The sequence below is a fragment of the Salminus brasiliensis genome, chromosome 2, assembly GCF_030463535.1.
Source record: "Salminus brasiliensis chromosome 2, fSalBra1.hap2, whole genome shotgun sequence".
Classification (NCBI taxonomy): domain Eukaryota; kingdom Metazoa; phylum Chordata; class Actinopteri; order Characiformes; family Bryconidae; genus Salminus; species Salminus brasiliensis.
Window position 1 is genome coordinate 32,714,626 of NC_132879.1, and position 70,777 is coordinate 32,785,402.

A 70,777-nucleotide genomic window follows, 5' to 3' on the forward strand; every position below is an offset into this window, starting at 1 on the left:
GTGACCCGAGTCCTCCTCCATTGTGAGGTCATGTCGATGACATCACAGAGCCTATAAAAAGGCAGGTTCCCCCTCACTGGCTCAGTTCGGATTCAGCAGCTCGAGAGACGCTTCATTCCTGCGTTCACACTGACACTGACGCCATTTAGCTGACGCTCTTCTCTAGAACCATCTTATCTAGAACCAGAAAGAGGTTCTACTTTTGCTTCTCCTTTCAAATAGGACAGAGTAGAAAAATGCAAACCAAAGAAGTCCTGAGGAGTTTGGGCTACGAGGTGGTGGATTTCATTGGTAAAGGGAGTTACGGTGAGGTTAAGCTGGCCACATCTCAAAGGCACTCCAACCATGTGGCCATCAAAATAATGCACCGCAGGCTGGCATCACATATTTTTGTCTCTAAACTTCTGCCCCGGGAACTGGCCATTCTGAAAAGAGTAAAGCACCCTCACATTGTTCAGGTGCATGAAATCTTTGAGATGCCAAACGGACAGGTGTTTATTGTGATGGAGGCTGCCGCAATGGATCTTCAACAGAAGATCTGGGAGCTTGGCCACATTCCCACTGGCCAAGCAAAAATGTGGTTCTCACAGCTGCTCAGCGCTGTGGCCTATCTACATCAGCAGAACATTGTCCATCGTGACCTTAAATGTAAAAACGTTCTGCTGACTGCTAACAACCAAGTCAAATTAACCGACTTTGGTTTAGGCCGTTTTTCAAGGGGCTTTCCTGACTTAAGCAAGACCTATTATTGCACTCCCGAGTATGGTGCACCTGAGGTACTTTTGGAAAAACCCTATGATCCAAAAAAAAGTGACGTGTGGAGTCTAGGTATTATCTTTTACTCCATGGTCACCGGATCCACACCCTTCAAAGTTAACAGTTTGAAGAGTCTCTTACGTGTCCAGCGAGAACCCTTGGTGTTCCCACGTAGGATCGCGGTGGAGGAGCCCTGTCGGGCTTTCATATCTTATATGCTGCAGTATGACCCTTCCACTCGGCCATCTGTGACAGAGGTGGCACAGCACCCTTGGCTGCAGCCGAGGCAGGAACGGTAAGTAACCACTGTGCAGGTATACATATATGAAGAACATTTTGAATGGGTCACTCAAAGTAAAGAGCTGTTTTGCAAATAGGTAACATACAGTATTAGTTCACTAACGATAAGTACACTAACACATTGCTTCTGTACTGTCTCCAGGGTTATTGGCAGGTTTGTGGTGGTGCCCGTTGAGGATCTGTGTCCAGACGTCAACCCACTTGAAACGTCAGAGGAAGAGTCTCAGTCTTCCTTCTCTTTGAACAGTAACATAGACAGTATATCCTCTTCTGCCTCTGAAAATGGGCTGGTGTTTTTCAGCACTCATCAGTCGACAGGGGAAGAGTCTCCGTCTTCTTCTTTAAGCAGAGACGTAGACGTTCTCTCAACTCATGGTGTCAGATGCGAAACTCTTAAGCCTGAGCAGAAAGACAACAGCAGTGGAGCTGGTGCAAGTCTAACTTGCCAAAGGGTAGAGGCTGTGGAGGAGCACTATGGCTGCATTAGCTGTAGTCCTGTTTGTGCTGCTATTAAAAGGGCAGCTAATGCTTATGTCAAGGCACCAATTCTCAGAGCCTCCCAGTCACTCCGACGGAGGATGAGGAAGTTATTCAGAGTTAACTCTGTGGTCCATGACACCACCTCTATTTCCCAGCAGAGTGCTCCTCATTCTGCTTCCCCTTCAGATGCTCATGCTTGTTTGTGTTCTGAGCAGAGACTCAAGGATGTGACTGTAGATGTCCCTCTCCATGGGCTAGTGGTGGAGACAACACCTGTTCTCCCACAGCCCACAGTACTGAAAGGAACCAGGAGGCTGAGGTTCCCTAAATTTAAGGTATGTTAGGCAAATGTTGAGCGATCGTCACAGCCTCAGATTTTATACTTTAAATATTTGCTAGAAATGTTTCAGCTGATTCATATATGTCATTTTGTCTCGCCAACAGATCCTGAAAAAGACTATTCATCCATTGTAGACATCTAGCACGGCCCTGGTGATGACATACTACCTTTACACAATTTATTGGTCATTTATACGTTGTTCTGACCAGAGGAGGATGGGTCCCCCTAGTGAGTCTTGGTTCCTCCCAAGGTTTCTTCCTCCAGCTCTGAGGGAGTTTTTCCTTGCCACTGTCGCCTTTGGCTTGCTCACTTGGGGTTCATGTTGTATTTATTTAGTTATATTTGTTCTATTTCCCGATTTCTGTAAAGCTGCGCCATCAGGTTGTAAAAAGCGACATACACATCATTTGGAGTTGTTATGTAAGGGGTAGGAAGGACACTGTCTAAACTGTGTCCATTAAGGGCAGTATAGCTCTGCACTCAGCTGAGGATATTGTTGGGTGGCTGATAGAACACTTTCTCTAGACATTAGGGATTGAGATGCCTCTGTAATGTTGCATGGACCTCGGGGACAGTGCCTCTGGACTGGCAATCCAAGGTTGTGGTCCTCATTAAGAAAGCGAACCAGAGAGTGTGTGGAAACGTTTGAAGCTTCACACCTCGGTTTCCCTCTAGAAAGTTTATGCCAGGGTAGTGCAAAGACGAGACTCAGGAGGAGAAATGCAGATTCTGTCCTGACCATGAAATGTTGGACCAGCTCTTCACTCTCTTTTGGATAGTTGAGGAGGCATGGGAGTTCAGCAATCCTGTCTACATGTTTTGTGGACTTGAAGGCTCATGACCATGTTCTCTGAGACATCTTGTGAGAAGTGCTCTAGGTGCATGGGATGCAAGGGTCGGTGATGCGAGCTGTGCAGTCCTTGTACTCACTGAGTCAGAGCTGTGTCCATATTTTCAGCACTAAGTCAAGCTTGTTAAGTGTTGCCGTTGGTCTTTGTCAGGGCTGTGCCATGTGTCTGCTCCTGTTTGTGATATTCATAGACGGGACAGCAAGGCGTAGCCAGGGGCAGGATGGTCTACGGGGGCCTCCAACGCACACTTGACTAGTTTGTAGCTAAGTGTATAGCGGTTGGTATGAGAATCAGCACCTTCAAGTCTGAGGCCACAGTGGTATCCCACTCACTTTTCACGACCCAGGACTTGCTAGAGGGATTGTATTTTATAGTATCTTATCTTAAGAATTAAATAGGGGTGCGAATCTCTCTGTGTCATGTGATTTGATTCAATTCTGATTTTTGAGGTCACGATTCAATTCAAAAACAATTTTCGATTCAGGAACCATTTTTCAATTCAAATGGTCTTTAAATTTGATTTAAATTAAGTGATTGACGAAGATGAAATGACACTGTTGTCATGGTGGGTCAGGCCAGACACAGAGGGATGAACACTCGCAGAGATGGGTGCAATGCAAGTACTTTAATAACACAATAGAAAATCATACAAAGAGCAAACTAAAGCAAACAAAGCAGCAACTAACGGGAATAAACAGGAAAACAACGTAAACTCGACAAACTAGAGGGCGAACACAAAGCACACCTTTGTGGGCTCTGGGAGCTGAGCTAGATGAGCAGGGCAGGGAACAGGGGGAACCAGCCGCAGAACCAAAAACGGCTAGGCCGACCAAACCAAACCTGACAACGCAGCGTGGAAAAGGGTCGCCTAGCTGGAGCGAGGGTCGTGGGTATAAGGTGGGAGTGAGCGAGAGCATCTCACTAAACACATGAACATGAAACACGACACTGAACCGACACAATGAACCAAACATGAACCAAACACACATGAACGTAACTGAACCAGAACCGAGTCACTGAATAGATACAAGAACAGAAACATAACAAAAAGTCCTTAAGTGGTTGGCGGCTCCGAATCGCTGCATTCTTGCTAGTAGAAAATGGAGCATTTTGCTTTCTTATTTTGAAGTTTACTTTAGTCTGTTTATGTTCAAAATGGAAAATAAAAAATGTAGTTAATTATGTATTTCAGTGTATTGTGGTTATTCGTGTGTGTGTGTGTGTGTGTGTGTGTGTTTGTATAGCAAGGATATGTTCTTTGTTTAAACTCTGTCATTGATAAAGTGGAGATATACATTTTTTGCATTATATATACAAAATTATTTTATATATATCACATATATCAACATCGTGAACCTAACCATACAGCTGTAGCCTATATGATATGGCTATGTAAAAGTGCTCTGTGGTTTTGCAGAATTCATGTGTCAATGGCATTGGGGCCCAGAAAATATGGTTTCAGAATCAGAATCAGAAATACTTTGTTAATACTAGTAGTGAAACTGCAGTTGCTATAGTTGCAGCGGCTTGTGTAAGAATAAACACTCTATAAAGTTTAAAACAAAAACAGAAAAAAAGGTTTATAAATGATATGATTAAATGGTATTTAGGGTATGAATATAGTTTTATGAACTAAGTGGCAAAGTGACAATAGCTGTGATAATAAATATGGAACAGACCATATGAAACATTTTGAATTACTGCACCTCTGAGTTATTTCACAGATATTAAAATGAATTGCATTACTATTATTATTGCACATATGAACAGTATAATCAGAGAACTGCACAGATGAACCATAGTGTCACACATTGAGGGAGGAGTTATAGAGTTTGATGAGCACAGGTAAGAATGACCCCCTGTGGCGCTCTGTGGTGCATTTTGGTGGACTGAGTTTTGCACTGAATGTGCTCCTGTGTCTCAACACCGTGTTGTAGAGTCATCAGAGTCAATGCCAATTCATCAGAAAACTTCTGAATGTGGCAGGTCTCTGTGCAATAGCTGAAGTCCGTGGTGTAAAGAGTGAAGAAGAAGAGAGAGAGGATAGGTCCCTGCGAGGCTCCAATGTTGCGGACCACTCTGTCCGACACACAGTGCTGCAGGCGTACATACTGTGGTCTGCCAGTCAGGTAGTGAACAATCCAGGACACGAGGGGGCCATCTACTTGCATCATTGTCAGCTTGTCACCCAGAGCATTAGGCCAAATGGTGTTAAATGCACTGGAGAAATCAAAAAACATGATCCTTACAGTGCTGGCTGGATTATAGCATCCTCAACTCCCAGACAGGACTGTGCCGGAGCTCATCCAGGACTAGCTTCTCCATGGTCTTCATGATGTGTGACGTCAGTGCCACTGGCCTGTACTCCTAATGTCACTGGGTCACGGCATCTTCTGGACAGAAACAATGCAGTACGTTTTCCACATCCACAGGACATAGTGCAGTACTCCGCAAAGCTGTGTGGCACAGGCCTAGCATAAGGCTTTGGCACAGGCCCCTGGGATGGACCCCATCTGGGAGAACAGAGAACACAAACATGAGTAAGAGAGTAAGCTAATCCAGAGTCTCGTGGAGAAGCCTTAATATCCTAATTTCGAATGTGAGGCATTAACGAACTTACGTTCTCAAATGACTCACCTAAATACATTTGAACATGCAATGATAGATTCTCAACTTCACACAGAGCTTACGTTTACTTGCTATGTTCTTTTGTATTATTCACTGAGATTGGGTAATGAATATATGGTCTCTTATTACTGAAAGGAAAGGAAACTTTTCTTTTCTTGACAAAAGAACAGACGTCTTGAATTAATTGAATTAACTAATTGTGTTTTCTTGCTGCTTCTTTCTTAAAATGTACAATAATAGTATGTTCCTTCCAAAAAGGAAAACACATTCAACCCTAAATCAAAGCCTTATGCTAGGTAGCCTGTATAACTCATTTAAAGCTGGTGAGGAATCTCAAGAGTGAGTATTAGAGCTAGAAGTCCTGATTCTGAAGTAGGAAACACTCCTGAACACCTGCACAGTTTAAACACTAACTATCAGACTGAAAGTTAGGATGGTTACTCAAACATACTCTGCTAAATCTGTTAGTAAACAGCATTAAAAGATCTAACAGACACTTCTTGTAAGTAATAACAGTGTATTTTACTCCAGAATCCTCAGAGCAAAACTATTTTCCTGCTGTACTTCTGCTGTTTTTCAGCCCTCTCTCCCTGGAGCCCCGCCCCTCTCTCTCAGGAACCAATTGAATACACTGAAAGCGCGGGATCCTGCTAAACTATCCAATTAGAAAGAAGATACAGGAAAACTGACAGATCCACATAAAGTTGTAGTGCACTGAGCACATGTTCACCCTGTTCGTTTCAACCAAACTCTGGACCTTCTTTTTTCTCCTTTTTTCAATGATAGACTTCCTTTAACCATTACATGAACGTACAGACTATTAAAACATTAGTTTCATCACCTTTGCCAACTATATTTTACAAAAGAACCACAAAGATTTTAACACTATTGCTGAATGAAACAAAAAATAATAATTTCACAAAAAATATTAGTTATTTTTATTGACCTTTTTTCCCTTTTTCCTTTGTGCTGTTTACAACATGCCACGGCTTTTAAGTGCTTCATATTTTACTAATTGTGTTTTCTTGCTGCAATTTTCTTAAAATGTCCTTGTACAATAGTAGTATGTTGGTATAACGCAATTCGGAAAGTAATTCAGAAAGTAATTGTGATAAACTGGTTACGACTCTTGAAATCTTCAGTAAAGTCGATGTACATATATAGTTCTGAGAAGGTCTGTATTATTTTGCAGAGGCAGTATCATAGCTTGTGAGTTTAATCTGAGGTGTGATCATTGCTTGTTGAAAACTTTACCCACTATCCGACCAGGATGATTTGAAATATAGTCAACTATGGCCATTTTTTTTGTTAGTGTTAGTTAAGAATAAGCTTGAATGTTTTTTTCAGTGCTTTTTGTTGTAGTCAGTTTGGTTTTAGATTGTGTGGGTATTAAGTTTACGTTCAGCTTTTTTCCACTTTCTAGCACTTATTTTTATATCTGTTTAGTCATTTACTGCGTCATATGCTTACTAACTGCTTTTCCATTGTGTTTACAGTCTATTCCCACAGGTATATCAACAAACTAAACAAAAAGCTGAGTAGCAGTTTACCCCTACAACCAGCTTTATTTCAGTGCCCAAATCAACTGCAAGCGGTAAGTCCCTGCTTTTTATGGCTGCTGCTGCTTTTTGACTGTATGAAGTGTGGCATGTTTAGTCTAGAGCCTTTTTCCACCGCTAGTGATAATGATCGTGTTTGTACTGAATGTGAGCTAGTTCACTCTTTGGTGGTTAAAGTGGAGCAGTTAGAGGTGAGCATCACAGGTTTACGCTAAGACCAAAGCTAGCCCACCAGAACACCAAACAGGTTTGTCCCCCTCAGTGAAACACCCGCTGAGGAGCCTGTTCAGCGTACTCTGGTCAGAGGAGACTCCACAACCGGACATTAGCGCCAACCTTAAGCAGGTAGCAAACAGGAGATATTCGAGGGTAGTTATTCATGTAGGGGCAACGATATTCATCTGCGGCAGTCAGAAGTAAGTAAGGATAACATTAAAGAGGGGGTTAAACTGGTCCAGACAATGTCTGATGTGGTCATTTGCTCTGGCCTTATCCCAATGAGGCGCGGCTCTGAGTCTTACAGCCGACTCACAGCGCTAAATCACTGGATGTTCAAGTGGTGTTCGGAAAATCATGTGGGCTTCATAGATAACTGGTTAAAGTTCGAGGACAAGTCTGTTTTTTTAGGTAGGGATGGCGTTCACCCCACACGGGAGGGTGCTGCCCTACTTTCGTGCAGCATAGCTCATAGTCTGCTAGTTAGTCGCTAGAGTCGTGTAAAAGGCTGCTGACAATCCAGAGCCTGGACCAGGCCGCAGACAGACTGGCTAAACCGACTGCTTTAAGGCGTCACCCAGGTTTTACCGCATTGAGACTGTGTCTGTGTCCCGAATTAAACCCAAACATAGAATATCTAAATCAGCTCGTTTTAATAATTTAATTAGTGTTAAATTCTCACATTCAAACAATAACAGCACCACCTCAAACCTAAAGCTCGGTCTACTTAATATTAGATCATTAACCTCGTTGTAAATGAAATTATATTTGATCAGAAATTAGATATTTTCTGCCTTACTGAATCCTGGATTAGACCTGATCAATATTTAGCACTAAATGAAGCCACCACCGCAGGTTATAAACATGTACATAGCCCTAGATTATCAGGCAGAGGAGGTGAAGTATGCATACACTTGATATTATTCAAAAACACTGTATCACCTTCACTTCTTTTGAGATCCTCTATATTAATATAGAGGCGTTTATAATAAGGCGTTTGCATGGATCATAGATTCTGTCTGCATGATACAAGACGTGACTGAACCCACACATTACTGTAATCATACCCTAGATTTAGTCCTGACCCTGGGTGTTAGCACTGATCATCTAAATATTCTACCTCAAAGCTCAGTAATATCAGACAATTATCTAATCTCCTATGATCTACACCTTATGTAATATGTTAATTAGTACCCTTGCCTGTCATGACTGGCTAGGTCTTGACTATGAGGGTGAAAACTCACAGGGGATGGCTCGATGCGAGAGTGTTATATTAACAAATAAACACAAGTAGTAAACAAGGGTAAACACAAGAAGAAGCAGCAATATTACAGGGACAAAGCATAAACTGAAATATAACCATGACAAAGAAACACCCGAGGCTGGCGAGTATCCTGGAGCTAGGATAGCGTGCGGGGAATGAGTAGGAAGAGTTACGCTAACCAATACCTATAGGCAGTGCCTGGGGAAACTAGGAATAACCAAAACTGCGCTCGTCAGGCGCTACTTACGTGACTTGAGAGCTGAGAGAACCCAAAAGGCAAGGCAAAACTGACTTGGTAACGAGGCTCGCCCATGAACGGTACAACTAACGTGAACCTGGATAGAGAGGGAGCCTCTCTGACGACCTCGTGGATAATAGGACCGTGAACTTGAACCTTGACGCCCTTGGTTAGTTTGGCTACGTCTATGCAAACAGCAACATGAATACATTCGCTACCTTGACTGTGTTCAGTAAGTTCAATGAGTTCACAACGCTAACTAAGCTAAATTCTCGGCAAAGGGCAGCTAGCGCTAGCCCCTTAAATACCTCAGCCCCAGGTGAAACGTATTAACCAAACAATGAACATGAATAAAACACATGTGACAACAACCAAACCGTGAAATTAGACATGAACATGAATATCAACATAAGAGTGCGTGAAACGTGACGGGCACGGCGACGCAGGCCTGACATCGCCACTGTCTAAAACATGCAATAACCCAAATGGCTGCTGTACAGTTTACTGAAAACCCTGACCTTAGCTTACACTCCATCAGACCAAACAGAGCTAGATAGATTAACAAACGGTCTAGAAAACACCCTTTGATCAACCTTAGACAAAAGTGGTACTGCTTCAGTCTAAAATGACTAGGTAAAAAAGGCTCGCACCGTGGTACAGTGATCAAACTCATACCTTAAAACAAACAGTATGGAAACTAGAGCGTAAATGGTGGACGACCACTAGAGGTGTTCCACTCTGACTAAGGACAGCTTTAGTCAATATAGAAAAGTACTCATTAAAGCTCGCTCAGCATGTTTGGCCTCGCTGATCGAGAATAACAAAAACAATCCCAGAGTACTTTTTAGTGAGATCTCTAAACTTACTCAAAGCCAGGCAGATCCTCAACCCCAGATTCTAATTTCTTTAACCAGTAATGTTTTATGGACTATTTTACCCAAAACGCTTAAATTAGCAGCCACAAAACTTATAATCAAGAAACCAAATCTTGATCTTAGTGTATTGTCTAATTACAGACCCATCTCCAACTTAACATTTATATCCAAGATATTAGAAAAAGCTGTGGCCCAACAACTCTGCTTATACCCGAGTAAAAATGACATGTATGAGAAAATCCAATCTGGACTCAGACCCAATCATAGCACAGAGACAGCCTTAGTGACGATTACAAACAATCTCCTTCTTGCCTCTGATCGAGGCTACGTATCTTTATTAGCCTTACTCGACCTCAGTGCAGCCTTCGGTACAATAGTAAAGACATGTGGAAATATGTGACTGATTTTACTGACTGCAGTGATTCATGTCCTAAAGTAACTAGACACCCTTTCTTCTGAATAAATTCAGCTGCTTTACGGCATCTGACACGGTATTATATCCATAGAAATGACTGACCAATAGAACAGGACATTCTACAGAAACTTTGTGGTGACAGACCCGGTTTCTAAATCTAGTCTCAGATCAAACAGATCTGACACTAAACTTTAGTATGAGTGAGGCCTTCATTCATCAGACCTGGCTGTATTCAATCAGCTCAGTCTCATCACTGCAATTTGCTCCATGTGTTGCTGAGGTAACTGAAGGGGCATAGCACTGTACGCAGCACTGTGTCCATACAGTCCTATACAGCCAATGAAGAGACTGACCTCAGTGACCCGAGTCCTCCTCCATTGTGAGGTCATGTCAATGACATCACAGAGCCTATAAAAAGGCAGGTTCCCCCTCACTGGCTCAGTTCGGATTCAGCAGTTCGGGAGATGCTTCATTCCTGCGTTGACACTTACACCATTTAGCTGATTTAGCTGATTTTGTCTAGAACCATCTTATCTAGAACCATAAAGAGGTTCTACATTTGCTTGGAATATACAGGGAACAGTCCTTACAACCTTCTTAACCTTCTGACTTTTATTTCCTCTTTCCATCTACAGGGGAAAATGCAAACCAAAGAAGTCCTGAGGAGTTTGGGCTACGAGGTGGTGGATTTCATTGGTAAAGGGAGTTACGGTGAGGTTAAGCTGGCCACATCTCAAAGGCACTCCAACCATGTGGCCATCAAAATAATGCACCGCAGGCTGGCATCACATCTTTTTGTATCTAAACTTCTGCCCCGGGAACTGGCCATTCTGAAAAGAGTAAAGCACCCTCACATTGTTCAGGTGCATGAAATTTTTGAGATGCCAAACGGACAGGTGTTTATTGTGATGGAGGCTGCCGCAATGGATCTTCAACAGAAGATCTGGGAGCTCGGCCGCATTCCCATTGGCCAAGCAAAAATGTGGTTCTCACAGCTGCTCAGCGCTGTGGCCTATCTACATCAGCAGAACATTGTCCATCGTGATCTTAAATGTAAAAACGTTCTGCTGACTGCTAACGACCAAGTCAAATTAACCGACTTTGGTTTAGGCCGTTTTTCAAGGGGCTTTCCTGACTTAAGCAAGACCTATTATTGCACTCCCGAGTATGGTGCACCTGAGGTGCTTTTGGAAAAACCCTATGATCCAAAAAAAAGTGACGTGTGGAGTCTAGGTATTATCTTTTACTCCATGGTCACCGGATCCACACCCTTCAAAGTTAACAGTTTGAAGAGTCTCCTACGTGTCCAGCGAGAACCCTTGGTGTTCCCACGTAGGATCACAGTGGAGGAGCCCTGTCGGGCCTTCATATCTTATATGCTGCAGTACGACCCCTCCACTCGGCCGTCTGTGACAGAGGTGGCACAGCACCCTTGGCTGCAGCCGAGGCAGGAACGGTAAGTAAACCACTGTGCAGGTACACATACATGAAGAACATTTTGAATGGGTCACTCAAAGTAAAGAGCTGTTTTGCAAATAGGTAACATACAGTATTAGTTCACTAACGATAAGTACACTAACACATTGCTTCTGTACTGTCTCCAGGGTTATTGGCAGGTTTGTGGTGGTGCCCGTTGAGGTTCTGTGTCCAGACGTCAACCCACTTGAAACGTCAGAGGAAGAGTCTCAGTCTTCCTTCTCTTTGAACAGTAACATAGACAGTATATCCTCTTCTGCCTCTGAAAATGGGCTGGTGTTTTTCAGCACTCCTCAGTCGACAGAGGAAGAGTCTCCGTCTTCTTCTTTAAGCAGAGACGTAGACGTTCTCTCAACTCATGGTGTCAGATGCGAGACTCTGATGCCTGAACAGAAAGACAAAAGTAGTGGAGCTGGTGCAAGTCTGACTTGCCAAAGGGTAGAGGCTGTGGAGGAGCACTATGGCTGCGTTAGCTGTAGTCCTGTTTGTGCTGCTATTAAAAGGGCAGCTAATGCTTATGTCAAGGCACCAATTCTCAGAGCCTCCCGGTCACTCCGACGGAGGATGAGGAAGTTATTCAGAGTTGACTCTGTGGTCCATGACACCACCTCTATTTCCCAGCAGAGTGCTCCTCATTCTGCTTCCCCTTCAGAAGCTCCTGCTTGTTTGTGTTCTGAGCAGAGACTCAAGGATGTGACTGTAGATGTCCCTCTCCATGGGCTAGTGGTGGAGACAGCACCTGTTCTCCCACAGCCCACAGTATGGAAAGGAACCAGGAGTCTGAGGTTCCCTAAATTTAAGGTATGTTAGGCAAGTGTTGAGCGATCGTCACAGCCTCAGATTTTATACTTTAAATATTTGCTAGAAATGTTTCAGTTGATTCATATATGTCATTTTGTCTCCCCAACAGATCCTGAAGAAGACGAAGATGATTCACCCATTGTAGACATCTAGCACGGCCCTGGTGATGACATACTACCTTTACACAATTTATTGGTCATTTATACGTTGTTCTGACCAGAGGAGGATGGGTCCCTCTATTGAGTCTTGGTTCCTCCCAAGGTTTCTTCCTCCAGCTCTGAGGGAGTTTTTCCTTGCCACTGTCGCCTTTGGCTTGCTCACTTGGGGTTTATGTTGTATTTATTTATTTTTATTTGTCCCATTTTCGGATTTCTGTAAAGCTGCGTTGCACCATCAGGTTGTAAAAAGCGACATACACATCATTTGGAGTTGACTTGTTATGTAAGGGGTAGGAGGGACACTGTCTAAACTGATTGAGATGCCTCTGTAATGTTGCATGGACCTCAGGAACAGTGCCTCTGGACTGGCAATCCAAGGTTGTGGTCCTCATTAAGAAAGTGAACCAGAGAGTGTGTGGAAACTTTTGAAGCATCACACCTCGGTTTCCCTCTAGAAAGTTTATGCCAGGGTAGTGCAAAGATGAGACTCAGAAGGAGAAATGCAGATTCTGTCCTGACCATGAAATTTTGGACCAGCTCTTCACTCTCTTTTGGATAGTTGAGGAGACATGGGAGTTCAGCAGTCCTGTCTACATGTTTTGTGGACTTGAAGGCTCATGACCATGTTCTCTGAGACATCTTGTGAGAAGTGCTCTAGGTGCATGGGATGCAAGGGTCGGTGATGCGAGCTGTGCAGTCCTTGTACTCACTGAGTCAGAGCTGTGTCCATATTTTCAGCACTAAGTAAAGCTTGTTGAGTGTTGCCGTTGGTCTTTGTCAGGGCTGTGCCATGTGTCTGCTCCTGTTTGTGATATTCATAGACGGGACAGCACGGCGTAGCCAGGGGCAGGATGGTCTACGGGGGCCTTCAACGCACACTTGACTAGTTTGTAGCCAAGTGTATAGCAGTTGGTATGAGAATCAGCACCTTCAAGTCTGAGGCCACAGTGGTATCCCACTCACCTTTCATGACCCAGGACTTGCTAGAGGGATTGTATCTTATAGTATCTTATCTTAAGAATGAAATAGGGGTGCGAATCTCTCTGTGTCAGGTGATTTGATTCAATTCTGATTTTTGAGGTCACGATTCAATTCAGAAACAATCTTTGATTCAGGAACCATTTTTAAATTCAAATGGTCTTTAAATTTGATTTAAATTAAGTGATTGATGAAGATGAAACGACATTGTTGTCATGGTGGGTCAGGCCAGACACAGAGGGATGAACACTCACAGAGATGGGTGTAATGCAAGTACTTTAATAACACAATAGAAAATCATACAAAGAGCAAACCAAAGCAAACAAAGCAGCAACTAACGGGAATAAACAGGAAAACAACGTAAACTCGACAAACTAGAGGGCGAACACAAAGCACACCTGAGACCAGGGGACTCTGGGAGCTAAGCTAGATGAGCAGGGCAGGGAACAGAGGGAACCAGCCGCAGAACCAAAAACGGCTAGGCCGACCAAACCTGGCAACGCAGCGTGGAAAAGGGTCGCCTAGCTGGAGCGAGGGTCGTGGGTATAAGGTGGGAGTGAGCGAAAGCATCTCGCTAAACACATGAACATGAAACACGACACTGAACCGACACAATGAACCAAACATGAACCAAACACACATGAACGTAACTGAACCAGAACCGAGTCACTGAATAGATACAAGAACAGAAACATAACAAAAAGTCCTTAAGTGGGCGGCGGCTCGGAATCGCTGCATTCTTGCAAGTAGAAAATGGAGCATTTTACTTTCTTATTTTGAAGTTTACTTTAGTCTGTTTATGTTCAAAACGGAAAATAAAAAATGTAGTTAATTATGTATTTCAGTGTATTGTGGTTATTCATGTGTGTGTGTGTGTGTGTATATAGCAAGAATATGTTCTTTGTTTAAACTCTGTCACTGATAAAGTGGAGATATACATTTTTTGCATTATAAATACAAAATTATTTTATATATATCACATATATCAACATTGTGAACCTAACCATACAGCTGTAGCCTATATGACATGGCTATGTAAAAGTGCTGTGTGGTTTTGCAGAATTCATGTGTCAATGGAATGGGGGGCCAGAAAATATGGTTTCAGAATCAGAATCAGAAATACTTTATTAATACTAGTAGTAAAACTGCAGTTGCTTTAGTTGCAGCTGTTTGTGTAAGAATACTCTATAAAGTGTAAAACAAAAATAGAAGAAAGGTTTATAAATTATAAGATTAAATGGTTTTTAGAGTATGAATATAGTTTTATGAATAAGTGGCAAAGTGACAATAACTGTGATAATAAATATGGAACAGTCCACCCAGAGCATTAGGCCAAATGGTGTTAAATGCACTGGAGAAATCAAAAAACATGATCCTTACAGTGCTGGCTGGATTATAGCATCCTCAACTCCCAGACAGGACTGTGCTGGAGCTCATCCAGGACTAGCTTCTCCATGGTCTTCATGATGTGTGACGTCAGTGCCACTGGCCTGTACTCCTAATGTCACTGGGTCACGGCATCTTCTGGACAGGAACAATGCAGTACGTTTTCCACATCCACGGGACATAGTGCAGTACTCCGCAAAGCTGTGTGGCACAGGCCTAGCATAAGGCTTTGGCACAGGCCCCTAGGATGGACCCCATCTGGGAGAACAGAGAACACAAACATGAGTAAGAGAGTAAGCTAATCCAGAGTCTCGTGGAGAAGCCTTAATATCCTAATTTCGAATGTGAGGCATTAACTAAGTTACGTTCTCAAATGACTCACCTAAATACATTTGAACATGCAATGATAGATTCTCAACTTCACACAGAGCTTACGTTTACTTGCTATGTTCTTTTGTATTACTCACTGAGATTGGGTAATGAATATATGGTCTCTTATTACCGAAAGGAAAGGAAACTTTTCTTTTCTCGACAAAAGAACAGCCGTCTTCATTTGATCAAACAGACACGAGCTAGAAATTACACCAAAAAGAACAATGTGACGTGAAACACTTGAGGACAAACATCAGTTACATGAGTCTGTTTGCTTCACTATATGTGTGTGTGTGTGTGTGTGTTATAGGGTCACTCCAGACAAAGTGCCTCCAGAGGGAGATGAGAGTTGTGTTGTTAGACGGGGAGTAGAGTGTCTGGGTTGATTCACAAGTACCCCAAGACGTTTTAAGGATCTTGGTCCGAGGTACTCTCCTAAAACTACATGCCATGGCTTTACTAGAATTTGACTAATTGTGTTTTCTTGCTGCTTCTTTCTTAAAATGTTCTTCTACAATAATAGTATGTTCCTTCCAAAAAGGAAAACACATTCAACCCTAAATCAAAGCCTTATGCTAGGTAGCCTGTATAACTCATTTAAAGCTGGTGAGGAATCTCAAGAATGAGTATTAGAGCTAGAAGTCCTGATCCTGAAGTAGGAAACACTCCTGAACACCTGCACAGTTTAAACTCATGCAAATAACCAGAGCTGAATTCACTGATATTTGGACTACACTCACTTCAACCAGAAATCAGCTCTGTGAGCAACACTTGTGAGATGAACAACTCATAGCAGGTACCCCCATCTTTTTAGTCTTTTCCCCCACCCACGCTGCAGGCCTGTTAGGATGCTTGTGAACGTTGGGGCCTTGAACCAGTAAACAGCACTGGCCGCTTCGCCCCGTGTGGAGCAAAATAAAAGAAAATAAAAGGGTAGCGCTAAAATAGCTTCATCAAATGTGAGGCTTGAGTCGTTTCTGGCTCCTTCTCATCCCCTGCCCACTCTTCCACTCTCTGTCTCTCTCTAGCCTCAGCTCCTGCTAACTGTGCTATGGGGTTGTGTATCCCACTCTCTCCAGGAGAAAGTCAAACTCTCAGTTCCAGCCACTCCGACTACAACAGGTCATCCACAGTACAGCGACAGTCCCTTACTGGTAGCTGACAGTGAACCTGCACCCCAAGCTCGTCTGGCTTCTCCAACCAAACTGAGACCCAGGCTAGCACGGCTGCTCTGCACTCTGAGCTCACTAACTATCAGACTGAAAGTTAGGATGGTTACTCAAACATACTCTGCTAAATCTGTTAGTAAACGGCATTAAAAGATCTAACAGACACTTCTTGTAAGTAAGAACAGTGTATTTTACTCCAGAATCCTCAGAGCAAAACTATTTTCCTGCTGTACTTCTGCAGTTTTTCAGCCCTCTCTCCCTGGAGCCCCGCCCCTCTCTCTCAGGAACCAATTGAATACACTGAAAGCACGGGATTCTGCTAAACTATCCAATTAGAAAGAAGATACAGGAAAACTGACAGATCCACATAACGTTGTAGTGCACTGAGCACATGTTCACCCTGTTCATTTCAACCAAACTCTGGAGCTTCTTTTTTCTCCTTTTTTCAATGATAGACTTCCTTTAACCATTACATGAACGTACAGACTATTAAAACATTAGTTTCCTCACCTTTGCCAACTATATTTTACAAAAGAACCACAAAGATTTTAACACTATTGCTGAATGAAACAATAAAAAATAATAATTTCACAAAAAATATTAGTTATTTTTATTTACCTTTTTTCTTTGTGCTGTTTACAACATGCCACGGTTTTTAAGTGCTTCATATTTTACTAATTGTGTTTTCTTGCTGCAATTTTCTTAAAATGTTCTTGTACAATAGTAGTATGTTGGTATAACGCAATTCGGAAAGTAATTCAGAAAGTAATTGTGATAAACTGGTTACGACTCTTGAAATCTTCAGTAAAGTCGATGTACATACAGTGAGTCCAAGAAGTATTTGATCCCTTGCTGATTTTCTTCGTTGGCCCACTAATAAAGACATGATCATTCTATACTTTTAATGGTAGATGTATTCTTACATGGAGAGACAGAATATTAAAAAGAAAATCCAGAAAATAAATCTAAGGAATATATATTAATTGATTTGTATTTCATGGAGTGAAATAAGTATTTGATCCCTTAGTATTCATTAGCAGTTCTGGCTTTTACAGACCAGTTAGACACTCCCAATCAACTTGTTACCTGACCTGAAGCCACCTGTTCTCACTAATCACTTGTGTGAAAAACACCTGTCCACAGAATCAGACAGATCACACAGATTTCAAGTCTCCAACATGGGTAAAACCAAAGAGCTGTCACAGGACCTCAGAGTCAGAATTGTTGACCTTCACAAAGCTGGAATGGGCTACAAAAAGATTAGTAAGGTGTTGGATGTGAAAGTAACAACTATTGGTGCAATTATCAGAAAGTTTAAAGAGTATAACATGACAATCAACAGACCTCGGCCCGGTGCTCCAAAGAAGATTTCGCCTCGTGGGGTGGCAATGATGCTGAGAACAGTCAGAAATCGTCCTGCAACCACTCGGCAGGAGTTAGCAAATGACCTGAAGGCAGCTGGGACCACAGTTTGCAAGGAAACAATTGGCAACACTTTGCGCAACAATGGATTCACATCCTGCAGTGCCCGAAAGGTACCCCTGCTGAAGAGAGCACATGTGGAGGCGCGCCTCAAGTATGCCAATGATCATTTGAAAGATGAACCAAGTTATTGGGAGAAGGTTTTGTGGTCAGACGAGACCAAAATTGAACTTTTTGGCCTCAACTCCACCCGCCATGTGTGGAGGAAGAAAAATGCTGCCTATGACCCCAAGAACACTGTGCCCACCGTCAAGCATGGAGGTGGAAGCATAATGTTTTGGGGGTGTTTCTCTGCCAAGGGTACAGGGCTACTTCACCGCATCACTGGGAAGATGGATGGAGCCATGTACCGCACAATCCTGAGGGACAACCTCCTCCCCTCTGCCAGGGATCTGAAAATGGGCCGTGGTTGGGTCTTCCAACATGATAACGACCCTAAACATACAGCAAAGGCAACAAAGGATTGGCTCAAGAAAAATCACATTAAGGTCATGGAGTGGCCCAGCCAGTCGCCAGACCTCAATCCGATCGAAAATCTATGGAGGGAGCTGAAGGTCAGAGTTGCCAAGCGACAGCCCACCAACCTTCATGATTTAGAGAGGATCTGCAAAGAAGAGTGGGCCAAAATTCCCCCTGGTGTGTGTGCTAAACTTGTGGTTAACTACAACAAACGTCTCACCGCTGTGCTTGCAAACAAAGGCTTTGCCACTAAGTATTGAGTGTGTTTGGCAAGAGGGATCAAATACTTATTTTCCTCATTGAAATACAAATTAATTAAAATATATTCTTTAAAATTATATTCTGGATTTTTGTCTTGATATTCTGTCTCTCCATGTTAGAATATATCTACCATTAAAAGTGCAGAAGGATAGTGTCTTTATTAGTGGGCAAACAAAGAAAATCAGCAAGGGATCAAATACTTCTTGGACTCACTGTATATAGTTCTGAGAAGGTCTTGTTGCGATCACAGCTCTAAGTCCATGATCAGCATGCTCGTGGATGAGGAAAGGATCACACAGAGAGCTGTCCGTGTTAAGTAGAAAAGGTTTATTACAATATTCTGCAGAATACGGAGATCACACAGCACACGGAAAATGCCCACAGTAATCTGATGTTCGTACAAAAGTTGTTCCCTTTTATAGTTCTCTATAGGGAGTCTCTTTTGTTCAGATAAACATGTTTTTCTGCACGTCTCCCAAGCTGGTATAGTTACATCCCAACTGTATCTTCCCAATGTATCTTCTACTAGAACACTCTGTACTTGAACCTCTTGTCCTGTGGATTTTGATTAGAATATACGCAGTCACTGCCTTGGTTACTTTGATTACACACGGCAAGCTAAATTATTGTTCGTACCCCCGATGATGAACATAATCACAAAATGATACATAACACAAAATGATCAACATAACCACATTATATGTCATAATTCTCACAATTCCCCCTTTTGATCTCTTCACAGAGATCAACCTAAGGCCCCACGAACATCACCCACTAGGTGAGGTGTGTGAGCGAAAACCTCTCCGGCAGATCCCTTCTGGCCCTCGGCCTTATCACTTAAGAGAGGAAATTCTCACACGGCTATCCTGCCCCGATCAGCCACCATAAGGCACCTCACTGGGTTATGTTTTACCCATAGGTTATTTCCTCCTGATCACAGTCATCGTGGTTCACTACCCCTGTTAACAATGGCATCATATAAGGTGGTGGTTGTTTGCTCTCGATTGTTGTGGTGATTAGTCTAAGAACCAAGGACCTAATACATGGAATACAACAACAGCCACACGTGACCAGTATGGCCACAAACACCGCAATCGACATGAATAATGACATAAAAAAGGTTTTCCATTTACCAAAAGTGGAGTTCAACCAGTCTTCTAATTCATTGTCAATACCCGAATGCTCATGCATAGTATCAGATAGGGTTCTCAGCCCGTCAAGTGCCCTGGCCACGGAACCATCTGGAGCAGTATTGTTAGGAATATACATGGATCAACAGCTTTGCCTGCTGATCTCCGAGGTTTCAAGACAACTGTGTCCTCTCTAACCACGTCAAATATTGTTATTACTGCCACCAGAGATGCCGCGGCCAAGACACCTAGGACTTTCCAGTTCCTATATAGCCACATATTGATTATATTTTACACAAAACAGCAAGCTAAACCTCCTATGGTAGCACGCTTTATCTGTCCGTTTTAATCCTGAGGCAGGTTTACCCCCCAGGAAGCTTACAACCTTCTTTCCCTGCCGTGCTACCTCCTTCTTACGCGATGAAGCTAAATGATACCTTTTCTCACACTCTGCTCGATCCTGTAGCCCCCAAATGATATAAACTCCAAGCAAAAATTATAACACACAACCAACAAATAATACAAACAGTCAAATGGCAGGTTGTCATCTGTGCTCCGGTCTCATGATGATTTGTTCAATTCAGGGTTTTGGGTGGACTACCTCCCCCTTTTTGCCACCAGGGGATTATTCTGCCCCTTGTTGAGTGGTGGGCTTAGCCGTTGTCAGATCCTTCTGGATGTCTCGTAGCGTCCTCGTAGGTAGGTCTGCCACCGCACACTGAGTCCAGTGGTACCACGTGTCGCCTTTTCCTTTCAGACGAACCGCATGAGTTGTCCTCTCCGTCACTTGATATGGCCCGGTCCACCGTGGCTCCGACCACTTGCGCTTGAACACCCTCAGTCTCACCCAGTCGGCTGTTGGTTTCGCCGAGGTTTCAGTTCCTGACTCTGCCTGTTTCGTTCGTTCTCTGTTTTTCCCGTTTCAACATTTCCACCACCATATTACTCCACTTACTCTTTCTTCTACCTTTCTTTTTAACTTCCGGTTTTGCACAATGATACTCTAGCGTGTTTTCTAACTGTAAACTTAACATTGCCCACTCTCTGTTATCCCCCTCATTTCTACCCCATTATGTCTCTATATTTATTATTTTTCTGAAATTACTCGTACTTCCGTTTAACAACTATCCAAACATATACCTTAGATAAGTCTTATGACTTAACAGAATTTAGGGAATCTTGTTCCCAGGGACTCCAACCCAAGTAGCGAATTTAGGGAATCTTGTTCCCAGGGACTCCAACCCAAGTAGCGAATTTAGGGAATCTTGTTCCCAGGGACTCCAACCCAAGTAGCGAATTTAGGGGACCTCACCCCCAGGGACTCCAACCCAGTTTACCGTCACGCCGGACGCACTGACACCTCGTCAGGTGTTCAGGGGGGCCAACCACGAACCCAAGAACCACACTCTTTGTGGCTTTTTCTTTTCCTTACTCTTATTTACCTTTTATACTCTCAATTTACAAACCCCCTTTGGTTAATCAACAGAGACGGATCTAATTTAGATTTTGTAGTCAAATATGCAGATTTTATTAAAAAGGTTCTGCTTACCTTTTAATCGGGGCCCCGTCCGTCCCTAGGGATCAACCTGGAAGTCTGTTCGCCAATTCTCAGGTCTCTGTCGTCCTTTTCCTCATCACGTCGGGGTCACCAAAATTGTCGCGATCACAGCTCTAAGTCCATGATCAGCATGCTCGTGGATGAGGAAAGGATCACACAGAGAGCTGTCCGTGTTAAGTAGAAAAGGTTTATTACAATATTCTGCAGAATACGGAGATCACACAGCACACGGAAAATGCCCACAGTAATCTGATGTTCGTACAAAAGTTGTTCCCTTTTATAGTTCTCTATAGGGAGTCTCTTTTGTTCAGATAAACATGTTTTTCTGCACGTCTCCCAAGCTGGTATAGTTACACCCCAACTGTATCTTCCCAATGTATCTTCTACTAGAACACTCTGTACTTGAACCTCTTGTCCTGTGGATTTTGATTAGAATATACGCAGTCACTGCCTTGGTTACTTTGATTACACACGGCAAGCTAAATTATTGTTCGTACCCCCGATGATGAACATAATCACAAAATGATACCTAACACAAAATGATCAACATAACCACATTATATGTCATAATTCTCACAGTCTGTATTATTTTGCAGAGGCAGTATCATAGCTTGTGAGTTTAATCTGAGGTGTGATCATTGCTTGTTGAAAACTTTACCCACTATCCGACCAGGATGATTTGAAATATAGTCAACTATGGCCATTTTTTGTTAGTGTTAGTTAAGAATAAGCTTGAATGTTTTTTTCAGTGCTTTTTGTTGTAGTCAGTTTGGTTTTAGATTGTGTGGGTATTAAGTTTACGTTCAGCTTTTTTCCACTTTCTAGCACTTATTTTTATATCTGTTTAGTCATTTACTGCATCATATGCTTACTAACTGCTTTTCCATTGTGTTTACAGTCTATTCCCACAGGTATATCAACAAACTAAACAAAAAGCCCAGTAGCAGTTTACCCCTACAACCAGCTTTATTTCAGTGCCCAAATCAACTGCAAGCGGGAAGTCCCTGCTTTTTATGGCTGCTGCTGCTTTTTGACTGTATGAAGTGTGGCATGTTTAGTCTAGAGCCTTTTTCCACCGCTAGTGATAATGATCGTGTTTTTACTGAATGTGAGCTAGTTCACTCTTTGGTGGTTAAAGTGGAGCAGTTAGAGGTGAGCATCACGGCTTTACTAAAGGATAGAGAGCCAGAGTCACTGACAGCAGCCCCGGATGCTTTAGGGAGAGCTAGCACCCCCCTCCACTCCGGAGTTAGCTAAGCTAAGGCTAATGCTAGCGCTAAGACCAAAGCTAGCCCACCAGAACACCAAACAGGTTTACCCCTCAGTGAAACACCCGCTGAGGAGCCTGTTCAGCGTACTCTGCTCAGAGGAGACTCTGTTATCTGACACGTGAAGATAGCTCGTCCTTTAGAGGCTCCAGCAGAACCGTTAGCTGTTTACCAGGAGCCAGAGCGCCGGACATTAGCGCCCACCTTAAGCAGGTAGCTAACAGGAGATATTCGAGGGTAGTTATTCATGTAGGGGCAACGATATTCATCTGCGGCAGTCAGAAGTAAGTAAGGATAACATTAAAGAGGGGGTTAAACTGGTCCAGACAATGTCTGATGTGGTCATTTGCTCTGGCCTTATCCCAATGAGGCGCGGCTCTGAGTCTTACAGCCGACTCACAGCGCTAAATCACTGGATGTTCAAGTGGTGTTCGGAAAATCATGTGGGCTTCATAGATAACTGCTTAGAGAGAGAGAGAGAGAGAGAGAGAGAGAGGGAGAGAGAGGGAGAGAGAGAGAGAGAGAGAGAGAGAGGGAGAGAGAGGGAGAGAGAGAGAGAGAGTCGTGTTTAGTATGAGCTCTTGAAATTTCTACCTTTTTTCATTTTAAAAATGAGATAAATCACAGAAATCAAACTGATTATAATTATAATATCAACAAAACGTCATTTCAGTTTAAAAAGAATTTATTTGGATATAATTAGACAGAAAAACAAGCAAAAATAAGAATCAGAAGGAGAGCAGCTAGCAGAGCAGCAAGCAGCGTAGCCGTTAGCCGTTAGCAGTGGAAGCAGATTCAGCAGAAGCAGAATCAGCTCCAGAAAGAATCCAGAGGAAAACTGAACAGGGAGCTGTAGACCTGCTACACCCACCGCTGAGACCAACCACACCCGACTAAACCAGGAGCAGAGACCAGACAGCCCCCACACCTGCGCCTCACACTGGGGTAAGAGACCCGCTCCCACAGAGCGACAGAGTCACAGACCGGAGACCATCACCCTAAACTAAGGTCTGAACTCAGGTATGAAACTCTAGCTACAGAAGAGGAGAACGTGCTCAGATAGCGCTAACCCCGCTAAGTTTGCTAAAGCAGCTAATCTGGCAGTTACTGCGAGCCTCCTCTGATTGGTCAGCTGCTACAAAAACTGCTACAACCAATGAGAATGGCCTCAGCAGCAGCAGCAGCTCCGCCTTCCCACATGTTTGACTTTCCCACAGACGCTGGATCAGAGAGCAGCAGACAGCAGCATAAACAGAGGCAGCAGAGAGAGAACCCTGAGACCCTGTTTAAAGACTGCAGCTCCATCAGAGGGAGAAACACCACCACCAGCCTGCTCTTCTACACTGAGCACAGTCCAGCATGGCATTCGGCTCTGTGCAGATATTTCACACACACCACAAAGAGAGGCATCTGCAAGGGCCGCCAGTTATACATCTTTGAGGATGCAGAAAAAGATGCAGAGAACAGGCTCCTAACAGTGAAGCTGTACCAAAACAGCACAGTGATGGTGCAGGGGAGTGAAGACGCTCTGCTGGAATTTGAAATGGCTTTTCCCAGTCTCACAAACCTGGCCAACCAAGAAAGAGCTGAAGCCCCCAGCACAGTCCCCAGCCCAACCCCCACACTTGAACAAACACCCGCTGAAGGGGAAACAGAGCCCCCACAACATTACTGTAGATCACAGCCCTCGCTCAGTCAGCACTAAACAATGAACTGGCAAGGGTTCGAGACAACACACACAAAGAACTGGAACAAATTAAACAGGAACTGAAAACAGAAATTTGGAGCCTCAAGGAAGAGCTGCACCAGAAAGACACCACCATAAAGAACCTAAACACACAGATCCAGACACACACTGAGGAGCTGAACACTCCACTCACTGCCAGCCCCTCACAATCCAGACAGATTTAAAATCTCCCTGCTACACAGCAAGACCACCACAAGCCCTCGTCTGATAGACCCGTAGAGCTCCAGAAGCCTGAAGCAGAGGGAGCAGCTGAGCAGCAGAGCAGCAGACCAGCCACCGTGGAGAAAGACACAGACATTGCCATTCTGATTGATTCAAACGCAAAATTCCTGCAGGAGGATTTACTCTTCCCAGGTCAGAAAACAGCAAAAATATGGTGCCCAAAAATAAAAGATGCCCACAGAATTCTCTCTGATTCCAAACTTAACACTGCTAAATCTATCATTATCCACACTGGCACCAATGACCTCAGAACAGAGCAGGATAGGGTAGGAAGACTGATGTGCAGAGTAGCAGAGAGAGCTGCTGAGTCCTTTCCTAACACCAAAATCATTATCTCCACCCTCCTGCCCTGCAAAGACTTCTACCCAGCCACCATCCACAAGATCAACACAGACATCTCTAGAGGATGTGCCCTCATGCCTAATGTGCACCTGGCCCACCACTCTAACATCACCCCCCACCATCTCTACGACCATGTGCACATAAGCAAACACATGGTCAGAGAATTTGCCAGGACACTTAAAAATACTACACTTGGCAGACATTCCCACTCAACACAGGAACACGGAGGAATGGTTCCCAAGACCACAACACAGCTTCAGGCACGCAGCCATCAGCCCTACCATCCACAAACACCTCCTGAGAGCCCGACACCTACCTGGACAGCATAATTCTCCTCACACCCCGCCAACTGGACCAGCCTACCGGGTCACACCGTCCAGACCAGCACAACGCCCCCCTCCAACCAGACCAGTGCACCGGCCCCACCCTGAACATGCACCCCGAGCAGCCCCCCTCACTCAGGACAGGGCCCTACAGCAGCAACGCAGCTATGCAGAGGTCCTTCGTACTCCACAGAGCTCTACACAGATGGGTGAAATCAAACAGTTGCTACAGTACATCTGTGCAAAACTCCCATAGCTCATATATGCAGCACACTTACAGTCACTACTTCAATCTTTTTCATTATAAAATGAACTTGTAGTAGACTTCTTGTTTTGTTTTTGAATGCATTTATTTATTTTCCCCAATATATTCAGTATTAATAGATTTCTTTATTTATCTCATTTTAATCAGAAAAGGAGATTTACTATTAACATGGCTTCACTCTCAATTAGCATAGAACATTCAAGGTTTAAAATCATCAACATTTGGGTTTAAAAATCTAGATGAAGACTTTCAAAACAATATCAAAAACACTGATCTTCTAATACTGCAAGAGACTTGGTGTAGGACTGATACGACCACTCACTGTCCCCAAGGCCACAGAGAGATCATCATCCCTTCCCAAAAACTGAACTCAGTGCGTCAGGGCAGAGACTCGGGAGGAATAATCATATGGTACAAAGAAAACCTACACAGTTTTTTAGACACATTGAAAATTGGAAAATTTTACATTTGGCTTAAAATAAAAAAGGCATTATTATCTATGAAAAAAGATCTGTTTCTCTTTGCCATATATATTCCTCCAACAGAGTCCCCTTACTGCTCTGAAGAGATGTTCCCAGAGCTAGGAAAGGAAATATGCCATTTCCAGGCGCAGGGAAATGTGCTGATTTGTGGGGACTTCAATGCTAGAACTGGAACACAGCCTGATTATATTAATATAAAAAATGACAAATACATTAACAATAATATGCCATCCATTACTAATAACCCTTCTTATGCCCATAGAAACAATCAAGATTGCACGGTCAACAAAAGTGGTAAAGACCTCCTGCAGCTCTGTCAAAGCCTGGGTCTGTACATCGTCAACGGCAGGTTACGAAGGGACACTTTAGGAAGGTATACATTTTGCTCACCTCTTGGGAATTGTACAGTAGATTACATCATAACAGATTTAGACCCTTTCTCTCTCAGCGCATTCACTGTAAAAACACTAACCCCTTTGTCTGATCACAGCCAAATCACTGTGTTCATTAAAAGGGCAGAAAATAACAGCAGTGCACACACACAGCCCAGTAAGCTGTACAACATCCGGAGACCATACAGATGGGCCCAAAACAGCACAGAAGAGTTCCAGAAAGCAGCTGCAAACCAAGAAATTCAGACACTTTTAGACTCCTTTCTGGACACCACATATGTTCCCAGTAAAGAAGGAATCAATCTGGCAGTAAGAAATATGAGTATGATTTTTGACAAAACAGCTAAAAAAGCACAATTAAAAAATAGAAACAGATCAAAACCCAAACTCAAAAAAGAAGACAATTGGTTTGATCAGGAGTGCCAAAACATGAGAAAAGAACTTCGAAATGTATCAAATCAGAAACACAGAAATCCAAACAATGCACACATACGCATTCTTTACTGTGAAACACTAAAGAATTATAAATATACACTCAGAACCAAAAAAGCTCAATATACATACAAGCAACTATCACTACTTGATTCAATAAATACAAATACATTCTGGAATAATTGGAATAAACAGAACAAAGCAAGATAAACAGAAAACTAGAAAAATTAGAAATAGCAATTAAAAACAATCAAAATCCTTTAGACTTCTCAATTACTGAACAGGAGCTTAAAAACAAAATTAAAAAACTAAAACCAAATAAAGCATCTGGACCCGATGGCTTCCTGAAAGAGACGCTAAAATGTACCAGTAAAACTGTTGAATTTAGTTCTGAGTGTAGGTCACTTCCCTGAAACCTGGAACCATGGACTGATAACACCAATCTTTAAAAATGGAGATAAGTTTGACCCTAATAATTACTGAGGCATCTGTGTGAACAGTAATTTGGGGAAGCTGATGTGCAGCATCTTAAATTCTAGAATCTTAAACTTCCTTATGAAGCACAGTGTCTTGAATAGAAGTCAAATTGGGTTTTTACCAAATCACCGCACCACTGATCATACTTACACCCTACACACCCTTATTGAAAAACATCAATATAAAACCAAAATATTTGCCTGTTTTATTGACTTGCACCAAGGATTCTTTTACAGACTTCTAGAAAGTGGTGTAGGGGGTAAAACATATGATCTCATTAAATCAATGTACACAGGAAACAGGTGTGGAATTAAAATCGGTAACAAACAAACAGATTCTCTCGCTCAGGAGTGCGGAGTGAGACAGGGCTGCTGTTTAAGCCCAACCCTATTCAACATTTATATTAATGAACTGGCCAAAATACTAGAGGAGTCTAAAGCTCCCGGTCTCACTCTGCACAACTCAGAGATCAAATTCCTGCTCTATGCAGACGACCTGGTCCTGCTGTCCTCCACAGAGCAGGGTCTACAGCAAAACCTGGACCTGCTGGAGCAGTACTGCCAGACCTGGGCCCTGGCAGTAAACCCCAAAAAGACAAAGATCATGATATTTCAAAAAAGATCCCGATCTCAATTTCTATTAGGCACAGGAAATCAACCATGCCTCCAACTATAACTATTTAGGCATCACAATCAGTTCCTCTGGAAATTTCCATCAAGCAGTGAATCAGCTGAGAGAAAAAACACGCAGAGCTTTCTACACCATAAAACGTCAAATTTGTGCAGAAATTCCAATTAAAATTTGGCTAAAAATATTTGAGTCAGTAATGGAACCTATTGCCCTTCATGGCAGTGAAGTTTGGGGTCCGCTTACCAATCAACAATTTGACAAATGGGACAAACATCCAATTGAGACTCTGCATGCAGAATTCTGTAAAAACATGCACAGAAACTCCACCAACAACGCATGCAGGACCAGAACATCACTAAACTAATCAGAACAAACCAAATTACAGCTCATTTGAGAGACAAATACAACACCTATTGGGAAACTCAAACACAATTACAGAGTAAAATGCAATGTTATCTGACCCCAAAACGCCAGTACACTGTGGCAGAGTACCTGAGCACAGTGACTGACCCGAAACTGAGGACCACTCTGACCAGGTACAGACTCAGTCAGCACAGCCTGGCTATAGAGACTGGCAGACACAAAAGATCCTGGGTTCCTCAGGAGAAGAGAACATGCCAGCAGTGCCAGCTCAACAAAACAGAGTCAGAGCTGCACTTCCTGACAGAATGCCCCAAATACACCCAGAACCGCCAGCAATTCTACACCAAAATCAGCCACAGATACCCCAAATTCCTCAGCCTCTCCGACCCAGAGAAACTGCCCTATCTGCTAGGAGAGCGTAGAGAGTGCTGCTCACTCACAGCTCAGTACACCCTTGCCTGCCACCGTCAGAGAGACAGTGAGTGACCATATCAGCTTCTACACACTGTAACACACACTGAAACACACACTGACACACACTTTTTTTTTTTTTTATGTTAATAGTTCAAACTGTTCAGTAATGTTTAATCTGTTCACATTTCACAACTTTCCTGTAACCTGTAGCTTTGGCAATACAAATGTAGCTCTATTTGTCATGCCAATAAAGCCCCCTGAATTGAAAATTTAATTGGTTAAAATTCGAGGGCAAGCCTGTTTTTTTAGGTAGGGATTGCGTTCACCCCACGCGGGAGGGTACTGCCTTACTTTCGTGCAGCATAGCTCATAGTCTGCTAGTTAGTTGCTAGAGTCGTGTAAAAGGCTGCTGACAATCCAGAGCTGGGACCAGGCCGCAGACAGACTGGCTAAACCGACCGTCTGCGAGCTGCTTTAAGGCGTCACCCAGGTTTTACCGTATTGAGACTGTGTCTGTGTCCCGAATTAAACCCAAACATAGAATATCTAAATCAGCTCGTTTTAATAATTTAATTAGTGTTAAATTCTCACATTCAAACAATAACAGCACCACCTCAAACCTAAAGCTCGGCCTATTTAATATTAGATCATTAACCTCGTTGTAAATGAAATTATATGTGATCAGAAATTAGATATTTTCTGCCTTACTGAATCCTGGATTAGACCTGATCAATATTTAGCACTAAATGAAGCCACCACCGCAGGTTATAAACATGTACATAGCCCTAGATTATCAGGCAGAGGAGGTGAAGTATGCATACATACTTGATATTATTCAAAAACACTGTATCACCTTCACTTCTTTTGAGATTCTCTACATTAATATATCAAATTGCATTTACACTAATTCATATTTATAGGCCTCCAGGGCCCTACTCTGAATTTAAAAAAAAAATGAGTGATTTTGCTGCAGACTTGGCAAAGTTATAATAGTAGGAGACTTTAATGTTCATTTTGAAAAAGCAGACAGTCCATTAACAAAGGCGTTTGCATGGATCTTAGATTCTGTCTGATAATACAAGACGTGACTGTAATCATACCCTAGATTTAGTCCTGACCCTGGGTGTTAGCACTGATCATCTAAATATTCTACCTCAAAGCTCTACCTCCACTCTGACTAAGGACAGCCTTAGTCAATATAGAAAGGTACTCATTAAAGGCATGTACCCAAAACGCTTACATTAGCAGCCATAAAACCAAATCTTGATCTTAGTGTATTGTCTAATTACAGACCCATCTCCAACTTAACATTTATATCCAAGATATTAGAAAAAGCTGTGGCCCAACAACTCTGCTTATACCCGAGTAAAAATTACATGTATGAGAAATTTCAATCTGGACTCTGATCGAGGCTACGTATCTTTATTAGCCCTACTCAACCTCAGTGCAGCCTTCGGTACAATAGTAAAGAGGTGGAAATATGTGGATGATTTTACTGACTGCAGTGATTCATGTCCTAAAGTAACTAGACACCCTTTCTTCTAAATAAATTCAGCTGCTTTACGGCGTCTGACACGGTATTATCTCCATAGAAATGACTGACCAATAGAACAGGACTTTCTACAGAAACTTTGTGGTGATAGACCCGGTTTCTAAATCTAGTCTCAGATCAAACAGATCTGACACTAAACTTTAGTATGAGTGAGGCCTTCATTCATCAGACCTGGCTGTATTCAATCAGCTCAGTCTCATCACTGCAATTTGCTCCATGTGTTGCTGAGGTAACTGAAGGGGCATAGCACTGTACACAGCACTGTGTCCATACAGTCCTATACAGCCAATGAAGAGACTGACCTCAGTGACCCGAGTCCTCCTCCATTGTGAGGTCATGTCGATGACATCACAGAGCCTATAAAAAGGCAGGTTCCCCCTCACTGGCTCAGTTCGGATTCAGCAGCTCGAGAGACGCTTCATTCCTGCGTTCACACTGACACCATTTAGCTGATTTTGTCTAGAACCATCTTATCTAGAACCATACAGAGGTTCTACATTTGCTTGGAATATACAGGGAACAGTCCTTACAACCTTCTTAACCTTCTGACTTTTATTTCCTCTTTCCATCTACAGGGGAAAATGCAAACCAAAGAAGTCCTGAGGAGTTTGGGCTACGAGGTGGTGGATTTCATTGGTAAAGGGAGTTACGGTGAGGTTAAGCTGGCCACATCTCAAAGGCACTCCAACCATGTGGCCATCAAAATAATGCACCGCAGGCTGGCATCACATCTTTTTGTCTCTAAACTTCTGCCCCGGGAACTGGCCATTCTGAAAAGAGTAAAGCACCCTCACATTGTTCAGGTGCATGAAATCTTTGAGATGCCAAACGGACAGGTGTTTATTGTGATGGAGGCTGCCGCAATGGATCTTCAACAGAAGATCTGGGAGCTCGGCCGCATTCCCATTGGCCAAGCAAAAATGTGGTTCTCACAGCTGCTCAGCGCTGTGGCCTATCTACATCAGCAGAACATTGTACATCGTGATCTTAAATGTAAAAACGTTCTGCTGACTGCTAATGACCAAGTCAAATTAACCGACTTTGGTTTAGGCCGTTTTTCAAGGGGCTTTCCTGACTTAAGCAAGACCTATTATTGCACTCCCGAGTATGGTGCACCTGAGGTGCTTTTGGAAAAACCCTATGATCCAAAAAAAAGTGACGTGTGGAGTCTAGGTATTATCTTTTACTCCATGGTCACCGGATCTACACCCTTCAAAGTTCACAGTTTGAAGAGTCTCCTACGTGTCCAGCGAGAACCCTTGGTGTTCCCACATAGGATCACAGTGGAGGAGCCCTGTCGGGCCTTCATATCTTATATGCTGCAGTACGACCCCTCCACTCGGCCATCTGTGACAGAGGTGGCACAGCACCCTTGGCTGCAGCCGAGGCAGGAACGGTAAGTAAACCACTGTGCAGGTATACATACATGAAGAACATTTTGAATGGGTCACTCAAAGTAAAGAGCTGTTTTGCAAATAGGTAACATACAGTATTAGTTCACTAACGATAAGTACACTAACACATTGCTTCTGTACTGTCTCCAGGGTTATTGGCAGGTTTGTGGTGGTGCCCGTTGAGGATCTGTGTCCAGACGTCAACCCACTTGAAACGTCAGAGGAAGAGTCTCAGTCTTCCTTCTCTTTCAGCAGTAACATAGACAGTATTTCCTCTTCTGCCTCTGAAAATGGGCTGGTGTTTTTCAGCACTCCTCAGTCGACAGAGGAAGAGTCTCCGTCTTCTTCTTTAAGCAGAGACGTAGACGTTCTCTCATCTCATGGTGTCAGATGCGAAACTCTGATGCCTGAGCAGAAAGACAACAGCAGTGGAGCTGGTGCAAGTCTAACTTGCCAAAGGGTAGAGGCTGTGGAGGAGCACTATGGTTGCGTTAGCTGTAGTCCTGTTTGTGCCGCTATTAAAAGGGCAGCTAATGCTTATGTCAAGGCACCAATTCTCAGAGCCTCCCGGTCACTCCGACGGAGGATGAGGAAGTTATTCAGAGTTAACTCTGTGGTCCATGACACCACCTCTATTTCCCAGCAGAGTGCTCCTCATTCTGCTTCCCCTTCAGAAGCTCCTGCTTGTCTATGTTCTGAGCAGAGACTCAAGGATGTGACTGTAGATGTCCCTCTCCATGGGCTAGTGCTGGAGACAGCACCTGTTCTCCCACAGCCCACAGTACAGAAAGGAACCAGGAGGCTGAGGTTCCCTAAATTTAAGGTATGTTAGGCAAATGTTGAGCGATCATCACAGCCTCAGATTTTATACTTTAAATATTTGCTAGAAATGTTTCAGTTGATTCATATATGTCATTTTGTCTCGCCAACAGATCCTGAAGAAGACGAAGATGATTCACCCATTGTAGACATCTAGCACGGCCCTGGTGATGACATACTACCGTTACACAATTTATTGGTCATTTATACGTTGTTCTGACCAGAGGAGGATGGGTCCCCCTAGTGAGTCTTGGTTCCTCCCAAGGTTTCTTCCTCCAGCTCTGAGGGAGTTTTTCCTTGCCACTGTCGCCTTTGGCTTGCTCACTTGGGGTTCATGTTGTATTTATTTATTTTTATTTGTCCTGTTTCCCGATTTCTGTAAAGCTGCGTTGCACCATCAGGTTGTAAAAAGCGACATACACATCATTTGGAGTTATTATGTAAGGGGTAGGAGGGACACTGTCTAAACTGTGTCCATTAAGGGCAGTATAGCTCTGCACTCAGCTGAGGATATTGATGGGTGGCTGATAGAACACTTTCTCTAGACATTAGGGATTGAGATGCCTCTGTAATGTTGCATGGACCTCGGGAACAGTGCCTCTGGACTGGCAATCCAAGGTTGTGGTCCTCATTAGGAAAGCGAACCAGAGAGTGTGTGGAAACTTTTGAAGCATCACACCTCGGTTTCCCTCTAGAAAGTTTATGCCAGGGTAGTGCAAAGACGAGACTCAGGAGGAGAAATGCAGATTCAGTCCTGACCATGAAATTTTGGACCAGCTCTTCACTCTCTTTTGGATAGTTGAGGAGACATGGGAGTTCAGCAGTTCTGTCTACATGTTTTGTGGACTTGAAGGCTCATGACCATGTTCTCTGAGACATCTTGTGAGAAGTGCTCTAGGTGCATGGGATGCAAGGGTCGGTGATGCGAGCTGTGCAGTCCTTGTACTCACTGAGTCAGAGCTGTGTCCATATTTTCAGCACTAAGTCAAGCTTGTTGAGTGTTGCCGTTGGTCTTTGTAAGGGCTGTCATGTGTCTGCTCCTGTTTGTGATATTTATAGACGGGATAGCAAGGCGTAGCCAGGGGCAGGATGGTCTGGGGGGCCTCCAACGCACACTTGACTAGTTTGTAGCTAAGTGTATAGTGGTCGGTATGAGAATCAGCACCTTCAAGTCTGAGGCCACAGTGGTATCCCACTCACCTTTCACGACCCAGGACTTGCTAGAGGGATTGTATCTTATAGTATCTTATCTTAAGAATGAAATAGGGGTGCGAATCTCTCTGTGTCAGGTGATTTGATTCAATTCTGATTTTTGAGGTCACGATTCAATTCAGAAACAATCTTTGATTCAGGAACCATTTTTAAATTCAAATGGTCTTTAAATTTGATTTAAATTAAGTGATTGATGAAGATGAAACGACATTGTTGTCATGGTGGGTCAGGCCAGACACTCGCAGAGATCGGTGCAATGCAAGTACTTTAATAACACAATAGAAAATCATACAAAGAGCAAACCAAAGCAAACAAAGCAGCAACTAACGGGAATAAACAGGAAAACAACGTAAACTCGACAAACTAGAGGGCGAACACAAAGCACACCTGAGACCAGGGGACTCTAGGAGCTGAGCTAGATGAGCAGGGCAGGGAACAGAGGGAACCAGCCGCAGAACCAAAAACGGCTAGGCCGACCAAACCTGGCAACGCAGCGTGGAAAAGGGTCGCCTAGCTGGAGCGAGGGTCGTGGGTATAAGGTGGGAGTGAGCAAAAGCATCTCGCTAAACACATGAACATGAAACACGACACTGAACCGACACAATGAACCAAACATGAACCAAACACACATGAACATAACTGAACTAGAACCGAGTCACTGAATAGATACAAGAACAGAAACATAACAAAAAGTCCTTAAGTGGGCGGCGGCTCGGAATCGCTGCATTCTTGCAAGTAGAAAATGGAGCATTTTACTTTCTTATTTTGAAGTTTACTTTAGTCTGTTTATGTTCAAAACGGAAAATAAAAAATGTAGTTAATTATGTATTTCAGTGTATTGTGGTTATTCATGTGTGTGTGTGTGTGTGTGTATATAGCAAGAATATGTTCTTTGTTTAAACTCTGTCACTGATAAAGTGGAGATATACATTTTTTGCATTATAAATACAAAATTATTTTATATATATCACATATATCAACATTGTGAACCTAACCATACAGCTGTAGCCTATATGATATGGCTATGTAAAAGTGCTGTGTGGTTTTGCAGAATTCATGTGTCAATGGAATTGGGGGCCAGAAAATATGGTTTCAGAATCAGAATCAGAAATACTTTATTAATACTAGTAGTGAAACTGCAGTTGCTTTAGTTGCAGCGGTTTGTGTAAGAATAAACACTCTATAAAGTTTAAAACAAAAATAGAAAAAAGGTTTATAAATTATAAGATTAAATGGTATTTAGAGTATGAATACAGTTTTATGAATAAATGGCAAAGTGACAATAACTGTGATAATAAATATGGAACAGACCGCCCAGAGCATTAGGCCAAATGGTGTTAAATGCACTGGAGAAATCAAAAAACATGATCCTTACAGTGCTGGCTGGATTATAGCATCCTCAACTCCCAGACAGGACTGTGCTGGAGCTCATCCAGGACTAGCTTCTCCATGGTCTTCATGATGTGTGACGTCAGTGCCACTGGCCTGTACTCCTAATGTCACTGGGTCACGGCATCTTCTGGACAGAAACAATGCAGTACGTTTTCCACATCCACGGGACATAGTGCAGTACTCCGCAAAGCTGTGTGGCACAGGCCTAGCATAAGGCTTTGGCACAGGCCCCTGGGATGGACCCCATCTGGGAGAACAGAGAACACAAACATGAGTAAGAGAGTAAGCTAATCCAGAGTCTCGTGGAGAAGCCTTAATATGCTAATTTCGAATGTGAGGCATTAACTAACTTACGTTCTCAAATGACTCACCTAAATACATTTGAACATGCAATGATAGATTCTCAACTTCACACAGAGCTTACGTTTACTTGCTATGTTCTTTTGTATTACTCACTGAGATTGGGTAATGAATATATGGTCTCTTATTACCGAAAGGAAAGGAAACTTTTCTTTTCTCGACAAAAGAACAGACGTCTTCATTTGATCAAACAGACACGAGCTAGAAATTACAGCAAAAAGAAACAATGTGACGTGAAACACTTGATGACAAACATCAGTTACATGAGTCTGCTTCACTATATGTGTGTGTGTGTGTGTGTGTGTGTGTGTGTGTGTGTTATAGGGTCACTCCAGACAAAGTGCCTCCAGAGGGAGGCGAGAGTTGTGTTGTTAGACGGGGAGTAGAGTGTCTGGGTTGATTCACAAGTACCCCAAGACGTTTTAAGGATCTTGGTCCGAGGTACTCTCCTAAAACTACATGCCATGGCTTTACTAGAATTTGACTAATTGTGTTTTCTTGCTGCTTCTTTCTTAAAATGTTCTTCTACAATAATAGTATGTTCCTTCCAAAAGGAAAACACATTCAACCCTAAATCAAAGCCTTATGCTAGGTAGCCTGTATAACTCATTTAAAGCTGGTGAGGAATCTCAAGAATGAGTATTAGAGCTAGAAGTCCTGATTCTGAAGTAAGAAACACTCCTGAACACCTGCACAGTTTAAACTCATGCAAATAACCAGAGCTGAATTCACTGATATTTGGACTACACTCACTTCAACCAGAAATCAGCTCTGTGAGCAACACTTGTGAGATGAACAACTCATAGCAGGTACCCCCATCTTTTTAGTCTTTTCCCCCACCCACGCTGCAGGCCTGTTAGGATGCTTGTGAACGTTGGGGCCTTGAACCAGTAAACAGCACTGGCCGCTTCACCCCGTGTGGAGCAAAATAAAAGAAAATAAAAGGGTAGCGCTAAAATAGCTTCATCAAATGTGAGGCTTGAGTCGTTTCTGGCTCCTTCTCATCCCCTGCCCACTCTTCCATTCTCTGTCTCTCTCTAGCCTCAGCTCCTGCTAACTGTGCTATGGGGTTGTGTATCCCACTCTCTCCAGGAGAAAGTCAAACTCTCAGTTCTAGCCACTCCGACTACAACAGGTCATCCACAGTACAGCGACAGTCCCTTACTGGTAGCTGACAGTGAACCTGCACCCCAAGCTCGTCTGGCTTCTCCAACCAAACTGAGACCCAGGCTAGCACGGCTGCTCTGCACTCTGAGCTCACTAACTATCAGACTGAAAGTTAGGATGGTTACTCAAACATACTCTGCTAAATCTGTCAGTAAACGGCATTAAAAGATCTAACAGACACTTCTTGTAAGTAATAACAGTGTATTTTACTCCAGAATCCTCAGAGCAAAACTATTGTCCTGCTGTACTTCTGCTGTTTTTCAGCCCTCTCTCCCTGGAGCCCCGCCCCTCTCTCTCAGGAACCAATTGAATACACTGAAAGCGTGTGATCCTGCTAAACTATCCAATTAGAAAGAAGATACAGGAAAACTGACAGATCCACATAACGTTGTAGTGCACTGAGCACATGTTCACCCTGTTCATTTCAACCAAACTCTGGAGCTTCTTTTTTCTCCTTTTTTCAATGATAGACTTCCTTTAACCATTACATGAACGTACAGACTATTAAAACATTAGTTTCCTCACCTTTGCCAACTATATTTTACAAAAGAACCACAAAGATTTTAACACTATTGCTGAATGAAACAATAAAAATAATAATTTCACAAAAAATATTAGTTATTTTTATTTACCTTTTTTCCCTTTTTTCTTTGTGCTGTTTACAACATGCCACGGCTTTTAAGTGCTTCATATTTTACTAATAGTGTTTTCTTGCTGCAATTTTCTTAAAATGTCCTTGTACAATAGTAGTATGTTGGTATAACGCAATTCGGAAAGTAATTCAGAAAGTAATTGTGATAAACTGGTTACGACTCTTGAAATCTTCAGTAAAGTCGATGTACATATATAGTTCTGAGAAGGTCTGTATTATTTTGCAGAGGCAGTATCATAGCTTGTGAGTTTAATCTGAGGTGTGATCATTGCTTGTTGAAAACTTTACCCACTATCCGACCAGGATGATTTGAAATATAGTCAACTATGGCCATTTTTTTGTTAGTGTTAGTTAAGAATAAGCTTGAATGTTTTTTTCAGTGCTTTTTGTTGTAGTCAGTTTGGTTTTAGATTGTGTGGGTATTAAGTTTACGTTCAGCTTTTTTCCACTTTCTAGCACTTATTTTTATATGTGTTGTCGCGGAATTCTGTCAAGAATCGATAAGGCAGACAAGAATATGCATTGAGTAGCAAAGTTTTATTGAGTCTGCACGCAGCTCGTGACCACAATACAGACTGAGGTAAAAGCATTTAACATACATATTTATAGTATAGATTAGGGAGTTGAGAAAAGGGAGGAGGAGAGGGTGTGCGTGCCACACCGACATCTGAAGAGATACATTGTTCAGGAGTGCTGGCGCCTGAGAGGACACATTGTCCGGGTCGAGAGGTTACTAGCAGGTTAAGATAGGCTGGAAGTATGTCAGGTGCACTCCCAATGCAGCTGTAATCTTTGCTAGGACAAACAATAGTGTTTCATGGAAAGAGATGAGCGATTTAACATATGCCGTACAGGCAGTTGCAAGGCCAACACATGATTATAGTTAGCACACACTATCACCAGGCTAAGCATGATTACAATGAATGAGTGGATTTCAAATGAGTCTATTATGAATCAACATAAAATTATAATGTGGTTATAATATAATTTTCCATAACACTGTTTAGTCATTTACTGCGTCATATGCTTACTAACTGCTTTTCCATTGTGTTTACAGTCTATTCCCACAGGTATATCAACAAACTAAACAAAAAGCCCAGTAGCAGTTTACCCCTACAACCAGCTTTATTTCAGTGCCCAAATCAACTGCAAGCGGGAAGTCCCTGCTTTTTATGGCTGCTGCTGCTTTTTGACTGTATGAAGTGTGGCATGTTTAGTCTAGAGCCTTTTTCCACCGCTAGTGATAATGATCGTGTTTGTACTGAATGTGAGCTAGTTCACTCTTTGGTGGTTAAAGTGGAGCAGTTAGAGGTGAGCATCACGGCTTTACTAAAGGATAGAGAGCCAGAGTCACTGACAGCAGCCCCGGAAGCTTTAGGGAGAGCTAGCACCCCCCTCCACTCCGGAGTTAGCTAAGCTAAGGCTAATGCTAGCGCTAAGACCAAAGCTAGCCCACCAGAACACCAAACAGGTTTACCCCTCAGTGAAACACCCGCTGAGGAGCCTGTTCAGCGTACTCTGCTCAGAGGAGACTCTGTTATCTGACACGTGAAGATAGCTCGTCCTTTAGAGGCTCCAGCAGAACCGTTAGCTGTTTACCAGGAGCCAGAGCGCCGGACATTAGCGCCCACCTTAAGCAGGTAGCTAACAGGAGATATTCGAGGGTAGTTATTCATGTAGGGGCAACGATATTCATCTGCGGCAGTCAGAAGTAAGTAAGGATAACATTAAAGAGGGGGTTAAACTGGTCCAGACAATGTCTGATGTGGTCATTTGCTCTGGCCTTATCCCAATGAGGCCAGCTCTGAGTCTTACAGCCGACTCACAGCGCTAAATCACTGGATGTTCAAGTGGTGTTCAGAAAATCATGTGGGCTTCATAGATAACTGCTTAGAGAGAGAGAGAGAGAGAGAGAGAGAGAGAGAGTCGTGTTTAGTATGAGCTCTTGAAATTTCTACCTTTTTTCATTTTTAAAATGAGATAAATCACAGAAATCAAACTGATTATAATTATAATATCAACAAAACGTCATTTCAGTTTAAAAAGAATTTATTTGGATATAATTAGACAGAAAAACAAGCAAAAATAAGAATCAGAAGGAGAGCAGCTAGCAGAGCAGCAAGCAGCGTAGCCGTTAGCCGTTAGCAGTGGAAGCAGATTCAGCAGAAGCAGAATCAGCTCCAGAAAGAATCCAGAGGAAAACTGAACAGGGAGCTGTAGACCTGCTACACCCACCGCTGAGACCAACCACACCCGACTAAACCAGGAGCAGAGACCAGACAGCCCCCACACCTGCGCCTCACACTGGGGTAAGAGACCCGCTCCCACAGAGCGACAGAGTCACAGACCGGAGACCATCACCCTAAACTAAGGTCTGAACTCAGGTATGAAACTCTAGCTACAGAAGAGGAGAACGTGCTCAGATAGCGCTAACCCCGCTAAGTTTGCTAAAGCAGCTAATCTGGCAGTTACTGCGAGCCTCCTCTGATTGGTCAGCTGCTACAAAAACTGCTACAACCAATGAGAATGGCCTCAGCAGCAGCAGCTCCGCCTTCCCACATGTTTGACTTTCCCACAGACGCTGGATCAGAGAGCAGCAGACAGCAGCATAAACAGAGGCAGCAGAGAGAGAACCCTGAGACCCTGTTTAAAGACTGCAGCTCCATCAGAGGGAGAAACACCACCACCAACCTGCTCTTCTACACTGAGCACAGTCCAGCATGGCATTCGGCTCTGTGCAGATATTTCACACACACCACAAAGAGAGGCATCTGCAAGGGCCGCCAGTTATACATCTTTGAGGATGCAGAAAAAGATGCAGAGAACAGGCTCCTAACAGTGAAGCTGTACCAAAACGGCACAGTGATGGTGCAGGGGAGTGAAGACGCTCTGCTGGAATTTGAAATGGCTTTTCCCAGTCTCACAAACCTGGCCAACCAAGAAAGAGCTGAAGCCCCCAGCACAGTCCCCAGCCCAACCCCCACACTTGAACAAACACCTGCTGAAGGGGAAACAGAGCCCCCACAACATTACTGTAGATCACAGCCCTCGCTCAGTCAGCACTAAACAATGAACTGGCAAGGGTTCGAGACAACACACACAAAGAACTGGAACAAATTAAACAGGAACTGAAAACAGAAATTTGGAGCCTCAAGGAAGAGCTGCACCAGAAAGACACCACCATAAAGAACCTAAACACACAGATCCAGACACACACTGAGGAGCTGAACACTCCACTCACTGCCAGCCCCTCACAATCCAGACAGATTTAAAATCTCCCTGCTACACAGCAAGACCACCACAAGCCCTCGTCTGATAGACCCGTAGAGCTCCAGAAGCCTGAAGCAGAGGGAGCAGCCGAACAGCAGAGCAGCAGACCAGCCACCGTGGAGAAAGACACAGACATTGCCATTCTGATTGATTCAAACGCAAAATTCCTGCAGGAGGATTTACTCTTCCCAGGTCAGAAAACAGCAAAAATATGGTGCCCAAAAATAAAAGATGCCCACAGAATTCTCTCTGATTCCAAACTTAACACTGCTAAATCTATCATTATCCACACTGGCACCAATGACCTCAGAACAGAGCAGGAGAGGGTAGGAAGACTGGTGTGCAGAGTAGCAGAGAGAGCTGCTGAGTCCTTTCCTAACACCAAAATCATTATCTCCACCCTCCTGCCCTGCAAAGACTTCCACCCAGCCACCATCCACAAGATCAACACAGACATCTCTAGAGGATGTGCCCTCATGCCTAATGTGCACCTGGCCCACCACTCTAACATCACCCCCCACCATCTCTACGAACCATGTGCACATAAGCAAACACATGGTCAGAGAATTTGCCAGGACACTTAAAAATACTACACTTGGCAGACATTCCCACTCAACACAGGAACACAGAGGAATGGTTCCCAAGACCACAACACAGCTTCAGGCACGCAGCCATCAGCCCTACCATCCACAAACACCTCCTGAGAGCCCGACACCTACCTGGACAGCATAATTCTCCTCACACCCCGCCAACTGGACCAGCCTACCGGGTCACACCGTCCAGACCAGCACAACGCCCCCCTCCAACCAGACCAGCTCATGTATTACCAGCAACGGACCAGCACAACGCCCCCCTCCAACCAGACCAGTGCACCGGCCCCACCCTGAACATGCACCCCGAGCAGCCCCCCTCACTCAGGACAGGGCCCTACAGCAGCAACGCAGCTATGCAGAGGTCCTTCGTACTCCACAGAGCTCTACACAGATGGGTAAAATCAAACAGTTGCTACAGTACATCTGTGCAAAACTCCCATAGCTCATATATGCAGCACACTTACAGTCACTACTTCAATCTTTTTCATTATAAAATGAACTTGTAGTGGACTTCTTGTTTTGTTTCTGAATGCATTTATTTATTTTCCCCAATATATTCAGTATTAATAGATTTCTTTATTTATCTCATTTTAATCAGAAAAGGAGATTTACTATTAACATGGCTTCACTCTCAATTAGCATAGAACATTCAAGGTTTAAAATCATCAACATTTGGGTTTAAAAATCTAGATGAAGACTTTCAAAACAATATCAAAAACACTGATCTTCTAATACTGCAGGAGACTTGGTGTAGGACTGATACGACCACTCACTGTCCCCAAGGCCACAGAGACATCATCATCCCTTCCCAAAAACTGAACTCAGTGCGTCAGGGCAGAGACTCGGGAGGAATAATCATATGGTACAAAGAAAACCTACACAGTTTTTTAGACACATTGAAAATTGGAAAATTTTACATTTGGCTTAAAATAAAAAAGGCATTATTATCTATGAAAAAAGATCTGTTTCTCTTTGCCATATATATTCCTCCAACAGAGTCCCCTTACTGCTCTGAAGAGATGTTCCCAGAGCTAGGAAAGGAAATATGCCATTTCCAGGCGCAGGGAAATGTGCTGATTTGTGGGGACTTCAATGCTAGAACTGGAACACAGCCTGATTATATTAATATAAAAAATGACAAATACATTAACAATAATATGCCATCCATTACTAATAACCCTTCTTATGCCCATAGAAACAATCAAGATTGCACGGTCAACAAAAGTGGTAAAGACCTCCTGCAGCTCTGTCAAAGCCTGGGTCTGTACATCGTCAACGGTAGGTTACGAGGGGACACTTTAGGAAGGTATACATTTTGCTCACCTCTTGGGAATTGTACAGTAGATTACATCATAACAGATTTAGACCCTTTCTCTCTTAGCGCATTCACTGTAAAAACACTAACCCCTTTGTCTGATCACAGCCAAATCACTGTGTTCATTAAAAGGGCAGAAAATAACAGCAGTGCACACACACAGCCCAGTAAGCTGTACAACATCCATACAGACCATACAGATGGGCCCAAAACAGCACAGAAGAGTTCCAGAAAGCAGCTGCAAACCAAGAAATTCAGACACTTTTAGACTCCTTTCTGGACACCACATATGTTCCCAGTAAAGAAGGAATCAATCTGGCAGTAAGAAATATGAGTATGATTTTTGACAAAACAGCTAAAAAAGCACAATTAAAAAATAGAAACAGATCAAAACCCAAACTCAAAAAAGAAGACAATTGGTTTGATCAGGAGTGCCAAAACATGAGAAAAGAACTTCGAAATTTATCAAATCAGAAACACAGAAATCCAAACAATGCACACATACGCCTTCTTTACTGTGAAACACTAAAGAATTATAAACATACACTCAGAACCAAAAAAGCTCTATATACATACAAGCAACTATCACTACTTGATTCAATAAATACAAATAGATTCTGGAATAATTGGAATAAACTTAAAAAGAAAGATTATGAAGAACTAGCCATACAAAATGGAGATACATGGACAAACCACTTCCAAACACTGTTTAAAAAAATAGAATTTGACCCAAATTCAGAACAAAGCAAGATAAACAGAAAACTAGAAAAATTAGAAATAGCAATTAAAAACAGTCAAAATCCTTTAGACTTCTCAATTACTGAACAGGAGCTTAAAGACAAAATTAAAAAACTAAAACCAAATAAAGCATCTGGACCCGATGGCTTCCTGAATGAGACGCTACAATGTACCAGTTCAAAATTTAATTAGGCCATTTTAAAACTGTTCAATTTAGTTCTGAGTGTAGGTCACTTCCCTGAAACCTGGAACCATGGACTGATAATACCAATCTTTAAAAATGGAGATAAATTTGACCCTAATAATTACCGAGGCATCTGTGTGAACAGTAATTTGGGGAAGCTGATGTGCAGCATCTTAAATTCTAGAATCTTAAACTTCCTTATGAAGCACAGTGTCTTGAATAGAAGTCAAATTGGGTTTTTACCAAATCACCGCACCACTGATCATACTTACACCCTACACACCCTGACTAAAAAACATGTTCATAAAAATAAAACCAGAATATTTGCCTGTTTTATTGACTTTAAAAAAGCATTTGATTCTATTTGGCACCAAGGATTCTTTTACAGACTTCTAGAAAGTGGTGTAGGGGGTAAAACACATGATCTTATTAAATCAATGTACACAGGAAACAGGTGTGGAATTAAAATCGGTAACAAACAAACAGATTCTCTCGCTCAGGAGTGCGGAGTGAGACAGGGCTGCTGTTTAAGCCCAACCCTATTCAACATTTATATTAATGAACTGGCCAAAATACTAGAGGAGTCTACAGCTCCCGGTCTCACTCTGCACAACTCAGATCAAATTCCTGCTCTATGCAGACGACCTGGTCCTGCTATCCTCCACAGAGCAGGGTCTACAGCAGAACCTGGACCTGCTGGAGCAGTACTGCCAGACCTGGGCCCTGGCAGTAAACCCCAAAAAGACAAAGATCATGATATTTCAAAAAAGATCCCGATCTCAATTTCTATTAGGCACACAGGAAATCAACCATGCCTCCAACTATAACTATTTAGGCATCACAATCAGTTCCTCTGGAAATTTCCATCAAGCAGTGAATCAGCTGAGAGAAAAAACACGCAGAGCTTTCTACACCATAAAACGTCAAATTTGTGCAGAAATTCCAATTAAAATTTGGCTAAAAATATTTGAGTCAGTAATGGAACCTATTGCCCTTCATGGCAGTGAAGTTTGGGGTCCGCTTACCAATCAACAATTTGACAAATGGGACAAACATCCAATTGAGACTCTGCATGCAGAATTCTGTAAAAACATGCACAAAAACTCCACCAACAACGCATGCAGGACCAGAACATCACTAAACTAATCAGAACAAACCAAATTACAACTCATTTCAGAGACAAATACAACACCTATTGGGAAACTCAAACACAATTACAGAGTAAAATGCAATGTTATCTGACCCCAAAACGCCAGTACACTGTGGCAGAGTACCTGAGCACAGTGACTGACCCGAAACTGAGGACCACTCTGACCAGGTACAGACTCAGTCAGCACAGCCTGGCTATAGAGACTGGCAGACACAAAAGATCCTGGGTTCCTCAGGAGAAGAGAACATGCCAGCAGTGCCAGCTCAACAAAACAGAGTCAGAGCTGCACTTCCTGACAGAATGCCCCAAATACACCCAGACCCGCCAACAATTCTACACCAAAATCAGCCACAGATACCCCAAATTCCTCAGCCTCTCCGACCCAGAGAAACTGCCCTATCTGCTAGGAGAGCGTAGAGAGTGCTGCTCACTCACAGCTCAGTACACCCTTGCCTGCCACCGTCAGAGAGACAGTGAGTGACCATATCAGCTTCTACACACTGTAACACACACTGACACAAACACTGAAACACACACTGACACACACTTTTTTTTTTATTTTTATGTTAATAGTTCAAACTGTTCAGTAATGTTTAATCTGTTCACATTTCACAACTTTCCTGTAACCTGTAGCTTTGGCAATACAAATATAGCTCTATTTGTCATGCCAATAAAGCCCCCTGAATTGAAAAGTTAATTGGTTAAAGTTCGAGGACAAGCCTGTTTTTTTAGGTAGGGATTGCGTTCACCCCACACGGGAGGGTACTGCCTTACTTTCGTGCAGCATAGCTCATAGTCTGCTAGTTAGTCGCTAGAGTCGTGTAAAAGGCTGCTGACAATCCAGAGCCTGGACCAGGCCACAGACAGACTGGCTAAACCGACCATCTGCGAGCTGCTTTAAGGCGTCACCCAGGTTTTACCGTATTGAGACTGTGTCTGTGTCCCGAATTAAACCCAAACATAGAATATCTAAATCAGCTCGTTTTAATAATTTAATTAGTGTTAAATTCTCACATTCAAACAATAACAGCACCACCTCAAACCTAAAGCTCGGCCTATTTAATATTAGATCATTAACCTTGTTGTAAATGAAATTATATGTGATCAGAAATTAGATATTTTCTGCCTTACTGAATCCTGGATTAGACCTGATCAATATTTAGCACTAAATGAAGCCACCACCGCAGGTTATAAACATGTACATAGCCCTAGATTATCAGGCAGAGGAGGTGAAGTATGCATACACTTGATATTATTCAAAAACACTGTATCACCTTCACTTCTTTTCAGATTCTCTACATTAATATATCACATTGCATTTATACTAATTCATATTTATAGGCCTCCAGGGCCCTACTCTGAATTTAAAAAAAAAATGAGTGATTTTGCTGCAGACTTGGCAAAGTTATAATAGTAGGAGACTTTAATATTCATTTTGAAAAAGCAGACGATCCATTAACAAAGGCGTTTGCATAGATCTTAGATTCTGTCTGCATGATACAAGACATGACTGAAGCCACACATTACTGTAATCATACCCTAGATTTAGTCCTGACCCTGGGTGTTAGCACTGATCATCTAAATATTCTACCTCAAAGCTCTACCTCCACTCTGACTAAGGACAGCCTTAGTCAATATAGAAAGGTACTCATTAAAGGCATGTACCCAAAACGCTTACATTAGCAGCCATAAAACCAAATCTTGATCTTAGTGTATTGTCTAATTACAGACCCATCTCCAACTTAACATTTATATCCAAGATATTAGAAAAAGCTGTGGCCCAACAACTTATACCCGAGTAAAAATGACATGTATGAGAAATTTCAATCTGGACTCAGACCCAATCATAGCACAGACACAGCCTTAGTGAAGATTACAAATGATCTCCTTCTTGCCTCTGATCGAGGCTACGTATCTTTATTAGCCCTACTCGACCTCAGTGCAGCCTTCAGTACAATAGTAAAGACATGTGGAAATATGTGACTGATTTTACTGACTGCAGTGATTCATGTCCTAAAGTAACTAGACACCATTTCTTCTGAATAAATTCAGCTGCTTTACGGCGTCTGACACAGCTGTATTATTTCCATAGAAAAACACTGACCAATAGAACAGGACTTTCTACAGAAACTTTGTGGTGACAGACCCGGTTTCTAAATCTAGTCTCAGATCATACAGATCTGATGCTAAACTTTAGTATGAGTGAGGTCTTCATTCATCAGACCTGGCTGTATTCAATCAGCTCAGTCTCATCACCGCAATGTGCTTCATGTGTTGCTAAGGTAACTGAAAGGGCATAGCACTGTACACAGCACTGTGTGTCCATACAGTCCTATACAGCCAATGAAGAGACTGACCTCAGTGACCCGAGTCCTCCTCCATTGTGAGGTCATGTCAATGACATCACAGAGCCTATAAAAAGGCAGGTTCCCCCTCACTGGCTCAGTTCGGATTCAGCAGTTCAGGAGATGCTTCATTCCTGCGTTGACACTTACACCATTTAGCTGATTTAGCTGATTTTGTCTAGAACCATCTTATCTAGAACCATAAAGAGGTTCTACATTTGCTTGGAATATACAGGGAACAGTCCTTACAACCTTCTTAACCTTCTGACTTTTATTTCCTCTTTCCATCTACAGGGGAAAATGCAAACCAAAGAAGTCCTGAGGAGTTTGGGCTACGAGGTGGTGGATTTCATTGGTAAAGGGAGTTACGGTGAGGTTAAGCTGGCCACATCTCAAAGGCACTCCAACCATGTGGCCATCAAAATAATGCACCGCAGGCTGGCATCACATCTTTTTGTATCTAAACTTCTGCCCCGGGAACTGGCCATTCTGAAAAGAGTAAAGCACCCTCACATTGTTCAGGTGCATGAAATTTTTGAGATGCCAAACGGACAGGTGTTTATTGTGATGGAGGCTGCCGCAATGGATCTTCAACAGAAGATCTGGGAGCTCGGCCGCATTCCCATTGGCCAAGCAAAAATGTGGTTCTCACAGCTGCTCAGCGCTGTGGCCTATCTACATCAGCAGAACATTGTCCATCGTGATCTTAAATGTAAAAACGTTCTGCTGACTGCTAACGACCAAGTCAAATTAACCGACTTTGGTTTAGGCCGTTTTTCAAGGGGCTTTCCTGACTTAAGCAAGACCTATTATTGCACTCCCGAGTATGGTGCACCTGAGGTGCTTTTGGAAAAACCCTATGATCCAAAAAAAAGTGACGTGTGGAGTCTAGGTATTATCTTTTACTCCATGGTCACCGGATCTACACCCTTCAAAGTTAACAGTTTGAAGAGTCTCCTACGTGTCCAGCGAGAACCCTTGGTGTTCCCACGTAGGATCACAGTGGAGGAGCCCTGTCGGGCCTTCATATCTTATATGCTGCAGTACGACCCCTCCACTCGGCCGTCTGTGACAGAGGTGGCACAGCACCCTTGGCTGCAGTCGAGGCAGGAACGGTAAGTAACCACTGTGCAGGTATACATATATGAAGAACATTTTGAATGGGTCACTCAAAGTAAAGAGCTGTTTTGCAAATAGGTAACATACAATATTAGTTCACTAACGATAAGTACACTAACACATTGCTTCTGTACTGTCTCCAGGGTTATTGGCAGGTTTGTGGTGGTGCCCGTTGAGGATCTGTGTCCAGACGTCAACCCACTTGAAACGTCAGAGGAAGAGTCTCAGTCTTCCTTCTCTTTGAACAGTAACATAGACAGTATATCATCTTCTGCCTCTGAAAATGGGCTGGTGTTTTTCAGCACTCCTCAGTCGACAGAGGAAGAGTCTCCGTCTTCTTCTTTAAGCAGAGACGTAGACGTTCTTTCATCTCATGGTGTCAGATGCGAGACTCTGATGCCTGAGCAGAAAGGCGACAGCAATGGAGCTGGTGCAAGTCTGACTTGCCAAAGGGTAGAGGCTGTGGAGGAGCACTATGGTTGCGTTAGCTGTAGTCCTGTTTGTGCTGCTATTAAAAGGGCAGCTAATGCTTATGTCAAGGCACCAATTCTCAGAGCCTCCCGGTCACTCCGACGGAGGATGAGGAAGTTATTCAGAGTTAACTCTGTGGTCCATGACACCACCTCTATTTCCCAGCAGAGTGCTCCTCATTCTGCTTCCCCTTCAGAAGCTCCTGCTTGTTTGTGTTCTGAGCAGAGACTCAAGGATGTGACTTTAGATGTCCCTCTCCATGGGCTAGTGGTGGAGACAGCATCTGTTCTCCCACAGCCCACAGTATGGAAAGGAACCAGGAGGCTGAGGTTCCCTAAATTTAAGGTATGTTAGGCAAGTGTTGAGCGATCGTCACAGCCTCAGATTTTATACTTTAAATATTTGCTAGAAATGTTTCAGTTGATTCATATGTGTCATTTTGTCTCGCCAACAGATCCTGAAGAAGACGAAGATGATTCACCCATTGTAGACATCTAGCACGGCCCTGGTGATGACATACTACCTTTACACAATTTATTGGTCATTTATACGTTGTTTTGACCAGAGGAGGATGGGTCCCCCTAGTGAGTCTTGGTTCCTCCCAAGGTTTCTTCCTCCAGCTCTGAGGGAGTTTTTCCTTGCCACTGTCGCCTTTGGCTTGCTCACTTGGGGTTCATGTTGTATTTATTTATTTTTATTTGTCCTATTTCCGGATTTTTGTAAAGCTGCGTTGCACCATGAGGTTGTAAAAAGCGACATACACATCATTTGGAGTTGACTTGTTATGTAAGGGGTAGGAGGGACACTGTCTAAACTGATTGAGATGCCTCTGTAATGTTGCATGGACCTCAGGAACAGTGCCTCTGGACTGGCAATCCAAGGTTGTGGTCCTCATTAAGAAAGTGAACCAGAGAGTGTGTGGAAACTTTTGAAGCATCACACCTCGGTTTCCCTCTAGAAAGTTTATGCCAGGGTAGTGCAAAGATGAGACTCAGGAGGAGAAATGCAGATTCTGTCCTGACCATGAAATTTTGGACCAGCTCTTCACTCTCTTTTGGATAGTTGAGGAGACATGGGAGTTCAGCAGTCCTGTCTACATGTTTTGTGGACTTGAAGGCTCATGACCATGTTCTCTGAGACATCTTGTGAGAAGTGCTCTAGGTGCATGGGATGCAAGGGTCGGTGATGCGAGCTGTGCAGTCCTTGTACTCACTGAGTCAGAGCTGTGTCCATATTTTCAGCACTAAGTAAAGCTTGTTGAGTGTTGCCGTTGGTCTTTGTCAGGGCTGTGCCATGTGTCTGCTCCTGTTTGTGATATTCATAGACGGGACAGCAAGGCGTAGCCAGGGGCAGGATGGTCTACGGGGGCCTTCAACGCACACTTGACTAGTTTGTAGCTAAGTGTATAGCGGTTGGTATGAGAATCAGCACCTTTAAGTCTGAGGCCACAGTGGTATCCCACTCACCTTTCATGACCCAGGACTTGCTAGAGGGATTGTATCTTATAGTATCTTATCTTAAGAATTAAATAGGGGTGTGAATCTCTCTGTGTCAGGCGATTTGATTCAATTCTGATTTTTGAGGTCACGATTCAATTCAGAAACAATTTTTGATTCAGGAACCATTTTTCAATTTAAATGGTCTTTAAATTTGATTTAAATTAAGTGATTGACGAAGAAGAAATGACATTGTTGTCATGGTGGGTCAGGCCAGACACAGAGGGATGAACACTCCCAGACATGGGTGCAATGCAAGTACTTTAATAACACAATAGAAAATCATAGAAAGAGCAAACTAAAGCAAACAAAGCAGCAACTAACGAGAATAAACAGGAAAACAACGTAAACTCGACAAACTAGAGGGCGAACACAAAGCACACCTGAGACCGGGGGGCTCTAGGAGCTGAGCTAGATGAGCAGGGCAGGGAACAGGGGGAACCAGCCGCAGAACCAAAAACGGCTAGGCCGACCAAACCTGGCAACGCAGTGTGGAAAAGGGTCGCCTAGCTGGAGCGAGGGTCGTGGGTATAAGGTGGGAGTGAGCGAAAGCATCTCGCTAAACACATGAACATGAAACACGACACTGAACCGACACAATGAACCAAACATGAACCAAACACACATGAACGCAACTGAACCAGAACCGAGTCACTGAATAGATACAAGAACAGAAACATAACAAAAAGACCTTAAGTGGGCAGCGGCTCGGAATCGCTGCATTCTTGCAAGTAGAAAATGGAGCATTTTACTTTCTTATTTTGAAGTTTACTTTAGTCTGTTTATGTTCAAAACGGAAAATAAAAAATGTAGTTAATTATGTATTTCAGTGTATTGTGGTTATTCGTGTGTGTGTGTGTGTGTGTGTGTAAATGTGTATAGCTATGTTCTTTGTTTAAACTCTGTCACTGATAAAGTGGAGATATACATTTTTTGCATTATAAATATAAAATTATTTTATATATATCACATATATCAACAATGTGAACCATACAGCTGTAGCCTATAAGTGCTGTGTGGTTTTGCAGAATTCGTGTGTCAATGGCATTGGGGGCCAGAAAATATGGTTTCAGAATCAGAAATACTTTATTAATCCTAGTAGTGAAACTGCAGTTGCCATAGTTGCAGCGGTTTGTGTAAGAATAAACACTCTATAAAGTTTAAAACAAAAACAGAAAAATAAGGTTTATAATATATATTATATGATATGACATATATTATGATATGATTAAATGGTATTTATAGTATGAATATAGTTTTATGAATAAAAGCAAAGTGACAATAACTGTGATAATAAATATGGAACAGACCATATGAAACATTTTGAATTACTGCACCTCTGAGTTATTTCACAGATATTAAAATGAATTGCATTACTATTATTATTGCACATATGAACAGTATAATCATAGAACTGCACAGATGAACCATAGTGTCACACATTGAGGGAGGAGTTATAGAGTTTGATGACCACAGGTAAGAATGACCCCCTGTGGCGCTCTGTGGTGCATTTTGGTGGACTGAGTTTTGCACTGACTGTGCTCCAGTGTCTCAACACCGTGTTGTAAAGTGGGTGGGAGCCATCAGTGTTCTTAGCCCTGTTTGTAGTTCTCCACAGTGTCCACACTGACCCCACTGACGGACACAGGGGTCATCGGTGCCTTGTCTCTTCTCAGGTCCACCAATAGTTCTTTGGTCACATTGAGATGCAGATGGTTTAGCTCAAACCATGTGACAAAGTTCTTCATCGTCACCAAATCCTCATCCTCATCACTTCTGTAAAAGAGTGTAGAAGAAGAGAGAGAGAGAGAGAGAGAGAGAGAGAGAGAGAGAGAGAGAGAGAGAGAGAGAGAGGACAGGTCCCTGCAAGGCTCCAATGTTGCGGACCACTCTGCCCGACACACAGTGCTGCAGTCTTTTTTTTAAGGGGCTACACTTGTCTTTGTTGGTTTCTTCAATAAAGGCAGGTTCTTTGGCAGTTGGGTTCTTTGCGTTCTTTCTCATTCAGTGGGTGAGAAACTAGTAACTTGGTGTTGAGTTGTTTTTAAATTTTTACCCATAGTTACAATCACATTTTATTCTCAAAGGTTTCTTGCTTTGTGGTAGTAAGATTTTCGCAATGCGTCCAGATTTTGTCGTCCATCGAAACGCCGCCTTCAAAATGCAAAAATACCCATAATGCCTTTTTCTTTTGCTGTTTACAACATGCCATGGCTTTTAAGTGCTTCACATTTTACTAATTGTGTTTTCTTGCTGCTATTTTCTTAGAATGTTCTTGTACAATAATAGTATGTTGGTATAATATTTTTGTAAATAATTTAGAAATTAATTGCAAATATAAATATATTACCCGGCGAGGCCTGTGCCCCCTCGACACGCAGTACTTCAACAAGTTCAAACCAGGCCTCATCCACTTGGACTGAAACTGAAACTTCAGGTATGACTGATGAAGAAATCAAGTCAGATATCCTAGCCTCACTGAGGGAAGATATATCCAAAATAATAAGGCAAGAACTGGAGTGTGTGTTTACTGACAATTTTAATGCTCTACAAAGTGAGTTGATGTGGCGGGAGGTCTGTTGACATGGTCTGACGAAGTGATTACTGACTGCTGAAACTTGCCTTAAAAGCCAAGTTGAAACCCTTAAAGAAAAGAATGATGATTAGAGGGCAGAATGAGAAGGGGGAATGTTTGAATAGTTGGCGGGGGGTCTTAACTGTGTCTTGTCACAGCACATGGACAGACAACCCGAATCGAAAGCCCCCCTCCCTAAAATGAGTAAGATGCTTAGACATCAATCTTTTGAACTGGGTCTTGTTGATGTGTTGAGAAGTAAATTCACAAGACACAGAGACTTTACACACTATTCATGTACAACTGCATCCTATTCCAGGATTGACTATTTTTGAACCCCCAAATTAGAGTTACATGGGGTAATAGACATTATGATACCTCTTATACTCTTTATTTAACTCACTTTTTTTATTTCCTAATGCAAACTGGAAGAAGGAAAAAATGCTATGTATGGAAACATTCTGTCTTATGACTTTAAAAAAATCTTCTGTATTTTTATCACAGATTTTTTGGCAGTTTGGTTTTAGGTTGTGTGGGCTTTCTGTTTAGGTTCAGCTTTTGAGCTTTGCGTTCTGTCTCATGCAGTGGGTGAGAAACTAGTAACTTGGTGGTGATTTGTTTTAAGGCTTCCTTGCTTTGCCGCCTTCACAATGCAAAAATACCCATAATGCCTTTTCCTTTTGCTGTTTAAAACATGCCATGGCATTTAAGTGCTTCATATTTGGATAATTGTGTTTTCTTGCATGTATTTGCTTTGAATGTTCTAGTACAATAATAGTATGTTTGTATAACGCAGTTCATAATTCAGAAAGTAAGTGTGATAAACTGGTTACCATTGTTGAAATCTGAAGTAAAGTAGGTGTACATATATACTTCTGAAAAGGGTCAGCATTGTTTTGTTTTTTTTTGTTTTTTTTGTAAAAGCATTATCAAAGCTGTTGAGTTTAATTCATTCATTGTTCATTACTGGTAAAAAGATCTACCCAATACCCCACCATGCTGATTTGAAATATAATCAACCATGGCATTGTTTTCTTTTTATACAGAGTTAAAAGATTGTTTTAAGAATAAGCTTGAATTTTGTTTCAGTATTATCTGTTGCAGTCAAGACAATTTGTTTGGCAGTAGGTTCAGCTTTGTGTTTCATCTCATCAAGTGGGTAAGAGACTATTAACTTGGTGGTGAGTTGTTTTAAGACTGTTTTTATTGTTTTTTTTTAATTTTTGCCCATAGTTACAAACACATTTTTTCCTCAAGGGACCCTTGCTTTGTTGTGTTAAGATTCACGTAATGTGTCCGGATTTTGTTATCATTTGTAACGCCACCTTCACAATGCAAAAATACCCATAATGCTTTTTCCTTTTGCTGTTTGCAACATCCCATGCCTTTCTTGTGCTTCATATTTTACTAATTGTGTTTTATTGCTGTTATTTTCTTAAAATGTTCTTGTACAATAGTAGTATGTTGGTATAATGCAATTATACCATTCTTGAAATCCTCTGTAAAGTAGGTGTACATGTATAGTTCTAAGAAAAACAAGCTTTCTTTTGCAGCGGCTTTATATAATCTGTGAGAGTAATCTGAGGTATGGTAATACCTTGTTCAAAACTTTACCCAAAACCTTCCCACCCTTAATTGAAATATATTGTGTCATGGCAAATTGTGTTAGTTTTTTGAGGGGTTTCTCAGGCTCTTTTTGCTGCAAGGTAGATTTTATTGGTGGTTTGGTTATAGATTGTGTAGGCATTTTGTTTAGGTTCAGCTTTTGAGCTTTGCGTTTTATCTTATCCAGTGGGTAAGAAACCAGTAACTTGGTGGTGAGTTACTTGAAGACTGTTTTAATTGAATTTTACATTTTTTAAAATGATCCATGAATGCAAAAATACCCATAATGATTTTTCTCTTCTGCCATGCCTTTTAAGTGCTTCATAATAAACTAATTGTGTTTTCTTATAATAATAATTATAAAATAATAGTATGTTGGTACAAGGCAATTTGGAAAGTAATTCAGAAAGTAATTGTGATAAATTGGTTACCATTCTTGAAATCCTGAGTAAAGTAGGTGAACATTTTTTGTGGGTTTTTTTTCTGCAAAGGCAATGTCATAGTTTTTGAGTTTAATCCAGTGCATGGTCATTACTGTTTAAAATATTTACTCAATACCCCACCATGATGGTTTGAAATATAGTCCATCATGGCAATTTGTGTTTTTATAGAGACTCAAAAATCTATGTTAAGAATAAGCTTGAATTTTTTTCTTTTTTTATAGTGTTTTCTGTTCCTGTCAAAACAGGGTTTTTTTGGCAGTTTGGTTTTAGATTGTGTGGCCAACGTGTTTAGTTTCAGGTTTTGAGCTTTGCTTTTCATCTTATCCAGTGGGTAAGAAACTTGGTGGAGAGTTATTTTAAGACTGATTTAATTATTTTTTAAATGTTTGTGCCCATAGTTACAATCACAGTCAACACAGTTTTTTGGCAGTTTGATTTTAGGTTGTGTGTGCATTATATTTATGTTCAGGTTTTGAGCTTTGTGTTTTGTCTCATCTAGTGAGTAAGAAACTAGTAACTTGTTTGTTAGTTGTTTTAAGACTGGTTTTATTGTTGTTGTTTTATTGGTGTTGCCCACAGTTATAAACATATTTTTTTCCTCAAGGGTCTCTTGCTTTGTTGTGGTAAGATTCCTGTAATGCCTATAGATTTTGTTGTTAATTGTATCCCCGCCTTCACAATGCAAAAATACCCATAATGCTTTTTCCTTTTGCGTTCTACGACATGCCATGTCTTTGTATTGCTTCATATTTTCCTAATTATATTTTTTTGCTGCTAATTACTTAGAATCTTTCATGTACAACAATAGTAAGTTGGAACAACACAATTTGGAAAGTAGTTGAGAAAGTAATTGCTATAAACTGGTTACCATTCTTGAAATCCTCAGTACATTAGGTGTGTATGTATGTATATATATATTTAAATTTACTTTTAAGAAGATTTAGTGTTTTTTTACTTAGAACCAATGTCATGGTTTATGAGATTAATTCAAGGCGTTGCTATTTGTGGTTGAAAGCTTTTGTTTTTTTGACTTGGAAATATAATCAGCCATGGCAATTTTTGTTGTTCTGTAATGAGACTTGAGTCTTTTGGTTTCGTCTCTCTTTTTTCTCACAGTCAAGGCAGTTTCTTGGCAATTAGTTTTTAGCTTGTGTGGGTATTATGTTTAGGTTCAGCTTTTGAGCTTTGCGTTCTGTCTCATCCAGTGGGTGAGAAAATAGTAACTTGGTGGTGATTTGGCTGGTTTTATTGATTTTTAATTTTTGGCCCATAGTAACAAACACATTTTTCTCAAGGGTCCCGTGCTTTGTTGTGTTAAGATTCCGGTAATGCTTTTGGATTTTTTTGTCAATCGGAACAGCGACTTCACAATGCAAAAATACCCACAATGCTTTTCCCTTTTGCTTTCTACGACATGCCATGGCTTTTAAGTGCTTCATATTTTACTAACTGTTTTTCTTGCTGCAATTGTCTTAAAATGTATGTTGGTATAACGCAATTCGGAAAGTAATTCAGAAAGTAATTGAAATAACCTGGTTACCATTCTTGAAATCCTCTGTAAAGTAGGTGTACATATATAGAGTTCTAAGTAGATATAACTTCTGTATTTTTGGCAATATTGTGGAGTGTAAATTTAATATGAGGTGTGATCATTGCTGGTTAAAAATACTGAAAGTTGCTGGTTGAAAATGGAGTTTGTATCTTTGGTTTCTTCAGGCTATTTGTGCTGCAATCAAGGCAGTTTTATAGCAGTCTGGTTTTAGATTGTGTGGGCGTTCTGTTTGGTGGGTTGTTTTAAGACTGCTTTTATTCATTTCTTAATGTTTTTGCCTATAGATATAATGAGATTTTTCTCAAGGGTCCTTTCCTTTGTTATGTTAAGATTCTCGTGATGTGTTTGGATGTTCTTGTCAATCACAACACCGCCTTGACATTGCAAAAATAACCATACTTTTTCCTTTTGTTGAGCACGGAGAACACAAAGAGCACAAATATGACTAAGAAAGAGCACAAAGAACACACACATGAACCCATACATGAGTACAAATATGGAAATACATTAATAAATAAGTGTAGACATATGGAAACAGATAAATGCCAAAATGTGGCGAAACAAATAAATACACTAAAACAAACAAAAAAATAGAGAAATTAATGTGAAATTGTGAAAATACCAAAGTAAAGATGTGGAAGTATGTGACTGATTTTACTGACTGCAGTGATTCATGTCCTAAAGTAACTAGACACCCTTTCTTCTGATTAAATTCAGCTGCTTTACGGCATCTGACACAGCTGTATTATTTCCATAGAAAAACACTGACCAATAGAACAGGACTTTCTACAGAAACTTTGTGGTGACAGACCCGGTTTCTAAATCTAGTCTCAGATCATACAGATCTGATGCTGAACTTTAGTATGAGTGAGGCCTTCATTCATCAGACCTGGCTGTATTCAGTCAGCTCAGTCTCATCACTGCAATGTGCTTCATGTGTTGCTAAGGTAACTGAAGGGGCATAGCACTGTACACAGCACTGTGTGTCCATACAGTCCTATACAGCCAATGAAGAGACTGACCTCAGTGACCCGAGTCCTCCTCCATTGTGAGGTCATGTCGATGACATCACAGAGCCTATAAAAAGGCAGGTTCCCCCTCATTGGCTCAGTTCGGATTCAGCAGCTCGGGAGACGCTTGATTCCTGCGTTCACACTGACGCCATTTAGCTGATTTAGCTGATTTTGCCTAGAACCATCTTATCTAGAACCATAAAGAGGTTCTACATTTGCTTGGGATATACAGGGAACAGTCCTTACAACCTTCTTAACCTTCTGACTTTAATTTCCTCTTTCCATCTACAGGGGAAAATGCAAACCAAAGAAGTCCTGAGGAGTTTGGGCTACGAGGTGGTGGATTTCATTGGTAAAGGGAGTTACGGTGAGGTTAAGCTGGCCACATCTCAAAGGCACTCCAACCATGTGGCCATCAAAATAATGCACCGCAGGCTGGCATCACATATTTTTGTCTCTAAACTTCTGCCCCGGGAACTGGCCATTCTGAAAAGAGTAAAGCACCCTCACATTGTTCAGGTGCATGAAATCTTTGAGATGCCAAACGGACAGGTGTTTATTGTGATGGACGCTGCCGCAATGGATCTTCAACAGAAGATCTGGGAGCTCGGCCGCATTCCCATTGGCCAAGCAAAAATGTGGTTCTCACAGCTGCTCAGCGCTGTGGCCTATCTACATCAGCAGAACATTGTACATCGTGACCTTAAATGTAAAAACGTTCTGCTGACTGCTAACGACCAAGTCAAATTAACCGACTTTGGTTTAGGCCGTTTTTCAAGGGGCTTTCCTGACTTAAGCAAGACCTATTATTGCACTCCCGAGTATGGTGCACCTGAGGTGCTTTTGGAAAAACCCTATGATCCAAAAAAAAGTGACGTGTGGAGTCTAGGTATTATCTTTTACTCCATGGTCACCGGATCCACACCCTTCAAAGTTAACAGTTTGAAGAGTCTCCTACGTGTCCAGCGAGAACCCTTGGTGTTTCCACGTAGGATCACAGTGGAGGAGCCCTGTCGGGCCTTCATATCTTATATGCTGCAGTACGACCCCTCCACTCGGCCGTCTGTGACAGAGGTGGCACAGCACCCTTGGCTGCAGTCGAGGCAGGAACGGTAAGTAAACCACTGTGCAGGTATACATATATGAAGAACATTTTGAATGGGTCACTCAAAGTAAAGAGCTGTTTTGCAAATAGGTAACATACAGTATTAGTTCACTAACGATAAGTACACTAACACATTGCTTCTGTACTGTCTCCAGGGTTATTGGCAGGTTTGTGGTGGTGCCCGTTGAGGATCTGTGTCCAGACGTCAACCCACTTGAAACGTCAGAGGAAGAGTCTCAGTCTTCCTTCTCTTTCAGCAGTAACATAGACAGTATTTCCTCTTCTGCCTCTGAAAATGGGCTGGTGTTTTTCAGCACTCCTCAGTCGACAGAGGAAGAGTCTCCGTCTTCTTCTTTAAGCAGAGACGTAGACGTTCTCTCATCTCATGGTGTCAGATGCGAGACTCTGATGCCTGAGCAGAAAAACAACAGCAATGGAGCTGGTGCAAGTCTGACTTGCCAAAGGGTAGAGGCTGTGGAGGAGCACTATGGTTGCGTTAGCTGTAGTCCTGTTTGTGCTGCTATTAAAAGGGCAGCTAATGCTTATGTCAAGGCACCAATTCTCAGAGCCTCCCGGTCACTCCGACGGAGGATGAGGAAGTTATTCAGAGTTAACTCTGTGGTCCATGACACCACCTCTATTTCCCAGCAGAGTGCTCCTCATTCTGCTTCCCCTTCAGATGCTCATGCTTGTTTGTGTTCTGAGCAGAGACTCAAGGATGTGACTGTAGATGTCCCTCTCCATGGGCTAGTGCTGGAGACAGCATCTGTTCTCCCACAGCCCACAGTATGGAAAGGAACCAGGAGGCTGAGGTTCCCTAAATTTAAGGTATGTTAGGCAAGTGTTGAGCGATCGTCACAGCCTCAGATTTTATACTTTAAATATTTGCTAGAAATGTTTCAGTTGATTCATATGTGTCATTTTGTCTCGCCAACAGATCCTGAAGAAGACGAAGATGATTCACCCATTGTAGACATCTAGCACGGCCCTGGTGATAACATACTACCTTTACACAATTTATTGGTCATTTATACGTTGTTTTGACCAGAGGAGGATGGGTCCCCCTAGTGAGTCTTGGTTCCTCCCAAGGTTTCTTCCTCCAGCTCTGAGGGAGTTTTTCCTTGCCACTGTCGCCTTTGGCTTGCTCACTTGGGGTTCATGTTGTATTTATTTATTTTTATTTGTCCTATTTCCGGATTTTTGTAAAGCTGCGTTGCACCATCAGGTTGTAAAAAGCGACATACACATCATTTGGAGTTGACTTGTTATGTAAGGGGTAGGAGGGACACTGTCTAAACTGATTGAGATGCCTCTGTAATGTTGCATGGACCTCAGGAACAGTGCCTCTGGACTGGCAATCCAAGGTTGTGGTCCTCATTAAGAAAGTGAACCAGAGAGTGTGTGGAAACTTTTGAAGCATCACACCTCGGTTTCCCTCTAGAAAGTTTATGCCAGGGTAGTGCAAAGATGAGACTCAGGAGGAGAAATGCAGATTCTGTCCTGACCATGAAATTTTGGACCAGCTCTTCACTCTCTTTTGGATAGTTGAGGAGACATGGGAGTTCAGCAGTCCTGTCTACATGTTTTGTGGACTTGAAGGCTCATGACCATGTTCTCTGAGACATCTTGTGAGAAGTGCTCTAGGTGCATGGGATGCAAGGGTCGGTGATGCGAGCTGTGCAGTCCTTGTACTCACTGAGTCAGAGCTGTGTCCATATTTTCAGCACTAAGTAAAGCTTGTTGAGTGTTGCCGTTGGTCTTTGTCAGGGCTGTGCCATGTGTCTGCTCCTGTTTGTGATATTCATAGACGGGACAGCAAGGCGTAGCCAGGGGCAGGATGGTCTACGGGGGCCTTCAACGCACACTTGACTAGTTTGTAGCTAAGTGTATAGCGGTTGGTATGAGAATCAGCACCTTCAAGTCTGAGGCCACAGTGGTATCCCACTCACCTTTCACGACCCAGGACTTGCTAGAGGGATTGTATCTTATAGTATCTTATCTTAAGAATGAAATAGGGGTGCGAATCTCTCTGTGTCAGGTGATTTGATTCAATTCTGATTTTTGAGGTCACGATTCAATTCAGAAACAATCTTTGATTCAGGAACCATTTTTAAATTCAAATGGTCTTTAAATTTGATTTAAATTAAGTGATTGATGAAGATGAAACGACATTGTTGTCATGGTGGGTCAGGCCAGACACTCACAGAGATCGGTGCAATGCAAGTACTTTAATAACACAATAGAAAATCATACAAAGAGCAAACCAAAGCAAACAAAGCAGCAACTAACGGGAATAAACAGGAAAACAACGTAAACTCGAGAAACTAGAGGGCGAACACAAAGCACACCTGAGACCAGGGGACTCTGGGAGCTAAGCTAGATGAGCAGGGCAGGGAACAGAGGGAACCAGCCGCAGAACCAAAAACGGCTAGGCCGACCAAACCTGGCAACGCAGCGTGGAAAAGGGTCGCCTAGCTGGAGCGAGGGTCGTGGGTATAAGGTGGGAGTGAGCGAAAGCATCTCGCTAAACACATGAACATGAAACACGACACTGAACCGACACAATGAACCAAACATGAACCAAACACACATGAACATAACTGAACTAGAACCGAGTCACTGAATAGATACAAGAACAGAAACATAACAAAAAGTCCTTAAGTGGGCGGCGGCTCGGAATCGCTGCATTCTTGCAAGTAGAAAATGGAGCATTTTACTTTCTTATTTTGAAGTTTACTTTAGTCTGTTTATGTTCAAAACGGAAAATAAAAAATGTAGTTAATTATGTATTTCAGTGTATTGTGGTTATTCATGTGTGTGTGTGTGTGTGTGTGTATATAGCAAGAATATGTTCTTTGTTTAAACTCTGTCACTGATAAAGTGGAGACATACATTTTTTGCATTATAAATACAAAATTATTTTATATATATCACATATATCAACATTGTGAACCTAACCATACAGCTGTAGCCTATATGATATGGCTATGTAAAAGTGCTGTGTGGTTTTGCAGAATTCATGTGTCAATGGAATTGGGGGCCAGAAAATATGGTTTCAGAATCAGAATCAGAAATACTTTATTAATCCTAGTAGTGAAACTGCAGTTGCTTTAGTTGCAGCGGTTTGTGTAAGAATAAACACTCTATAAAGTTTAAAACAAAAATAGAAAAAAGGTTTATAAATTATAAGATTAAATGGTATTTAGAGTATGAATACAGTTTTATGAATAAATGGCAAAGTGACAATAACTGTGATAATAAATATGGAACAGACCGCCCAGAGCATTAGGCCAAATGGTGTTAAATGCACTGGAGAAATCAAAAAACATGATCCTTACAGTGCTGGCTGGATTATAGCATCCTCAACTCCCAGACAGGACTGTGCCGGAGCTCATCCAGGACTAGCTTCTCCATGGTCTTCATGATGTGTGACGTCAGTGCCACTGGCCTGTACTCCTAATGTCACTGGGTCGCGGCATCTTCTGGACAGGAACAATGCAGTACGTTTTCCACATCCACGGGACATAGTGCAGTACTCCGCAAAGCTGTGTGGCACAGGCCTAGCATAAGGCTTTGGCACAGGCCCCTGGGATGGACCCCATCTGGGAGAACAGAGTACACAAACATGAGTAAGAGAGTAAGCTAATCCAGAGTCTCGTGGAGAAGCCTTAATATCCTAATTTCGAATGTGAGGCATTAACTAACTTACGTTCTCAAATGACTCACCTAAATACATTTGAACATGCAATGATAGATTCTCAACTTCACACAGAGCTTACGTTTACTTGCTATGTTCTTTTGTATTACTCACTGAGATTGGGTAATGAATATATGGTCTCTTATTACCGAAAGGAAAGGAAACTTTTCTTTTCTCGACAAAAGAACAGACGTCTTCATTTGATCAAACAGACACGAGCTAGAAATTACACCAAAAAGAACAATGTGACGTGAAACACTTGAGGACAAACATCAGTTACATGAGTCTGCTTCACTATATGTGTGTGTGTGTGTGTGTGTGTTATAGGGTCACTCCAGACAAAGTGCCTCCAGAGGGAGGTGAGAGTTGTGTTATTAGACGGGGAGTAGAGTGTCTGGGTTGATTCACAAGTACCCCAAGACGTTTTAAGGATCTTGGTCCGAGGTACTCTCCTAAAACTACATGCCATGGCTTTACTAGAATTTGACTAATTGTGTTTTCTTGCTGCTTCTTTCTTAAAATGTTCTTCTACAATAATAGTATGTTCCTTCCAAAAAGGAAAACACATTCAACCCTAAATCAAAGCCTTATGCTAGGTAGCCTGTATAACTCATTTAAAGCTGGTGAGGAATCTCAAGAATGAGTATTAGAGCTAGAAGTCCTGATCCTGAAGTAGGAAACACTCCTGAACACCTGCACAGTTTAAACTCATGCAAATAACCAGAGCTGAATTCACTGATATTTGGACTACACTCACTTCAACCAGAAATCAGCTCTGTGAGCAACACTTGTGAGATGAACAACTCATAGCAGGTACCCCCATCTTTTTAGTCTTTTCCCCCACCCACGCTGCAGGCCTGTTAGGATGCTTGTGAACGTTGGGGCCTTGAACCAGTAAACAGCACTGGCCGCTTCGCCCCGTGTGGAGCAAAATAAAAGAAAATAAAAGGGTAGCGCTAAAATAGCTTCATCAAATGTGAGGCTTGAGTCGTTTCTGGCTCCTTCTCATCCCCTGCCCACTCTTCCACTCTCTGTCTCTCTCTAGCCTCAGCTCCTGCTAACTGTGCTATGGGGTTGTGTATCCCACTCTCTCCAGGAGAAAGTCAAACTCTCAGTTCTAGCCACTCCGACTACAACAGGTCATCCACAGTACAGCGACAGTCCCTTACTGGTAGCTGACAGTGAACCTGCACCCCAAGCTCGTCTGGCTTCTCCAACCAAACTGAGACCCAGGCTAGCACGGCTGCTCTGCACTCTGAGCTCACTAACTATCAGACTGAAAGTTAGGATGGTTACTCAAACATACTCTGCTAAATGTGTTAGTAAACGGCATTAAAAGGTCTAACAGACTCTTCTTGTAAGTAATAACAGTGTATTTTACTCCAGAATCCTCAGAGCAAAACTATTTTCCTGCTGTACTTCTGCTGTTTTTCAGCCCTCTCTCCCTGGAGCCCCGCCCCTCTCTCTCAGGAACCAATTGAATACACTGAAAGCGTGTGATCCTGCTAAACTATCCAATTAGAAAGAAGATACAGGAAAACTGACAGATCCACATAACGTTGTAGTGCACTGAGCACATGTTCACCCTGTTCATTTCAACCAAACTCTGGAGCTTCTTTTTTCTCCTTTTTTCAATGATAGACTTCCTTTAACCATTACATGAACGTACAGACTATTAAAACATTAGTTTCCTCACCTTTGCCAACTATATTTTACAAAAGAACCACAAAGATTTTAACACTATTGCTGAATGAAACAAAAAATAATAATTTCACAAAAAATATTAGTTATTTTTATTGACCTTTTTTCCCCTTTTTTCTTTGTGCTGTTTACAACATGCCACGGCTTTTAAGTGCTTCATATTTTACTAACTGTGTTTTCTTGCTGCAATTTTCTTAAAATGTCCTTGTACAATAGTAGTATGTGGGTATAACGCAATTCGGAAAGTAATTCAGAAAGTAATTGTGATAAACTGGTTACGACTCTTGAAATCTTCAGTAAAGTCGATGTACATATATAGTTCTGAGAAGGTCTGTATTATTTTGCAGAGGCAGTATCATAGCTTGTGAGTTTAATCTGAGGTGTGATCATTGCTTGTTGAAAACTTTACCCACTATCCGACCAGGATGATTTGAAATATAGTCAACTATGGCCATTTTTTGTTAGTGTTAGTTAAGAATAAGCTTGAATGTTTTTTTCAGTGCTTTTTGTTGTAGTCAGTTTGGTTTTAGATTGTGTGGGTATTAAGTTTACGTTCAGCTTTTTTCCACTTTCTAGCACTTATTTTTATATCTGTTTAGTCATTTACTGCGTCATATGCTTACTAACTGCTTTTCCATTGTGTTTACAGTCTATTCCCACAGGTATATCAACAAACTAAACAAAAAGCCCAGTAGCAGTTTACCCCTACAACCAGCTTTATTTCAGTGCCCAAATCAACTGCAAGCGGGAAGTCCCTGCTTTTTATGGCTGCTGCTGCTTTTTGACTGTATGAAGTGTGGCATGTTTAGTCTAGAGCCTTTTTCCACCGCTAGTGATAATGATAGTGTTTGTACTGAATGTGAGCTAGTTCACTCTTTGGTGGTTAAAGTGGAGCAGTTAGAGGTGAGCATCACGGCTTTACTAAAGGATAGAGAGCCAGAGTCACTGACAGCAGCCCCGGATGCTTTAGGGAGAGCTAGCACCCCCCTCCACTCCGGAGTTAGCTAAGCTAAGGCTAATGCTAGCGCTAAGACCAAAGCTAGCCCACCAGAACACCAAACAGGTTTACCCCTCAGTGAAACACCCGCTGAGGAGCCTGTTCAGCGTACTCTGCTCAGAGGAGACTCTGTTATCTGACACGTGAAGATAGCTCGTCCTTTAGAGGCTCCAGCAGAACTGTTAGCTGTTTACCAGGAGCCAGAGCGCCGGACATTAGCGCCCACCTTAAGCAGGTAGCAAACAGGAGATATTCGAGGGTAGTTATTCATGTAGGGGCAACGATATTCATCTGCGGCAGTCAGAAGTAAGTAAGGATAACATTAAAGAGGGGGTTAAACTGGTCCAGACAATGTCTGATGTGGTCATTTGCTCTGGCCTTATCCCAATGAGGCGCGGCTCTGAGTCTTACAGCCGACTCACAGCGCTAAATCACTGGATGTTCAAGTGGTGTTCGGAAAATCATGTGGGCTTCATAGATAACTGCTTAGAGAGAGAGAGAGAGAGAGAGAGAGAGAGTCGTGTTTAGTATGAGCTCTTGAAATTTCTACCTTTTTTCATTTTTAAAATGAGATAAATCACAGAAATCAAACTGATTATAATTATAATATCAAAAAAACATCATTTCAGTTTAAAAAGAATTTATTTGGATATAATTAGACAGAAAAACAAGCAAAAATAAGAATCAGAAGGAGAGCAGCTAGCAGAGCAGCAAGCAGCGTAGCCGTTAGCCGTTAGCAGTGGAAGCAGATTCAGCAGAAGCAGAATCAGCTCCAGAAAGAATCCAGAGGAAAACTGAACAGGGAGCTGTAGACCTGCTACACCCACCGCTGAGACCAACCACACCCGACTAAACCAGGAGCAGAGACCAGACAGCCCCCACACCTGCGCCTCACACTGGGGTAAGAGACCCGCTCCCACAGAGCGACAGAGTCACAGACCGGAGACCATCACCCTAAACTAAGGTCTGAACTCAGGTATGAAACTCTAGCTACAGAAGAGGAGAACGTGCTCAGATAGCGCTAACCCCGCTAAGTTTGCTAAAGCAGCTAATCTGGCAGTTACTGCGAGCCTCCTCTGATTGGTCAGCTGCTACAAAAACTGCTACAACCAATGAGAGCAGCAGACAGCAGCATAAACAGAGGCAGCAGAGAGAGAACCCTGAGACCCTGTTTAAAGACTGCAGCTCCATCAGAGGGAGAAACACCACCACCAACCTGCTCTTCTACACTGAGCACAGTCCAGCATGGCATTCGGCTCTGTGCAGATATTTCACACACACCACAAAGAGAGGCATCTGCAAGGGCCGCCAGTTATACATCTTTGAGGATGCAGAAAAAGATGCAGAGAACAGGCTCCTAACAGTGAACCTGTACCAAAACGGCACAGTGATGGTGCAGGGGAGTGAAGACGCTCTGCTGGAATTTGAAATGGCTTTTCCCAGTCTCACAAACCTGGCCAACCAAGAAAGAGCTGAAGCCCCCAGCACAGTCCCCAGCCCAACCCCCACACTTGAACAAACACCTGCTGAAGGGGAAACAGAGCCCCCACAACATTACTGTAGATCACAGCCCTCCCTCAGTCAGCACTGCCCCGCCCCCGAGCCCACGCCTCCACTCCACTGTAGCTGAGATAAAGAACAGCCTCTCCTTACTGGAAGTGGAACTGGTAGAACTGAGGGAGCACATCCACACCCACATCACCACCAGGAAAGACATGAGCCTCCTCAGAGACCAGTACAGCCAGCTAAAGGTATCTGTACAAGAGCTGAAGGGAGACGTAAAGAATCTGCTACAGGAGAGAGAAGCACTAAACAATGAACTGGCAAGGGTTCGAGACAACACACACAAAGAACTGGAACAAATTAGACAGGAACTGAAAACAGAAATTCGGAGCCTCAAGGAAGAGCTGCACCAGAAAGACACCACCATAAAGAACCTAAACACACAGATCCAGACACACATTGAGCAGCTGAACACTCCACTCACTGCCAGCCCCTCACAATCCAGCCAGACTCAAAATCTTCCTGCTACACAGCAAGACCACCACAAGCCCTCGTCTGATAGACCCGTAGAGCTCCAGAAGCCTGAAGCAGAGGAAGCAGCAGAGCAGCAGACCAGCAGAGCAGCAGACCAGCCACCGTGGAGAAAGACTCAGACATTGCCATTCTGATTGATTCAAACGCAAAATTCCTGCAGGATTTACTCTTCCCAGGTCAGAAAACAGCAAAAATATGGTGCCCAAAAATAAAAGATGCCCACAGAATTCTCTCTGATTCCAAACTTAACACTGCTAAATCTATCATTATCCACACTGGCACCAATGACCTCAGAACAGAGCAGGAGAGGGTAGGAAGACTGATGTGCAGAGTAGCAGAGAGAGCTGCTGAGTCCTTTCCTAACACCAAAATCATTATCTCCACCCTCCTGCCCTGCAAAGACTTCCACCCAGCCACCATCCACAAGATCAACACAGACATCTCTAGAGGATGTGCCCTCATGCCTAATGTGCACCTGGCCCACCACTCTAACATCACCCCCCACCATCTCTACGAACCATGTGCACATAAGCAAACACATGGTCAGAGAATTTGCCAGGACACTTAAAAATACTACAATTGGCAGACATTCCCACTCAACACAGGAACACGGAGGAATGGTTCCCAAGACCACAACACAGCTTCAGGCACGCAGCCATCAGCCCTACCATCAACAAACACCTCCTGAGAGCCCGACACCTACCTGGACAGCATAATTCTCCTCACACCCCGCCAACTGGACCAGCCTACCGGTTCACACCGTCCAGACCAGCACAACGCCTCCCTCCAACCAGACCAGTGCACCGGCCCCACCCTGAACACGCACCCCGAGCAGCCCCCCTCACTCAGGACAGGGCCCTACAGCAGCAACGCAGCTATGCAGAGGTCCTTCGTACTCCACAGAGCTCTACACAGATGGGTAAAATCAAACAGTTGCTACAGTACATCTGTGCAAAACTCCCATAGCTCATATATGCAGCACACTTACAGTCACTACTTCAATCTTTTTCATTATAAAATGAACTTGTAGTGGACTTCTTGTTTTGTTTCTGAATGTATTTATTTATTTTCTCCAATATATTCAGTATTAGTAGATTTCTTTATTTACCTCATTTTAATCAGAAAAGGAGATTCAATATTAACATGGCTTCACTCTCAATTAGCATGTGGAACATTCAAGGTTTAAAATCATCAACATTTGGGTTTAAAAATCTAGATGAAGACTTTCAAAACAATATCAAAAACACTGATCTTCTAATACTGCAGGAGACTTGGTGTAGGACTGATACGACCACTCACTGTCCCCAAGGCCACAGAGACATCATCATCCCTTCCCAAAAACTGAACTCAGTGCGTCAGGGCAGAGACTCGGGAGGAATAATAAGTTTTTTAGACACATTGAAAATTGGAAAATTTTACATTTGGCTTAAAATAAAAAAGGCATTATTATCTCTGAAAAAAGATCTGTTTCTCTGTGCCATTTATATTCCTCCAACAGAGTCCCCTTACTGCCCTGAGGAGATGTTCCCAGAGCTAGGAAAGGAAATATGCCATTTCCAGGCGCAGGGAAATGTGCTGATTTGTGGGGACTTCAATGCTAGAACTGGAACACAGCCTGATTATATTAATATAAAAAATGACAAATACATTAACAATAATATGCCATCCATTACTAATAACCCTTCTTATGCCCATAGAAACAATCAAGATTGCACGGTCAACAAAAGTGGTAAAGACCTCCTGCAGCTCTGTCAAAGCCTGGGTCTGTACATCGTCAACGTTAGGTTACGAGGGGACACTTTAGGAAGGTATACATTTTGCTCACCTCTTGGGAATTGTACAGTAGATTACATCATAACAGATTTAGACCCTTTGTCTCTCAGCGCATTCACTGTAAAACCACTAACCCCTCTGTCTGATCACAGCCAAATCACTGTGTTCATTAAAAGGGCAGAAAATAACAGCAATGCACACACACAGCCCAGTAAGCTGTACAACATCCGGAGACCATACAGATGGGCCCAAAACAGCACAGAAGAGTTCCAGAAAGCAGCTGCAAACCAAGAAATTCAGACACTTTTAGACTCCTTTCTGGACACCACATATGTTCCCAGTAAAGAAGGAATCAATCTGGCAGTAAGAAATATGAGTATGATTTTTGACAAAACAGCTAAAAAAGCACAATTAAAAAATAGAAACAGATCAAAACCCAAACTCAAAAAAGAAGACAATTGGTTTGATCGGGAGTGCCAAAACATGAGAAAAGAACTTCGAAATTTATCAAATCAGAAACACAGAAATCCAAACAATGCACACATACGCCTTCTTTACTGTGAAACACTAAAGAATTATAAATATACACTCAGAACCAAAAAAGCTCAATATACATACAAGCAACTATCACTACTTGATTCAATAAATACAAATAGATTCTGGAATAATTGGAATAAACTTAAAAAGAAAGATTATGAAGAACTAGCCATACAAAATGGAGATACATGGACAAACCACTTCCAAACACTGTTTAAAAAAATAGAATTTGACCCAAATTCAGAACAAAGCAAGATAAACAGAAAACTAGAAAAAATAGAAATAGCAATTAAAAACAATCAAAATCCTTTAGACTTCTCAATTACTGAACAGGAGCTTAAAGACAAAATAAAAATAATAAAACCAAATAAAGCATCTGGACCCGATTGGATCCTCAATGAGACGCTAAAATGTTCCAGTTCAAAATTTAATTTGGCCATTTTAAAACTGTTGAATTTAGTTCTGAGTGTAGGTCACTTCCCTGAAACCTGGAACCATGGACTGATAACACCAATCTTTAAAAATGGAGATAAGTTTGACCCTAATAATTACTGAGGCATCTGTGTGAACAGTAATTTGGGGAAGCTGATGTGCAGCATCTTAAATTCTAGAATCTTAAACTTCCTTATGAAGCACAGTGTCTTGAATAGAAGTCAAATTGGGTTTTTACCAAATTACCGCACCACTGATCATATTTACACCCTACACACCCTGATTGAAAAACATTAAAATAAAACCAGAATATTTGCCTGTTTTATTGACTTTAAAAAAGCATTTGATTCTATTTGGCACCAAGGATTCTTTTACAGACTTCTAGAAAGTGGTGTAGGGGGGTAAAACATATGATCTCATTAAATCAATGTACACAGGAAACAGGTGTGGAATTAAAATCGGTAACAAACAAACAGATTCTCTCGCTCAGGAGTGCGGAGTGCGACAGGGCTGCTGTTTAAGCCCAACCCTATTCAACATTTATATTAATGAACTGGCCAAAATATTAGAGGAGTCTAAAGCTCCCGGTCTCACTCTGCACAACTCAGAGATCAAATTCCTGCTCTATGCAGACGACCTGGTCCTGCTGTCCTCCACAGAGCAGGGTCTACAGCAGAACCTGGACCTGCTGGAGCAGTACTGCCAGACCTGGGCCCTGGCAGTAAACCCCAAAAAGACAAAGATCATGATATTTCAAAAAAGATCCCGATCTCAATTTCTATTAGGCACACAGGAAATCAACCATGCCTCCAACTATAACTATTTAGGCATCACAATCAGTTCCTCCGGAAATTTCCATCAAGCAGTGAATCAGCTGAGAGAAAAAACACGCAGAGCTTTCTACACCATAAAACGTCAAATTTGTGCAGAAATTCCAATTAAAATTTGGCTAAAAATATTTGAGTCAGTAATGGAACCTATTGCCCTTCATGGCAGGGAAGTTTGGGGTCCGCTTACCAATCAACAATTTGACAAATGGGACAAACATCCAATTGAGACTCTGCATGCAGAATTCTGTAAAAACATGCACAAAAACTCCACCAACAACGCATGCAGGACCAGAACATCACTAAACTAATCAGAACAAACCAAATTACAACTCATTTCAGAGACAAATACAACACCTATTGGGAAACTCAAACACAATTACAGAGTAAAATGCAATGTTATCTGACCCCAAAACGCCAGTACACTGTGGCAGAGTACCTGAGCACAGTGACTGACCCGAAACTGAGGACCACTCTGACCAGGTACAGACTCAGTCAGCACAGCCTGGCTATAGAGACTGGCAGACACAAAAGATCCTGGGTTCCTCAGGAGAAGAGAACATGCCAGCAGTGCCAGCTCAACAAAACAGAGTCAGAGCTGCACTTCCTGACAGAATGCCCCAAATACACCCAGACCCGCCAGCAATTCTACACCAAAATCAGCCACAGATACCCCAAATTCCTCAGCCTCTCCAACCCAGAGAAACTGCCCTATCTGCTAGGAGAGCGTAGAGAGTGCTGCTCA

The 70,777-nt window shown here is 42.4% G+C and overlaps 5 protein-coding genes and 4 non-coding genes across 9 annotated transcripts; all 9 read left to right on the forward strand.

Moving 5' to 3' along the window:
* Positions 1 to 236: 236 nt before the first annotated feature.
* On the forward strand, positions 237 to 2,983 carry LOC140549664 (testis-specific serine/threonine-protein kinase 6-like). Its single transcript, XM_072673414.1, has 4 exons — positions 237 to 1,051; positions 1,199 to 1,409; positions 1,752 to 1,871; positions 2,918 to 2,983. The coding sequence occupies exons 1-4, from the start codon at positions 237 to 239 to the stop codon at positions 2,981 to 2,983; spliced, it is 1,212 nt and encodes a 403-aa protein (XP_072529515.1).
* Positions 2,984 to 6,535: 3,552 nt separating this feature from the next.
* Positions 6,536 to 6,676, forward strand: LOC140550466 (U4 spliceosomal RNA). Its single transcript, XR_011979164.1, has one exon. It is a non-coding gene; the product is annotated as a U4 spliceosomal RNA (small nuclear RNA).
* A 3,887-nt stretch (positions 6,677 to 10,563) lies between these two features.
* LOC140549665 (testis-specific serine/threonine-protein kinase 6-like) lies at positions 10,564 to 19,352 on the forward strand. The gene is made up of 5 exons (XM_072673415.1): positions 10,564 to 11,378; positions 11,527 to 11,737; positions 12,080 to 12,199; positions 16,173 to 16,257; positions 19,207 to 19,352. The coding sequence occupies exons 1-5, from the start codon at positions 10,564 to 10,566 to the stop codon at positions 19,350 to 19,352; spliced, it is 1,377 nt and encodes a 458-aa protein (XP_072529516.1).
* Positions 19,353 to 21,736: 2,384 nt separating this feature from the next.
* LOC140550464 (U4 spliceosomal RNA) lies at positions 21,737 to 21,878 on the forward strand. Its single transcript, XR_011979162.1, has one exon. It is a non-coding gene; the product is annotated as a U4 spliceosomal RNA (small nuclear RNA).
* Positions 21,879 to 30,642: 8,764 nt separating this feature from the next.
* Positions 30,643 to 32,431, forward strand: LOC140549666 (testis-specific serine/threonine-protein kinase 6-like). Its single transcript, XM_072673416.1, has 3 exons — positions 30,643 to 31,457; positions 31,606 to 31,892; positions 32,388 to 32,431. The coding sequence occupies exons 1-3, from the start codon at positions 30,643 to 30,645 to the stop codon at positions 32,429 to 32,431; spliced, it is 1,146 nt and encodes a 381-aa protein (XP_072529517.1).
* Positions 32,432 to 37,271: 4,840 nt separating this feature from the next.
* Positions 37,272 to 37,414, forward strand: LOC140550472 (U4 spliceosomal RNA). The gene has a single exon (XR_011979169.1). It is a non-coding gene; the product is annotated as a U4 spliceosomal RNA (small nuclear RNA).
* A 9,538-nt stretch (positions 37,415 to 46,952) lies between these two features.
* Positions 46,953 to 48,740, forward strand: LOC140549667 (testis-specific serine/threonine-protein kinase 6-like). Its single transcript, XM_072673417.1, has 3 exons — positions 46,953 to 47,767; positions 47,915 to 48,207; positions 48,697 to 48,740. Exons 1-3 carry the CDS (start codon positions 46,953 to 46,955, stop codon positions 48,738 to 48,740), a joined length of 1,152 nt encoding a protein of 383 aa, XP_072529518.1.
* Positions 48,741 to 57,223: 8,483 nt separating this feature from the next.
* On the forward strand, positions 57,224 to 59,004 carry LOC140549668 (testis-specific serine/threonine-protein kinase 6-like). The gene is made up of 3 exons (XM_072673418.1): positions 57,224 to 58,038; positions 58,187 to 58,859; positions 58,969 to 59,004. The coding sequence occupies exons 1-3, from the start codon at positions 57,224 to 57,226 to the stop codon at positions 59,002 to 59,004; spliced, it is 1,524 nt and encodes a 507-aa protein (XP_072529519.1).
* A 4,760-nt stretch (positions 59,005 to 63,764) lies between these two features.
* LOC140550465 (U4 spliceosomal RNA) lies at positions 63,765 to 63,906 on the forward strand. Its single transcript, XR_011979163.1, has one exon. It is a non-coding gene; the product is annotated as a U4 spliceosomal RNA (small nuclear RNA).
* Positions 63,907 to 70,777: the final 6,871 nt, after the last annotated feature.

Excerpts from the sequence above, each read along its gene's own strand:
- LOC140549666 (XM_072673416.1), top strand. The coding sequence starts at position 30,643 with ATGCAAACCAAAGAAGTCCTGAGGAGTTTGGGCTACGAGGTGGTGGAT. Across the intron at positions 31,458-31,605 it reads CTGCAGCCGAGGCAGGAACG|GGTTATTGGCAGGTTTGTGG; the intron begins GTAAGTAAACCA and ends TACTGTCTCCAG. Across the intron at positions 31,893-32,387 it reads AGACAACAGCAGTGGAGCTG|ATCCTGAAGAAGACGAAGAT; the intron begins GTGCAAGTCTAA and ends TCTCGCCAACAG.
- LOC140549667 (XM_072673417.1), top strand. The coding sequence starts at position 46,953 with ATGCAAACCAAAGAAGTCCTGAGGAGTTTGGGCTACGAGGTGGTGGAT. Across the intron at positions 47,768-47,914 it reads CTGCAGTCGAGGCAGGAACG|GGTTATTGGCAGGTTTGTGG; the intron begins GTAAGTAACCAC and ends TACTGTCTCCAG. Across the intron at positions 48,208-48,696 it reads CAGCAATGGAGCTGGTGCAA|ATCCTGAAGAAGACGAAGAT; the intron begins GTCTGACTTGCC and ends TCTCGCCAACAG.
- LOC140549668 (XM_072673418.1), top strand. The coding sequence starts at position 57,224 with ATGCAAACCAAAGAAGTCCTGAGGAGTTTGGGCTACGAGGTGGTGGAT. Across the intron at positions 58,039-58,186 it reads CTGCAGTCGAGGCAGGAACG|GGTTATTGGCAGGTTTGTGG; the intron begins GTAAGTAAACCA and ends TACTGTCTCCAG. Across the intron at positions 58,860-58,968 it reads TGAGGTTCCCTAAATTTAAG|ATCCTGAAGAAGACGAAGAT; the intron begins GTATGTTAGGCA and ends TCTCGCCAACAG.
- LOC140549665 (XM_072673415.1), top strand. The coding sequence starts at position 10,564 with ATGCAAACCAAAGAAGTCCTGAGGAGTTTGGGCTACGAGGTGGTGGAT. Across the intron at positions 11,379-11,526 it reads CTGCAGCCGAGGCAGGAACG|GGTTATTGGCAGGTTTGTGG; the intron begins GTAAGTAAACCA and ends TACTGTCTCCAG. Across the intron at positions 12,200-16,172 it reads TGAGGTTCCCTAAATTTAAG|GAGAAAGTCAAACTCTCAGT; the intron begins GTATGTTAGGCA and ends CACTCTCTCCAG.
- LOC140549664 (XM_072673414.1), top strand. The coding sequence starts at position 237 with ATGCAAACCAAAGAAGTCCTGAGGAGTTTGGGCTACGAGGTGGTGGAT. Across the intron at positions 1,052-1,198 it reads CTGCAGCCGAGGCAGGAACG|GGTTATTGGCAGGTTTGTGG; the intron begins GTAAGTAACCAC and ends TACTGTCTCCAG. Across the intron at positions 1,410-1,751 it reads CTTCTTCTTTAAGCAGAGAC|AGACTCAAGGATGTGACTGT; the intron begins GTAGACGTTCTC and ends TGTTCTGAGCAG.